General features: G+C 34.9%; 2 protein-coding genes across 5 annotated transcripts; both read right to left on the bottom strand.

Annotated features, from left to right (window-relative positions):
- Positions 1 to 25,868: 25,868 nt before the first annotated feature.
- On the bottom strand, positions 25,869 to 27,286 carry LOC120084832 (the record flags this gene model as incomplete). The annotated part of the gene is made up of 3 exons (XM_039040650.1): positions 25,869 to 26,549; positions 26,638 to 26,804; positions 26,965 to 27,286. Coding segments are annotated over 3 exons (1,041 nt in total), but the record flags the coding sequence as incomplete, so codon positions are not given.
- A 3,420-nt stretch (positions 27,287 to 30,706) lies between these two features.
- On the bottom strand, positions 30,707 to 35,017 carry LOC120086196 (jacalin-related lectin 3-like). Of its 4 annotated transcripts, XR_005484160.1 has the most exons (6): positions 34,802 to 35,017; positions 33,521 to 33,627; positions 33,233 to 33,448; positions 32,900 to 33,156; positions 32,582 to 32,778; positions 32,350 to 32,491 (listed from the first exon to the last, which is right to left on the bottom strand). XR_005484160.1 is itself a non-coding variant. In XM_039042733.1 (5 exons), exons 2-5 carry the CDS (start codon positions 33,539 to 33,541, stop codon positions 32,682 to 32,684), a joined length of 591 nt encoding a protein of 196 aa, XP_038898661.1. In that variant the 5' UTR covers positions 33,542 to 33,627; positions 34,802 to 35,017; the 3' UTR covers positions 32,549 to 32,681. The 4 variants fall into 4 exon arrangements, 1 of the variants encoding a protein (XP_038898661.1); XR_005484161.1 differs by lacking the exon at positions 34,802 to 35,017 and having other exon boundaries at positions 33,521 to 33,774; XM_039042733.1 differs by lacking the exon at positions 32,350 to 32,491 and having other exon boundaries at positions 32,549 to 32,778.
- Between the last annotated feature and the right edge of the window lie 29,443 nt (positions 35,018 to 64,460).

Genomic DNA, 64,460 nt, shown 5'->3' with positions numbered 1-64,460 from the left:
TCTCTCTCCCCCCTCCCCCCCCGCCCCCCTCGCCCCTTTTTTTTTGAAATAAAAATAAGAAACTAAAGCTAAAAAGATATAGTGTAATGAAAAATTCAGACTAGTAGAGAAAGTTTGAAGATTCCATGCTTCCCAAAACTTGCGCCCCTGATGAAATGGGATCGTCTGATAACGCAAGGACCACCTACTTCCTTTCTTTATTCAAAGTTCTTTAGTTCCACAGAAGTCGACTCGACGATGCACCTTCTCCATGATATGCCTTTACTTGCTGCCCATTAACTTTGAATATGTTGGGTCCGTCATAATTTGATAATTCCACCACACCATATGGTTGGGCCACTTTGTGGAGGATGTTATTTGCGCAACAGCTCCTTAATATTATGGTTGATCAAGTGGGACCCTTCACAATTATGATGGCAACGGGAGTTCCAAAACGAGTGAAAATATGTTTCTTCAGGAATTGGGAGACTACCGATCGCATCGCTTGCGGCGCATGCATGCCTCTACCACTTGGAGACATAATCGAACGGCTAATAAAATGTAAATGTTTACCATTCAAGGGAGGGAATGGCCCCATGAAATAAATCCCCCATACGTCGAACAATTCAAGCTTCAAGATAGTGTTCATCGGCATGGCATGTTTCCATGAAATGTTACCTGTGCGTTGGCAACAATCACACTTCATCACGTAGTTGCTGTGCATCTTTGAACAATTGTAGACCAAAAGAATACACTCTGTAAAACCTTGGCTGCAGTGTGCTGCCTCTAAAAGCCCCCATATGGTGAGTTGTGACATTATGATAATATGTGTTGTTGAGCAGCATTGGTACGCATATCGAAAAAATCTGGTCGTGCACTTCTATTTTACTACAGAATTCGGCTCATCCTAATTAGTAATGTCTCGCATTCATGTTGAGCTTCTTCTGCTTGGTGTGTAGGTTATAAATCTTCAGGAAATTGTCTCCACCAAATAATTGACGAGTTCTGCACGCCAGGGCAATTCTCAAATATGGAATGTAGCTACTCATCTGGGAACACACACACTCACCTCGGATTCATTGCGGTCAACTTCAAGGACCTTTTCCAGTCTAGACAATGATCCGCAACTTGGTTCTCTGATCTCCTTTCCGGTCAATTATTTCTATGTCAGATTCTGACAGAGGAGAACCCACCTTGATCAACCTCGCACTTTATGTCCTTCTTGTCTTAGTACTTTTTTGTCGAATGATCATGTTTATTGGGATGCAGTACCTTATTTCCCAACAGATAGCCGGAATTTTTCCAATGCAAAATATCTGCCAGATAGTCTTTCTCATTGGTGGTATATAATTGTCTGAGGCAAGGATTTAAGGTTTTACTCGTAATATACGATGAATGGCAAGATGTTTTCATCTTTGGAAGGTCCCATATGGGCAGGTGAATGTGGTCTTGTCTTGGTCTTCTGGAGCGATCATAATTTGGTTGTACCCGACATAACCATCCAAAAAGCAGTAAAAATCATTTCCAGCTAGACAGTCTAGCATTTGATCGATGAATGGCAGAGGGAAATGATATTTCTTTGTGGCTGCATTCAACTTGCGGTAGTCCATGCAAATGCGCCACCCAGTGATGGTTCTTTGCGGTATCAATTCATTGTTTTCATTTGGGACTACCGTCATGCCACCCTTCTTCGGCACACAGTGCACGAGGCTGACCCACGTGCTATCTGCTAAAGGATAGATAATGCCCGCATCTAGCCATTTAATGATCTCTTTCTTGACCACTTCTTTCATCGCAGGGTTGAGTCTGCGTTGATGTTTAATCGTTGCTTTGTGGTCTTCTTCAAGATGAATGCGGTGCATATAGTACGCAGGGCTAATTCCTCTGATGTCGGCGAGCTTCCAGCCAATTGCTCGCACATGATTCCTTAGAATGCTCATCAACGCATTCTCTTGGTCTTCGTTGAGCGCAGAGGAAATGATAACTGACAGCTTCTCATTCTGCCCCAAAAATGCGTACTTTAAATGGGTTGGTAGGGTCTTTAATTCAAGTGTTGGTTGTTCTACTAGGGAGGGTTGCATTGTTTTTCTTTCTTCTTTTTCTGTTGTCTCTTCTTCTTGATTTGCGATCACTTCTTCTTCCTTGCTTGTTTTTGTTGTGATCACATTACAGGCAACAACGAATGTGCTGGCATCCTCTTCTTCATTTTCTTCATTTAACTTTTCTTCTTCAATCACATTCTGGTCATCATCTGAGTCATGCAGGTCTTCTTCATCTGAAAACTTCATGGCACGAATAATGTTAAATTTAAGCTTCTGTCCGTTGATGCTCAAAGTGATCTCTCCTTTATATACATCAATCTGAGCATGACCTGTTGATAGAAAAGGTCACCCCAGAATGATGGGCACATCTTTGTTGGCCTCATAGTCCAAGATGATGAAGTCGGCTGGTAGGATGAATTTGTCAATGGTGATCAACATGACCTGTTGGAGAGTCACAGAGGCATCAAATTTATGCTGGCTCCCAAGTCACACAGAGCTTGCTCGATGTACAGTCCTCCTATGGAGCAAAGAATAGTAAAGCTCCCAGGATTGCTCATCTTTGGTGGAATGATTGATTTTGAACTTTGAGTTAGCGCCACCATGGCAAACTTACCAGCTCCCCTCTTCTTAGTTACCATATCTTTCAGAAACTTGGCGTAGGCAAGCATTTCCTCAATCGCTTCACTGAAAGGAATGTTAATATGTAATTGCATTAACATAGATAGAAATCATTGGTATTGTACCTCTTCGTTCTTTTTCTTCCTTAGTCTCTGCAGGAAAGGGGGTAACTGCACTTTCACGGTCCTCGTCTCAGTTGGCTTTGAGGTTGACGCAACCTCTGGTTCTACTACCTTTTTTTCTCTTTCTTTTTCTTGCGTCACTGCAACTTAAAATTCTTTTGCAATGGGAGCTGTCCGACTAAGCTTCTTCTTTTCTCCATCCACAATCTTCCCACTTCGCAATGTCACAACCTGACATTGCTTTTTACTTGATCCCCCCGGGTTGCATGGGAGTTCTGTTGAACTCGGCAAAGCCCCTTGCGGTCTACTCTTCAGCTCATTCGCAATCTGGCCCATTTGTAATTCTAGATTGCGGATGGATGTAGCCTAACTTTGAAGCACAGTTTAGTTTTTCTCTATGTATTGCTTCAACAGGCTCCCCAAGGAAGAGGATTGCAGTGATTGTGAGCTACTTGCTTGATTGCTCGTTTGACCATTATTGCGTGGGAAGAATCCTGGTGGCCCTTCTTTCTGCACCACAGGTAGGAAATTCTGTTGCTGATTCTTCCAAGCACAATTGGGGTGGTTTCTCCACCCAGGGTTGTAGGTATTCGAAAAGGGATTTTTTTCACAAAGTAAATGGATTGTGGATTTTGCAGGCAATCTTCCATCGTGTGCCCATCACCGCAAGTCGCACACCTTACGATGTTTGACTGATTGCATTGATTTGCCCATTTTGCGGTGTTGGGCTGCTGATTGCAATACCCTGGTTTAAGTTCATCATTGTGGTCATTTGATTCTGTAGTGAAGCAATAGCACCATTACTTGCGTCATTGTCTTTGAGTCTCAATCTCTGGTCACTCTTTCTCCAATCTTCATGGTTCTTAGAGATGCAATCCAAGATATTCTTCGCCTCGTCATACGTTTTATCAAGCAGACCACCAGTGGCTGTCGCATTGGCAGCGGTCTGCGAAGCGGGTTTCAAACCATGATAAAATTTTCCATTTGAAGGCAGTCTTGCAAACCATTGTGTGGACAATCCCTGACCAACCTTTTAAACCTCGCCCAGGCATCGTTGAGCAATTCGTCCATGTCTTGTTCAAAATTTGTAATGAGTTTTCTTCGTCTAGCATTTTCAGTAGGTGGAAAGTATTTCTTCATAAACTTCTCCAAGACCTGTTCTCAAGAAGTGATCTCTGCCGGTTCGAGAGAATACGCCCATTTCCTAGCCTGGTCATAGAGAGAAAATGGGAACAAAGTTAGTCAAACTTCTTCGGTAGAGATGTTCGGGAACACAAAAGTATTACAAATTTCAATAAGCTTCGAAGATGGGCGTGTGGGTCCTCGCCACGACTTCTTCCGAATTGTCCTGCAGTCTGGATCATCTGCAGCATCACCGGCTTCATTTCGAATCGGCTTCCGTCGAGGCAGGCCTCATGATTCCGGAGAAGAAATCATAGAGTTTGGCGATGCATAGTCCCTAATGGATCTATTACGATCGTTTGCTAGCAGGATTGGATTCGCGATGACATTGTTATCATTTGGTGCTCCATTTCCAGGTTGCTCCGCCATCACATCTTTATCTGTTGTAGTTGCGTTGGCAGTTCTCAATCTCCGTCTAAATGTCCTCTCAATCTCTGGGTCGTAATTTGCCAGAGATGACAGTCTACAAGAAATAAAAAAAAATATCGTTAGCACACTATTTGTCGAAGTCCCGGCAACGGCGCCAAAAACTTGATGCTTACTTTTATGAAGTGGAAATGTGGGTGATTATGCGTTGATGAAATTGCATTGAGCACTTAAGTTTCTTTAGCAGAATCCAAGTGTAAAGTCCACTGAGTTTCCTAGTAAGTCCAGGGTCGAACTCAAGGACTTGTGAAAACAGGTTGCGTTGGTAATTTTTATGAAAACCTTGCGGTAACCAGATAAATAAATAAATTGTTAGGGTTGTTGTTTGCGTTGATGAAAATAAAAAAATGCAGCAGAGTTTGAAAAGAGTTGATTAAACGGGGAATTCGATGAGTATGTAGTGAACAAGTTGAGAAAAAGTTTCGGCTAACACTTCCTAGGATGCGTTCATGCTATGCGATCATGCAACATGCATACAACAGTAAACCACCTCTTAGTGCGAATGCCACGGCTTCTAAGACTAGAACACATGCAATATATGCGCTAAGTCTATAGGACCTACACATAAGCCTTTATTCTTATTTATGCGCTGACAAAATGACACTCACACAAATAAGGCGACCAGATAATATCATTCCCATCTCTAGGATGCATGCGATGCAGGTTGACAAACAGAGCTTATCTCTAAGTCTCTATCTCTTGTTTATGCAGTTCTAATCTTGCTCTCTCGAGTCCAGATTCTAACCTAGCTCTCTCGAGTCATTAGGTTCTTTCTTTAGACTCTCTCTTGAGTATCTCTAAAGGGTATTTTGCACATCATAAAACAAGACAATCACAAGCAATGAACTTCCTAGGTCATGTTAGCTTAGTTCTTCTCAACCCATTCGACTAGTTTAGCTACTCATGCGTGCTAAGAGAGTGAACAGATGTAGAAATAGAACTTCCATTGTATAAATATAAAGATGAAGTACAAAATAACAATGCAAGTATAGAATAAAGGCCTGGTAGCAATCTCTTGCTGCACAGGATTTTACACTGATTTTCTACTCATGTTCAAAAGATAATCTCGCTCTCTGCTTCTACGCCTCAAGGTTCTCTCTCGAGTTGCCCTGAGAGATGTCCGGCATCACCACTATTCTCTTGCTCCGCCTTAAAATAAAAAGGAAAACTATGGACAAAAGCGTGCGATCCGAACGTATAAATTTTTCAAACCCCTTTTCTGAAGGTTGCACTTGGTATTTATAGAGCATTCAGGGTGAACGACGGCTTCTCTCTCATGATTGCACAGATGGGACGACTTTAATTCCCGACTGATGCGCCGAATTATTGTCACCGAAAAGCTGAATGTATTTGTGATCGTTATCGGCTGTCAACTTAATTCGGATGTGACTGTCATTAGCTTTCTGTCCCATCACGATTAATTAGCCTTTCACCCAGATGCACCCACCATGTTGCACTGACCAAGTTGCAACAATCCTTCTCGAGCAAATGTTTTTTAGCACAATCATCACAAAGCCTTGCGGTGAAGTTGAGCTCGACTGATGATTTCCTATGATCGCAATTTCCGCCTTGCGTTCACGCATAATTTGCATAAAAAAACAAAAATCAATTGTTCCTATGCGATGAACGCATGCGACCGCAATATTATGAAGTTGATGCTTAATGGACGCAATTTAACTTATTTTATCAACGCAAGGCAACATTGTTTAAGAACTTTGCACTATGATAACGTGCATTTCTACCCGTTATCATATAACATCCTCCGGCGCTAGACGATTACACTATACGATAAAAGGCGAACACTATACGATCGTGTAGCTTTGTTAAACGACAGGCATTGGTTGCTAAATGATAAAGCAAACACTAAACAATCAAGCTAATTGCATGACGATGGTCGCCAATGCTAAACGATTTGATTTAGCGAGATTTTGAGCGATCGCAAGAGAAACCGGTTCGACCGGTTCTCTTGAGGTTTGGTCTGGTTTAGCTTCAAATGGTTTGTGGTTGGTTTGGTTCAGTCTCTACTAGTCTAGTTTCGATGGTTCGGGTCCAGTTCAAGCTGTTTTGGAGCAATTCGAGCGGTGTTGAAGCTGTTTTTGTAATAGTTAGGCTTTTGTTTGCTTGTTTTTGCCAAAACTAAAACCATATCAATGTGTTTAATTATTTATGCATTGGATGTATGTTATAATTAAATAAATCTTGTATGTGCATATAGTATGCCATTTAGATTTAAAATCCCACCATAGGAAGCATGCAACATGCATTAAAAGTATGTTATAATTTATTATAATATATAGTATGCATCTTAGAGTTTCTTATATTTAATATAAGTGTTATATTAGATATTGAATGCCTGTATGTTGTGGATGTTTAGCATGTCTAAAGTTTTATAAGCTATTATAAAATTGGGTTAGACATTTAAAATCCATAACGAAGAACAGCTGTATGCTCATATAGGTTAACCACTTGATTTAATTAGTTAAAATAGGCCATTAAACTTGTAAAACTAGGGTTACAAACTCAACCAGTATATAATCTTGTCGAAGGTTGGGGGTATTTAAGTTGATGGTCTACGGAACACCTCCTACCTGGGGATTATGGCCAAAGAATTGAGCGTTGGTAATTAGTTTTATGAGTATTCGTGACCGATATGATGTAATAAAAGCATTTATCACCTAGACATCGTAGGTTTAAGTCCATTTATAAGAGTTATACATGGATAAACCACATAGACTTAGGGTTACTTTAATTTAGCCGAAAAGAGCCTAAGTACAAGGTTATCCAAACATTAGAACACTTCAGTGGCAGTGAATAACTTCTATATGATAAAGTTATTAGAAAACTTCAACGGGAGATTAATAACATACGGGGTATGTTATTCTTAGCTCTCGCGTCCTTAAGAGTTCACAGTCTTGATTTAAATGGTACTTCGTGTCACCCTGGGAGTGACCTCCCTTCGTAAAGTATTTTTTAGCTTAAATTTAGATTCGGGTAAATAAGGGGAAGTTGTTTGATCAGAGATCAAGTGTATGATTTCAACTGCCACATCTCCATATAGTTCACACCGTGAGATTCATATGATGCTTCGTGTCACCCTGGGAGTGACCTCCCTTCGAGCGGATGTATGCGTCAATACCAAGGTGGACGGAGGAAGTAGTTCATATTAAGTGGGTGAAGGAAATGTGTCAACATATCCTGCAGTCTCTTCCATTAGTCTGAACCGTGAGATTCTTATGTTTCGCCTGCTGGTTAGCTTTAAGTGGCCCTTTGCTAGTCGTTTAACGATGGCTATCGCCTCGGAGGGTTGTAACATAGGATTCAGAATAACCCAGGCTTCAGTAAAATGAATAGGGTTTTATAGTTCCGTCTTGGGTATTGTTTTCTATTTTCAGAGTAATACTCATCCGTTCTATAAGATCCGAAAATGGCGGGTCTACACTTATAGAATTATTAAGTGTTAATAATGTCTGACCAAAAGCGGTACCTAAATGACTATCGAAATATGAGTTATTCTGGAGGTAGTATTTAGTCAAGAATGTGTTGATGTAATATTGTTGCAAAAGAATAATCTTGGGTAAATTATTAAAATTGCTAAAACTTGATTGGATATTTAATTTCAGAATGAAAAGTTCATTAATATAAGTGTTGGCAACAGATAAATTCATTGGGGATAATTATATGAATTGGAAATCAAATTTGAACACGATACTTGTGATGGACAATTTGCAGTTTGTCTTAACTGAGGACTGTCCTCCCATTCCTTGCTCTAACACAAACTGAAATGTTCTGGATGTATATGACAGATGGGTCAAGGCTAATGATATAGCCTGTGCTTATATCCTCGCCAGCTTATCTGATGTGTTGACAAGAGAAGCATGAAGATATGAGTACTGCCAAAGAGATTATGGAATCTCTATAAGGGATGCCATTAAGTATATTTACAATAGTTGCATCAAAGTGGGGATCAATATTTGTGAACATGTCCTAGACATGATGGTCCACTTTAATATGGCAGAAGTAAACAGTACTGTCATGAACGAGAGAAGTCAAGTTGGTTTTATTCTAGAATCTCGTCTGAAGAGTTTTCTACAATTCTGAATGCATTAATGAATAAAATTTGACTATTCTGTTGAATGAGCTACAGGCTTACAAGATAATGTTGAGAACAAAAGGGTCTGGTGCCAGAAGTAAAAGTTACTACTGCCGAGAAGTGAGGAATATCCTCCAAGCCTGAAGTTGCTTCCTCTTTAAAGAGTAAGAGTATTCTTGTGAAGAAAGGCAAAGGGAAAGGGAAGAAAAAACCCGACTGGATTGAAATGCAAGGATAGCGTTGCAAAGGGAAATGTTTCCATTGCAACGATGAAGGGCACTAGAGGAGACACTGCCCTCAATTTCTTGTCGAGAAGAGAGCAGAGAAAAGGTAACCAGGAAAACTTAACCGTGGGACCATTTGCTCAGCTCAATCAGTGGGAGAAGTTGCTACTTGGTTTTAATTGTTAAAACTTGTGAAGAAAAAATTGTATATATTTTTGTGATAAATGAAATGTTCATTTTCAAAAATTATATTTGTTCTAGCAACCTTTGTTGAGAATAAAATTGTTAAAATCCACTTGTAGATATTCAGATATCTAAATGGCTAGATCAAAGTATAGAAAGTTTAAAGATTTCTAGATTTGACTGTTAACAAAGAGTTGTTGAGACAGGTCAGATGCATTTTGCTCAAAGAGTTGAGAGGATCTCAATGTAGTGGGAGGAAAGTGTGCTTTCTAGCCATTATTGAGATTAAGATGCAATTCCCTTATAGTTTTATCTAAAGCCTATTGTATACTAAAATGTTTACAATAATTCTCTTGGTTAAAGTGTTTGAGAATTACCTAGTAGGACTAGGAATACCAGATAACCTAGAGCAAGTGGGAGAAATATCAGGTATAGAGATACTGAATGATAAAAGATGGGTATGAGATGACCTAATTTAATGTATTTCTCTATAAAACTCAGAAACCCAGTCTTATATATCGGATGTATAAGTTACCACTGGAGTTTTAGTCCAAGTGGGAGTTTGTTGGGTTTTATGTCCTAAAACTCGTGGTATGTAAACAATGGAACTTATTCTAAAAATTCAATAAAGGTGTTATTGAATAGATTTATTGCTTGAATAGAAATCCAATAAACCTAAAAGTCCCTTGACTATTGGATGAGTACTTGAACTTTATGTGGAGACATAAAGGTAGATCACGTTCGAGTAAATAGTCAAAATGATCTATAGTACATGGATAAGGTTGGGTACCTTATTCTGGTAACACTATTGGATACGGCCTACTCTATAGTTGTTAAAAGGAGTTGTAAAGTGCTACAAACGAAGTGATCCTAATTCGTTCATGTTGGACATGAGGAGTGGGGGTGTCCTTGTGCAAAAGAGTTCGGACCACGAAATGAGTCACTCTTACTTTATAACACTATTTACTATTTAAGACTGACTATTTCAAAGCGATGACCTAGGTAACTTGACCTTAATCCTGAGCTAACTATGAACTCCTATTTATCTGGGATTGCTCTTAGATTTGCATAGGTGAGGGTTGGCTCAACAGCGCCGGCCCAATATGACTGCCATTTCAAGGGTAAGACTGGATAGATAGTTGGGGACATAGGGTTAGCTCTTCAGACCAGTCTCTCTCTTAGATCAGTATATACACGTTTCTATGTATTCCAATATTCAAGTATCAATCTCCCATATCAAGTATATCTTTCGATGGAACTGCAGAAGCTATTTATAGGTGAAGCTTTGACTCTTTGTAGTGTGGACCCCACTTTATTGTTAAGGCAGTTCCTGAAATGGTGGAGTGAATATTCCTTTTATTACACAATCAATCCCGTCAGAAATGCACAACTGACAGCTGTACACGCGTCTGAATCCTCCGCAATTGTGTTGCTCTTTACATCTTCGATCGTTTGCTCGCATGCGGTGTTGTTTTTTATTACTGCATATGGTTGAAGTTAAGCTCTTGATCGATTGTCGCATGCGCCGTCATTGCGTTGATCGTCTCTTCATTCTTGATTGACGGGCGTAATGCGACGGAGATGCGTTGTTCATTTTATCTTTGAGCCATGAATGCATGCGTTGACTTGATTTCCTGCAAAACAAAACTGAAACATTCTTTTCTACCATCGTAATGGTGTTAGTGGGTGTATTGACGACAATTTATAATTCTCGCATTTCTTAGCCAATTTTCATACTATCGACGCAACTTTTCTTCCTTTTAGCCGCAATATCTAAATAAAACTGTATAAATAACTTGTATTTCTATAAGTTATCAAGTTACCCATTAGTTAGGGGTTAGATCGGTCTAATGAGTTTAGTTGATTAATCTTAGATCGTAGGAGCCCATGATCTGTAGGTCCATGAGGTCCCCCTACTAGCTCAGAAATGGATAGCTCTAGAGTAGCGTGATAAGTTAATTTGAACATTCAAATTAGAATCAAACGGAATTGGAGAAAATATAATTAAATGTGATTTAAATATATGAAGATGAATTTGTGTAAAAATTAATTTAATATTAGATATTAAATTAATTATAATTATTTAAATTATTTAAATAATTATTTATTAATTTTTTTAGAAAATTAATTTTTGAAATTAATTTGTAAAATTAATAAATGTTGATTTTAGAAATAAAATATTATTTTAAAATCAATTTTGGATTTTTGAAAAATGGAAAAATTACACAAATTTGAAAAAATGGGTTTTTCATCTTCAACTAGCTTACTTGGAACCCACCTTTTCCTTTGGTTTACTCCAAGCATGAGCTGCATCCCATACAACACATCTCTTTGTATGATAGTCTGCAATATATTGAAGATATTGGAGTGAAGAAAGGCATGGGAATCGACTGAATTTTTGCTGAAAAATTCGAATGAAGAAGGTGTTCTTCAATGGGATCTTTTCAGTGAGTTTTCTTCATATTCCCTTTGATTCTAGCTTATTTTGAGTCCAAAAACTCAATCTAGAGAACCAAGAGGATAGTAGATAAGATCTTGTGGTGGTCTACACAAGGATTCAAAGGATTTTTGCAGCTCGAAATGGAGATTTCATTGGTTCGCCCAAGGTATGTTCATAAAACCCATTATACTCTGTTTTTAGCATGTTTCTTTTCAACCAAATTAATGAATTAGAATGCTTATGGATCCTAATTTCTTCCAGATGGTGTCAATCCAACATATTGTATATTGTATATTGTACAAGTTTTTATTGTATTGTACATTATTCTCTCGAGTCATTAGGACAAATGGAGATTGTTGGGATTGGTGTCCTAATTCTCCTGGAGTCTTACTGTTTGTAATGATACACATTGTTTTATGAATAAAATAATTGTTATTTTATTCTGGCATTTACTCATATCTAATAAACAAAGCTCCATGGTTGTCTTATGTGAACTTAAGCATGTATATATGATATACAAGTGGATCATGCCTTAAGTGATAACCTAAATAGGTCTGTAATATAAGGATTAAGGTGGAATACCTGATGCTGGTGACACTACGAATACGGCCCGCTTTGAAGAGGTTTTCAAGTGTCATAAATTACTACAGATGGTAGATCACGACCATTCATGTGGAGACGTGCGAGAGGGGTGTCCTATACAAAGAGTTTATATAAGACTAGACCACGAGATGACTAGACTTTGTATATAATGTTGTTGACACTAGAGACTTACCTAAACGACCATAGGTGACACGACCTCAATCTTGAGTGTTTTGGAAATTATTATGGGTGAGAATGGTTAGATTTCCAACTCAACATGCCTACCTTTTTGGAGACTTGTCTGATCTGGGAGCTGGGAACTCAATCCACAAGATGGAATTCACTCCTTTCCCGAAGCAGGGATAAGTAGAGAGATTGCTTCCTTAAGGGCTGATTCTAAGGCTTAAACATAGTGGACAACTTTTCTTTGGAAGAGAGGACTCAATTATAGTAGAACTATGACTTATGTTCATTAGAGAGATCTGTGGTACTTAAGAAATTAGATGTAACTACAAGGGCATAATGGTTAATGGTCGAGCTGTTCATACGAGTGATCTGTGAAGGGTTGTTGCACTGCTGATTGGAACATAATATATCTGTGGTAAGGAAAGTTTATCTGTTGATCTTTTGTGGAGTTGCTGGCAGTTAACGGATGGTGGATCTCGTGACTAAAGAGTTTAGTTAGTTTTCACATACCTTGGAGCTTCGAGCTATAGGTTCATAAGGTCCCCTTGGTAGTTCAATGGATTCAGTTGAGGATCAGTTCTTTTTGTTGATTTGAAATGTTCAAATTGACAAGAGGTAATTTGATCATATATGATATGATCGGTATGATGTATGAGATACATCTAGTGGAGGATTAATGTAAATGAGATTTACATTAAGTACTATGGAATAGAAAAAGAAATATGGTTTGTATGTTTCATGAGATGAAATATTAAAACTATAGGTTATAAATATAGTATGATAAGTTGGTTATCTTTTATATTTATAATAATATTAATTATTGGATAATTAAATATTTTCCTCTAATAACCAACTGAGTGGGAGGTTATTGGTGGTTTCATGGTAATCGTGAGATAAAAGAAAAATTGTTTCCTAATTTTAGTAAGTTTTTGAAAAGGAAAAGATTTTGTGAAATTTAGATGCCCTCTCAGGAAAATAATCTTATGGAATGGAAGTTGTCAAGTAAATGGGATTTACTAAGCGACAACTTAGACCAAGGTAAACGATGTGTAGTGTTTGTAGGCAACAGACATGCAGCTAAATGATGAGATAAACGATCGCTTAGCTTTCACTAAACGATTAGGCATCGACCTATATGATAGGTTCAACCTTCTCCCACTTGCTCAATCGTTTACACGATTGTTGTTTCCTCCGTCTTCTGCCTCAAACGAAGTCCACATAGAGCCCTCCCTTTGGATTCTCACACTGAGAATACCAAGGTAGCCTTCTTGGTGGTGTCATACTCAACTCGACACCGTCGAGGTTTTGTGGAGGTTGTTCGTGCTCTTGGGGTGTTCGTAACCGAGGTGATCACTATGTTCGAGTGCTCGGTGTTCGTTCTGTGTAGTGGTCGTATTGGATGAACATTCAAGGTATTGTGTTCAAGTGTCCGTGATCCAGAAGAGTGGAGATGAGTCTACAAATGTGTATAGATTTCTCCTTGTTATTTGTATTATCAGGCTACAAGTTCTCTAATGAATGCATAACCGTATGTATGTGTTTATAATTTTAATTGTATTGTTCATACATGATTGTAATTTGGAATGATCTTTCCGTTGCTCATGGAAATTCTAATGCTCAGTTTCCTTCATGTTGATTTGAAATATAATGAAGAGTTTGGAGTGAAATTCGGGCATCTAATCAAGAGAAAATTTTAGAGAAAATTTGGGTTGAAGAAAGAGTTCTTCACCAAGATTGCTGCAGTGAGCATTTCTCCTTCATCCCTTGATTCAAGCTTGTTTTGAGTCCCACAACTCAATCTAGAGCACCAAGAGAATAGTGGGGAAGATCTTGGAGAAGATTGCAGGTGGAGATCGAGCTTTGAAGAAGTTCTACAAAAGGTATGTCTTGAAACTCACTTGTTTTCTACAAGAGCATGCTTTATATTTTGCCAAAATTAGTGAATTAGAGTACTTAGATGATCCTCTTGCTTCCGCTGTTACTGATACAATCCTACAATTGGTATGAGAGCATCATATAAGCATTCAATTCAGTTTTTGGTTTGGTGGGTGTTTTATATGAGAAATATGAAACTGATGCACTGATATGGTTTTCTAAGTTTTTGCATTTTAATTCTCTTTAATTTCTCATTTAAATTTGTAATTGGCTCTTGTTTGATGAGATTTTATGTGTTAGTAAGAGTCTTAATTTATTTTGAGTCATTAGAGTTCAAATTAAGATGTAATTGAAGAAACAAGTGAAGGAGTTCGAGCCTCTGTTCCAGTTTTCAGCTTCTGCTCAAAATCGTTATTGAGGTTCAGTTGCTAAGCGATCATCAAGTTCCAGGCATTACACGATGTGAAGAAAGCCTAGACGATCGTATAGCAATGGACGTTGGTCGTTGTGATGTTGAACACTAGACGATCGTGTACCTGCGGGAGCTAAACGATGCGTTCAATTTGTTAGCTGATAGAACTAAGCGATTATTTAGCTTTGGTCTGGGAACTAAACGCGTTGAATTTGCTATACGATGCCACTACATAATTGTGTAGCTGTTACGCGCGCTAAGCAATGCGATGAAGTGTTACGCGATAGCTTTGAGCAATCGTGTAGATGAAGAGGTAAGCAACGCGATGATGTTCTATACGATAGAGCTAAGCGGTCGTTTAGCTACAGGCGGATACTAAACGATGACATGAAGCGCTAGGCGATGGTGTTAAGCGATCGTGTAGTTCTATACAATAAAGCTAAGTGATAGCTAAGTGACGGAGTTAAGTGATCATGTAGTTCTATACGATAGAGCTAAGCGATCATGTACCTTCGGCAGACACTAAGCGATCGTGTAGTTTCTTATAGTAAAACGAAGCGATCGTTTCGTTGTGGAAAACACTAAGCGATCGTGTACCCCTTTACAACACAAGGCGGTGGAGCTAGACGATTGCCTTCAGTGCTACACGATCGACCTTAGCAAGGCTTTGAGGTTAGATCGAGAGCAGCCGGTTCGACCGATTTTCTCAAGGTCGAATTCGGATCATCCTCAAATTGTTTTTGGCCGGTCCGATTCAGACTTTGTTGGTCCGGTTTAGACTCATCCAGTCCGGTTCAAGATGCTTGGGTTCGGTTTGGAGCAGTTCGAGTGGTTCAAAGACGGTTTTGAAACTGTTTGTAATAGTTAAGCTTCTGTTTGCTTGTTTTTACCAAAATAAAACCATATCAGTCTGTTTTTAATTATTTATGCATTTGATGTATGTTATAATTAAATAAATCTTGGATGTGCATATAGTATGCCATTTAATTTAAAATCTCACCATAAGAAGCATGTTACATGCATTGAAAGTATGTTATAATCTATTATAATATATAGTACGCATGTTAGGGTTTCTTGTATTTAATATTAGTGTTATATTAAATATTGAATGCCTTTATGTATGTTATGGATGTTTAGCATGTCTAAAGTTTTATAAGTTGTTATAAAATTGGGTTAGACATTTAAAATCCATAAACAACAGTTGCATGCTCACGTAGGTTGACCACCAGTTTTAATAGTTAAAACTTATAAAACCTAGGTTACAAACTCAATCAGTATATAATCCTGTCTAAGGCTGGGGGTACTTAAGTTAACGGTTTACGGAACACCTCCTACCTAGGGATTATAGCCGAATTATTGAGTGGGAGATTAATAACATATACGATACGTTAGTTTTAGCTCTCACGTCTCTAAGAGTTCACAATCTAGATTTAAGCGGTACTTTGTGTCATCTTGGGAGTGACCTCCCTAAGGAAAGTATTTTTTAGCTTAAATCTAGATTTCGGTGAGTAAGAGGAAGTTGTTCAAACATAAGTCTATTATACGATAAATAGATTTCAACTGCCACGTCTCCACATAGTTTACACCGTGAGATTCATATGACGCTTCGTATCACCCTGGGAGTGACCTCCCTACGGAAAGTGTTTTGTATGAGTCAATATCAAGGTAAATGGAGGAAGTAGTTCATAGTAAGTGGGTGAAGGATATGTGTTAGTATATCCTACGATCTCCTCCATTAGTCTAAACCGTGAGATTCCTATGTTGTGCCTGCTAGTTAGCTTTAAGCGGCCATTTGCTAGTCGTTTAGTGACGGCTATCCCTACGGAGGGTTGTAACATAGGATTCGAAACAACCCAGGCTTCAGTAAAACGAATAGGGTTTTATAGTTCCGTCGTGGATATTGTCTTCTATTTCAGAGGTAAGTTCATACCATCCTATAAGATCTGAAAATGGTGGGTCACACTTACAAGAATTACTAACTTGATAGTAAAGATCTTGAATGAAAATGATAATTAAACGACTATAGAAGTAAGATTTATTCTGAAGACAATGGGAATAAGAGTTATTCCGGGGATAGTGTTTGGTCAAAATTGTTTGCTTTAGTGAAGGGGTATGTGACTGCCCCACAATAGCACATATTCTGACTCACTAAAGTATCGTTGCAAATAAATAATGATTATGGGTACATTATTATTTTTTGCTAAAACTTGATTTTGGATTTAGTTACAATTTGCTAATTAGAATTTGTTTGAATTTTATCAGCATGTCGAATTCTTCTAGAATACCCACTTCCGATATTATTAACAGTAAAATCAAATCAACAACAAATTACTAGCGGTTGATTACACCAAAAATGTTTTAACAGAGGATTGTCCTCTATCTCCCAACTCATCTGAAATTATGAATTATGTAGATGAGAATGCAGAATTCGAACAACAAGATAAATATGATTTACTTGTTATCGAAGCATGTTTAGTGGAAAACATTAAAATCTAGATAATTGGTTCAGGTGCCGCAAATCATGTTTGTACTATCTCACAGGAAACAAGTTCCTGGAGACAGTTGACAGAAGGTGAAACAATCTTTAAGGTAGGGACCGGGGAGATTGTTTCAGCCAAAGTAGTGGGAGATATAAAATTATTTATAGGAGATAAGTACATTTATTTGAAAAATGTATATTATATTCCTTCTATGAAAAGGAATCTAATATCTGTTTCTTTCGAAAATGATTAAGTGTTCATCAATATAGGAAATAAACAGATTTGCGCTGCAAAATTAGAAAATAACTTGTACATGTTAAAACCAACTAAGGTCAAAGTCGTATTGAACATAGAGATGTTTAAAACTGTTGGGACTCATAAGAAAAGGAAGATTTCTCCAAATTCCTATCTTTGGCACTTGAGACTGGGTCACATAAATCTCAATAGGATTGAGAGATTGGTTAAGAATGGTCATCAAAATAAGTTGGAAGACAGTTCATTACCACAATGTGAGTCCTATCTCGAGGGTAAAATGACAAAATATTTTTCTAGAAAAGGTCTTAGAGCCAAAGAACCCCTAGAACTGATTCACTCAGACCTGTGTGGGCCTCTAAATGTTAGAGCGAGAGGAGGGTATGAATATTTCAACATTTTTATAGATGATTAGTCCAAGTATGGGCATGTTTACCTAATGCACTAAAACTCTAAAACTTTTGAAAAGTTCAAAGAGTATAAGGTCAAGGTTGAAAACCAATTAGGTAAAAAATTAAAACACTTTGATTGGATCGAGGTGGTGAGTGTATGGACTTGGAATTCCATAACTATTTGATATAACATGGAGTTCTGTCTCAACTCACAGCCCCTGGCACACAACAGCAGAACGGTGTGGCAGAAAGAAGAAACAGAACCTTGTTGGACATGGTTCGTTCCATGATGAGTTAGGCTCAGTTACCAAATTCTTTTTGGGGACACACATTTGAGACTGCGATTTATATTTTGAACATAGTTCCCTCGAAAAGTGTTTCTAAAATGCCTTATGAGCTCTAGATAGAACGTAAAAGAAATTTATGTCATTTCAGGATTTGGGGTTGTCTAGCACATGTGCTGGTACAAAATCCTAAAAAGTTGGAACATCGTTCAAAAGTATGCCTATTTGTAGGCTACCCAAAAGAAACAAAAGGTGGTTTCTTTTATGATCCTCACGAAGATAAGGTTTTTTGTTTGACAAATGCAATTTTCCTAGAGGAAGACTATGTAATGTATCATCAATCTCGTAGTAAGCTAGTAATAGAATAAATGTTTAGAGAAACGACAAATATATCAATAAGAGTTATTGATAGACCAGGTCTGTCAACAAGAGTTATTGATGAAACTGAGACTTCACATCCTTCTCAAAAGTTGAGAATGCCTCGTCGTAGGGGGAGGGTTGTGGAACAGCCTGACTGATGCATGGGTTTGACTAAAACTCAAGTCATCATACCAGATGACGGTTTAGAGGATCCATTATCTTTTAACCAAGCAATGAATGATGTGGACAAAGACCAATGGATTAAAGCCATGGACCTTGAAATGGAATCTATGTATTTCAATTCTGTCTGGGATCTTGTAGATCTACCTAAAGGGTTTTACCCATCAGTTGCAAATGAATCTACAAAAGGAAACGAGACCAAGTTGGTAAGGTACAGACCTACAAAGCTAGACTTGTGGTAAAAGGGTTTACCCAAAGAGAGGGGGTAGATTTTGAAGAAACCTTCTCTCCAGTTGCCATGATAAAGTCTATTAGAATACTCTTGTTCATAGCCACAATTTATGATTATGAAATATGGCAAATGGATCAAGAAAAATTTTCTGAATGGCTATCTTGAAAAGAGTATCTATATGTCTCAACCAAAGGGTTTATACAGCAGGGTTAAGAGCAAAAGGTTTACAAGCTTAATTAATCCCTTTATGGATTAAAACAAGCTTCTAGATCCTAGAATATGAGATTTGATGTTGCGATCAAATCTTATGGCTTTGAATAAAATGTTGACGAACCCTGTGTATACAAGAAAATCGTCGACAAAACTGTCGCTTTTCTGGTGTTGTATGTTGATGATATTCGACTCATTGGGAATGAGGTAGAATATCTAGCTGACGTTAAAAGATGTCTGGCTTTGCAATTCCAAATGAAATATTTGGGAGAAGCACAGTATGTTCTTGGAATCCAAATAGTTCGAAATCATAAGAAAAGTACATTAGCACTATCTCAAGCATCTTATATAGACAATATGTTGTCTAAGTATAAAATGCAAAATTCCGAGAAAGGATTTTTACCTTTCAGGCATGGAATTCACCTGTCTAAGGAACAGAGTCCTAAGACACCTTAAGAGGTTGAAGAGATGAATTGAATTCCATATGCATCTGCAGTTTGGAGTTTAATGTATGCAATGTTGTGTACTCATCCCGATATAGGCTATGCCGTAGGAATTGTCAGCAGATTTCAGTCCAATCCTTGTCATGATCATTAGAATGTTGTTAAAAACATTCTCAAGTATCTTCGGAGATACTTGTCAACAGAGATTATATGCTCGTGTATGGTGTTAAGGATCTAATCCTTACTGGATACACTGATTCTGACTTTTAGACGAATATTGATTCGAGGAAATCAACTTCGGGGTCAGTATTCACTCTAAACAGAGGAGCAGTTGTATGGAGAAGCATCAAGCAAAGTTATATTGCTAACTCTACAATGAAAGCTAAGTATGTAGTTGCAAGTGAAGCAGCAAAAGAAGCAGTATGACTCGGAAAGTTCCTGAAAGATCTGGAAGTAGTTCCTAATATGCATCTGTCTATCACTCTCTATTGTGACAACAGTGGAGTAGTTGCAAATTCAAAGGAACCACGAAGCCATAAAAGGGGAAAGCATATCGAGCGGAAGTACCATCTCATCAGGGAGATTGTACACAGAGGAGACGTAGTTGTCACCCAGATTGCTTCCCAAGACAACTTAGCCGATCCATTTACGAAGGCCCTTTTGGCTAAAGTGTTTGAGGGTCACCTAAGGACTAGGTCTACGAGTTTTGTATCATTAGGACAAGTGAGAGAATTTATGGGTATTGTAATGCCCTAGTTTATTGTATTTGTACATTTTATTTCTCTGTGTGTAAACTCAACATTGTATATATTTGTATATGTTGATCCACTAGAGTTTTATTCCAAGTGGGAGTGTTGTTGGGTTTTATGTCCTTAAACTCGCAGTTTGTAAAATGATAAACATTTTCTAATATCAATATACTTATTATTGATTTCATAAATTGTATGAAAGTCTAAATCCAATATATTAAGACCCATGACTATTGTATGAGTACTTGAACTTTATGTGGAGACATAAGAGTGGATCAGGTTGAAGGAAGAGTTCTTCACCAAGATTGCTGTAGTGAGCATTTCTCCTTCATCCCTTGACTCAAGCTTGTTTTGAGCCCCACAACTCAATCTAGAGCACCAAGAGAATAGTGGGGAAGATCTTGAGGTGGTCTGCAATAAGCTTTGGAGAAGATTGCAGGTGGAGATCGAGCTTTGAAGAAGTTCTACAAGAGGTATGTCTCTAAACTCACTTGTTTTCTGCAAGAGCATGCTTTATATTTTGCCAAAATTAGTAAATTAGAGTGCTTAGATGATCCTTGTGCTTCCGCTGTTACTGATAGAATCCTACAGATAGACACCGATAGACTTCTATCAGTATCTAAATGTCTATCAATACCACTGATAGACACTGATAGAAGTCTATCAGTGTCTATCATTGATATGTCTAAAATGCTATATTTTGTAAATATTTTAATTAATTTTTCTATATTTAAAAATAACCCCAAAGCACCTTAATTGGTTCTAATAACAAGTTTTATTAAATGTAAGACATATCAATCAAAATAAATACGAGAAATTAATTTCAAGCAATAAAATATAGTAATAAATTAACTGCAATCTTAAATTGGAGAGAGATACAAAAATTGACAACAAACGGTTATGCACAAACGACCTACTCCATTTGTACAACTCCTCTGGAGTATTTTACTATACGCTTTGAGTCTTTCCATGACTTAAAGTCAAATTGCTAGAATGTTCTTTTTTTTTATCCTAAGAAAAAAAAAATCTGATCATTTGTACTGATGAGGATCAAACTGAAGAATACATGAGGTCTGTAAGCAGAAATGGATCATCCCAATTTTGTTTTCACAAAATTAAAATTACAGAATATAGAAATTATGCATCAACACAAAAATTATAACATGCTTAAACAGAGGAAATTAAGGAAGAAAAGCAACTTACCCTTGAAGAATCCAAAGTCTTCACGTATTCCCTCGATTCGATCATAAGCTTTCCTCAAAACTCGATCTTCTAAAATTATAGCAAAAAAACAAAAGGACACTACCAAAAGGTGAACCTCTGTATTCTCTATAGGGGATGAGAATCACGGGAGGTGTGGGCTCTGTGTTCTTTTGGGAAGAGGGAGATAGTTTTTTTAGAGGGAGATTTCCTTCTATGTGTTCTTTTTTAAATCTAGAGAGAATAATCGTAAAGCTTTTAGAAGACGGGGGAAGAAGATGAATGATATGTAACCTCCTCTACCACGACTTATTGAGAGATAACTAACGGGAATGAGTTATAACTCTCTCCCTTTAATTTTAAAATTTTAGACTAAGATTAAAATAAATTTGATTTTAATAATTATTCGTTACAACTGGGTCAAAATTACCATTTTGCCCGTGTAGTTACATCTAATTTCTTATGTACCATCAATCCCTCTAATGAATAATAAGTCATAGTCCAGTTATGACCAAACCCCTCTCGAGCCACGAGAGGGTGTGGCGCCACATTGTTCAAACCTCAGAATCAGCCCTTAAGGGAGTAGTTTATCTACTTACCACGATGTTAGAGAAGAAGTGAATGTCGTCTTGTGTAGCTATGTTCCCAACTCCCAAATCAGACAAATCCCCAAAATGGTAGGTTTATTGAGTCAGGGATCTGGCCACTCTCACCCCTACCAATCAAATGACTGCCTTCATAGGCAGGAGTTCACAACTTGCTCAGGATTTAGGTCATGTCACCTATGGTCATTCTGGTGAAATGTAAGTCTCTATTATGAATGGTGTCATATGATGAGACTAGTCATTTCGTGGTGCGGTCTTATACAAACCCCTTTGTATAGAACAATCATGCACATGCCTCCACTTGAATGATCACAATCAGACCATTTGTAGCACTTTACAACAATTGTAACATCTACAAAGCGGACTGTGTTTGTAGTTTCACTAGGATAAGGTATCCAACTTTATCAATCTACTACAGACCATTTAGGTTATCACTTAAACATGATCCACCTGTATGTCTTTACATACATGTTTATTGGTTTTGTGGGTTAATGCTACTAAATGATTAAACAAAAATATCTCATACCATGATTTGAGGTGCAGTGACTATGCTCTCAAACCTTTTGGCTAAAGCATCAAGTATGCTTGCCAAGATGTAAAGTCGGGCATTTTCATTAGCCTTCGTCCACATTTCATATGCATCAAGAACATTTCGTTTTGCATCAAAAGTTAGGACTTGAGGACAATCCTCAATCAAGGTGATGTTAAGGTCGTTAACCACAATAAATGTTTGAACTGAATTTTTTCAAGTTGTATAATTAAAACCAGTCAAATTAGTAGAGGCAAATAATGGAAAATTATAGTTTGACATTTTTTGCTAAAAAGAAACAAATTGATCTACATTAAATTTTAGCATAACTTTAAAACATCCAATCAATTTTAGCAAAAACTACATAAACCCCATTTAACATCTAATTTTTGTAATGATGCTTCAGTGATTTAGGACAAAAGCCACCAAAGGGCAGTCAATTGTCCTTTCACTGAATTAAGACACTCTCAACCAATTATTATATCAAAATAACTCTTATTCCTATAACAATCAGTCATCGTTGATTTGATCAAGAAATCATTAACTAGTTTAACAATTTCTCATAAGTGTTACCCTTCATTTTAGATCCTAGGGTTCTGCCCCAATGAGCCAACCGAAGGGAAAAACCGATTGGGGCAAAAACTAAAACGTTCCTATCTATTTCTGGAGTTTGTCTTGATATTGACCTAATGTACAAACCAGCAAAAGAGAGACGCTCCTAGGGCGCCTCGAGGCCGTGCAAGAAGATCTCACGGTGCAAATCAATGAAGGAGACCAAAGATATGTTGACACACATCCGTCTCCCATTTACTATAAATACTCTCTTCACTCACCTTGCTATTGACCCATGCAAACACCATCTGAAGGGGGGCGATCCAGGGTGCCTCAAGGCCAAACATGAGTATCACGGTGTGAACATTAAGGGAGAAAAGTGAGTGAAAATTGACATATGATATACATCTTTTTTCTCCCACTGAGTCTTTTTTTTTAAAAAAAAAAAACTAGCGTTTATTTAACTGAGAAAAATATAGCTAATTATTTTTACTAAGTGGTTGTTCAAGTGTGCCCAAAAGTAATACTTACTTTGGATAGTTAAACAATTTTGATTAATGATCGTTAAACACTTTAACAAACTTTAATCAACAATTGCATGCTTGTAGCAAATCTATCTAATTCACCTTTGCAAGTCAGTTTCCAGGTAGGGGTGTTTCATTTTCGTCAGCTTAAATATCCCAGTCTAGACAGAACTAGCCTTAGACACAAGATCCCTTATAATTACGTTTATTACAAATTTAATCTTTTATTAAAATCAATTTAATCCCATTAAACTAATTAAAAAGATTAAACTAGTTTCTAATATCATTAGAAATTTGTGTTCTTAGGTATATTTGAATCATATTATAAAATTATTTTAAAAATGATTTTACCTAAGTTTGCATGCAATTCTGAATTATTGATTTTAATTTCTAATTTCATTTAATGACAACTATTACAAAATAAATAAAATCAATTAAAATCATATATTGCATCAAATTACATACTTAATAAAATTATAACATTTATAAAATTATCTAAAGTAGTGTCATGCCTCATGCAATTTCCATTTCATAACTAAACATACATAACACTTATATATTCAAGTAATGAAATAATTAATAACATACATTGCATCCATACATCCAAACTATATATTATAACTCTTATAATATAAATGATACATTGCTATGTTATTAGTGCAAGCATATAGTATGTCTTATATTATATGATGCATGAGCATGCTATAAAATAAAATCATGTAACTATATATTATAACATTTATAATATAAATAATGCATGAATAAAATGCATAATCTATAGTGAGATTTTTACTATATGGCATACATTATGACATATAATAATAAACATCAATCATAAATCAAATGCATAATTAAAAACAATTATTAGACCGAGATTGGACACCTAAAAAATTAATTAAATTAATATAACACTTATGTTAATTTAGGTCATAAAAAAACTAACTATTACAAATCAAAGAGTCAACCGGTTCGAAACAAATGAACTTGGCCTTGAACCGCTTGAATCGAACTGAACCGCAAGTGAACCAATCGACCAACAATCCGATCTTCCATCTCTCCTAGCAACAATTGCCCAACAATGATCGCTCGCTGCTATCGCATAGCAATGATCGTCCAGTTTCAATGACAGTGCCATCGCCTAACAACGATCACCAACTGCTATCGCATAGCAACGATCGCCCATTACTATCGCATAGCCATGATCGCCTACTGCTATCGCATAGCAACGGTCGTCCACCACCATCGTCTAGAACCTAGTCACATCGCCTAGCAAGCACCCAACGATCACCCAGTAAATGCTGAGTGATCGCCCAAAAACTGTACAGCGATGAAAACTTTCATTTTTCCTCCGATTTGGGCCTCATTTTCTTCAGAAGCTCAACGGAAACAGCACGAACGACTCAAAACTTTAAAATACAAACTCGATCATGAACAATATGCCCAAAACAAGAGCCCTTACAAACCAATTTTGTAAATTGAAAGCGATAAATCTAAATAGCCAATCTAAAAAAATTAAAAAATTGCAAACATTCACCAAAACATTCATCACATGAACATATACAGAATGCTACCCACCAATTTTGTAGAATTAATTCTGGAAAATAAGAAAAATTGGGATCAAAACTTGACTCTGATACCAATTAAAGGAATCGGTGAAGGTTCGCAGCAGAAAGGGACCGTTCCCAATTTTTCATTTCACAGAATCCCAATCTACCGAATAAAAATTATGCATTTAAAACAAAATTATCCAATCCATCGAATATAGCATATTTCATCTTCATATATTTGTTTCCTCAATATGATAAGACAAAATACAAGATACTATAATAGCAAAATAGAGGATTTATTGACTTATAATAGTTTTTTCAACCGTATATCTTGTCTGGAAATAGACATGAGAGTTTAAGAATAATGTCGTCATGACTTTATATTATTTATATTCACCCACCTCATCTTATGATCTATTATTTTACTTAACAAATATCATATGATCTATTGTGACACTTCATTTTTGTTCCTTTATATTTATAATCATTAAACTAATAAATTTTTTATATTGGACTTCAAAATTTTATAAATATAATTTAAGTATAACTTGAATACATCTGAAAGTTCCACATTTAACCTTCAAAAACTGTGCATCATGGGTATTTTTACTTTTGAATTGTGTGTTGGGGGAGTCCAACTCCACGAGAGTAAAAGCAACGGTTGGTGAAAGCCAATGGCGTGCACCTTGAACTTGTAATTGGAAATGTATTCATAGGCCAAATCCTCGGCACATGATTTACCACAAGCCACACAGTGCTCTTCCTTATCTTTCACTCCCAATTTCATCCTGTTCTTATGAGCTTCGTGCTTCTTTAACTTCACGTAAGGAAACATCCCAACAGCACAGTCCAAATGTGCGGCAAAACTGCACTTTTGGCAGCACGGGCCCGGCTCTCTTTCTTCCTCACAGATATCGCAACAATACTCTTCTTTTTCGTCCTCTATAAATGTCAAGTCTAGAGGATGTGGGTCAAATATGTATCTTACTCTAAGTGGCAGTGTCGCATATGGTGCGTCCAAATAGAAGTTGCAGTCGACACATCGAAACGCTATCTTATGCTTCACCCCCTCCACACAACCCTCACATATATGGTCTTCATTTGTGCAGTCGAGATAAAGGGTGTTGGTGAGCAGGGTGTTTAAATAGGATTTTGATTAAGGTGCATTGGGTGTCAAATGTGGAGAGACATGTTTTGCAATGGTAGGCAAAGCCATTGAAATAATTGAGACATGTTTTGCATTGGAAGACGAAATTCGAGATTGATATGAGATTAAGCCTATATTGATGAAGGAAGTTCCTTTTCTTTCTAGGCAATTCAAGAAATTCTTTGTGGACAAAGAAATCGCACTCCTCACAGCCGTAAGATGGACCTGAAAGGCGCTTCATACAGCCATCACAAACTTTGTCCGGTCTAAACTCCTCCTCAAAGGAAAATAAATTCAAGCTATGGTGATGAATGAAATGTTGAATCTTAGAGCCGGAAATCTCAATCTTGATGTCTTCATCATTGGCAGAATCAAGAGCATTCATTGACAAGTTAAAGTCGAGGCGTTGGTTTCGACCACAACCCAAATGGACAAAGTAGTCGCATTTGTACTTGTACTTGTAGTTGTAGCAACCATATGCAGCATATTTGGTCCTTATATCCTCAAAGTTAACGGCAATTCAGCACATTCTTTATGAATCGAAGGATGACAAATGATGCAATACCAAGAGAATCCATAGCCTTGCTCACCACATGCTCGACAAACAAACTGTGTCCTATTCCTATATTTGGCGAATGTGTATTTGTGTTTGAAGGATTGTAAGCAAGCGATATGAAGGTTGAATTCACACAAGGAACAGTTATAGAGAAACTCTCCACGGTCATTTTTGCAACTATTACATATGGTTTGGGGAGAGCTATAAGGAAGAAGAAATAATGGGTGCTCATGAAATTCAGTGTTTAACATCTCGCGTGGTAGCTCAGCACATTGTTGATGAAAATGGGAATCACAACAAGAATAGAATGATAAGAAGAATCTGATTTTATAAGCATTCCACAGACAACACAAACAATTTCATTGGTTCCTCTGCTTTGCTCTAGTTGAAGGGTTATGAGGATGGCTGAAATGTCGAAACTCGTTACCGGTCGTCCACCGTAGACCACTGGCTTTTGTGTTGGCGATGGCGCATTTGATGTCAATTTGAAAATCGCATCGATGACACCGATAAACTTCACCTGACGGCATTTGCCAATAGGGAATACATAAGTAGTTGTTAGTGGTCCAAGAGAGAGGATTTTGGGGGTGGAAGCGGTTGTGGATTTGAAGAGGAAGGTCGATACAAGATTGATGGATATGGAAGTTGCAGCCGGAGTCGGAGCAGCTGAACGCCGGTGGACACAACAGTTAACGACATCTACTGCAGAAAACCACTTCATGATTCTTCCCTTCTACAATGAAGAACAATGGGTGTTGATGGGGGTTCTTTAGAAGGTCAAAATCCATCATCATCTATCTCTTACCACACACAAATTCAACAAAAGCAAGATCAAAGCTACAAAGAAACTATGTCTTCTTGCCATTAAAGGTATTAATTGAAGAAATTAATAGATTGAGTTACCACAAAAGTCTATGGAACATTGGGGGATTGAGGATGAAGATTTTTTAACATTGAATTATGTTCAATTTTCTTTATCATATTAAATGTCTATAACTTGTGTTTGACTTTTGAACATTTTATTTTCGAGCTTGAGTACTCTTTTAAATTTATAGTTGGATTATGGTATGTGATTTATTATTATTATTATTATTATTGGTTTTTATGTTTATAATTCATTGATTATATTGTGGGTTTTTTTCTAGATTTTTTTTTTTTTTTTTTTTGGATATTTTCTAGATTTTTTTTTTTTTGAAGCATTCTAGTTCTTTTAATGATGTAATTGTTATTTGAAAACTAATAAAAGATACTTTTTTAGCTTCGACCGACACTATTTATTACATTGAGGACATAGATAGATAATTCAGGTAGGCCACTTAACATAGCATCTAATACCATTAAATATATGACCTACTTTTTCTATGTTTATAAATCCGACCAATGACAAAAACTACACTAAACAATCATGGTTGTAACATTTGCGTCTATTGAACCCCTGAACTTTGAAATATAAAAATTAGATTAAAAAAAATGTAGGTATTGCCGGCACTTATCTTAGTGCAATCCAATAGTTGTCCAATAAAAAACTACCAAGTGACTATTATTTTTTAAAAAATAATTATTTTTGGTGTAAAAGAAAGTGGTTGCCGCTAAGCATTGGTCTAAAAATTAAAACTTCAAATTATGAGAAAGCTAAAAATCAAACCCTCAAACCCTCTAACATGAACATGCAACTAAGTAAAGATTGAGGAGTTGGGTGCTTTCCAAGAACTAAGTTACTTGGTAGTGATGGTTTGATGTGTTTTGAGGAACTAGTTCCTCATATGAGGATTATCAAGATTTAGAGCATGAATCTTTGGGGACGTCTGGATTAAAGAAATTGCGATAGAAATAAGGATGAAAATGAGTAAGGAATACACGTTCTCTTGTTTGGTGTAAGTTTTAAAGCTTTAGGCATGAGAATAAACTCCTTATTTCCAAGTATGATACCATCTAAAAGTGTGTCTGGATGTCCACTTTCTCCCTTTTTAATATATGAATTTATTCTTTTATTTTATATTATTGAATTAATTAATATAGATTTTTTTAAAATAATATTTTTTTAATAAATAATAACAAAAATAGGATTGGAGGGAAAGTATTCCCAAAAGTAGATTTTTAAATCGTATATCGGGTATACAATTACACCTTAATCGTGTACCGGGTACACGATTAGCTCTAAATCGTGTATTGGGTGCACGAGTCCCTGTCCATCTGGCACGCGCAGTCTATCGTGACAGTCATGCAGGGTTGACTGAGGAAATCGTGTACCCGGTACACGACTTCCTCACCATTAAATCGCCGCCCGCCCCTTCTTCTAATATTTGAATTTAACTCCTCAAGATTCATAAGTTAATTAATTAATTATATAATAAACGGTAAAGAATTGAAGCATTATTACTATTAATTCATTAATAAATTATATGCATAGTTAATTAATTCTCATTATGATCCATATTTTATAAGATTATTTTTTAATAATTATAATTATTTTATCATTGATTAATTATAATTCATTATTATTAATCACAAAATGTTATATTTATTTTTTAAACTGATTTTAATTATTTTATTAATTAATACATCATATTTATATAACTTTATCAAATTGATACATCAAATTATGGAATCAAGATGTTTTAATTATTAATTGCTCATTTTACAAATATTTGTAGATAATAATTTAATTAATATTATTATTTGATAATTAAATAATTAATTTTGTTCCAAATTTTGAATTGAACTTATTGTTTATCCATTAATCTATCAAAATTTTATAGAGGTATATATGATTAATTTTATAAATAAAGTATAAAGCTAATTTGTTATCACAAAATTCTGATAATCTTCCCACATACAACCTCATCCTTGATTCCCACCAATCTTATTTCCAGATATACTTAAGGCCTAAAAAATGATTATGAATAATCTTTAGGTTAATTTAGCAATTAATTGTCAAATGAAAAAATGACATGATATGTTGGTGTGGCAAAATTTAAAAGAGGTGTAGAATTTTATTGATTTTATATTATGTTTTTAGAATACACGAATTTTCCATTTTCCTTTTTATTTTACCTATTCCATTCTAAGAATATAATTTAAAATTAATAAAATTTTCACCCAAAAATAATAGATGGCCTACCTTCATGTTGATTGTTTTTTTTACATATAAAAAGTAGGTCATTAAATATTTAGTTTTGGTCGAAGTCATAAACTACCTTTTATTGCAAATAATTTTCAAATAACAAATACATGCTTAGATGAGATGGTCTCCCCTCCTATGTACTACCTAAGCACAGGTGTAGCTTTCTCTATGGGATACTCTCCCACCTTAAACTTTCTTTGTTTTGTTAATCTTACATTTAAGAAAAATGCTTCGATATTAACCTTAAAACTAGGGGGAAAATTCACCCTAAAAGTTTTATGTTAGGTTGTAACATATCCTTTTCCTTGTTATTTAAAAAATTGATTAGTTGAAAATAATTGATATTTTGTAACTGAGAAAAATAAATAAATAAAAAATTAAGTTGAAAATAATTGATATTTTGTAGCTGAGAAAATTTAAATAATTTTTTTAAACACTCTTTTCTCTAGTCAATCCAAAAGGGTCATTAACACAATATCAGATCCATGGTGTTATTCAAACTGTGTGAAGGAGATCCTTAATGATTTTGAATAAAAATTAGTCAATCTTATAGATGTACCTCTAGATCAAACAAAAACTCCTTGAGATGCTGCAAGAAAATATAACTCTATCAAATCGGATGGATTTGGATGGAGTGTAAACCTATCAAGTTTGGTAAAGTGGCAGAAGGAGCACATAGTTTGATGAAAGAAGATTCAAGGTGCGATAAGTAGTTGACATCAAGCACATTCTACGATATGATTTGTAATTGTGCACTATCTAGCCTTGATAGAAAAAGCTTTTGCAGATGTTTGAGAGTAGATGAAATCAAGGGAGATTCAAGGTGGTACTTTATTCGAAGAGACAATTGTTAGGTATAAACAAAGTCCAATATTGATTAGAAAAGAGAATGGATATATAAGGGATGTAAAGTATCTCGATTGACATGAAATATTTTGGATGGTTCCAAAAACAAAGTCATGACAATTTATATTTAAGGTAGACAATAACATACGATCGTATAGATAGGTGAAGATTTCATCGTCCTCATCAATTAGTGATATATTTAAGGCTCATTTCATACAATGTGGCTAACAATTTATGACATACTCTTAAATTAACACTACGTGAAGTCCAATGGCATCAAGAAACAAACCAGATCTACCGTGGATGCCACTGACTTTCAAACCATTTTTTGGAAATGAAAATTTGGAACCATCTTCAACTCCTAATGGCCCATAAGTCTTCTTATTGGTTTCCAGAGTTAAAGAGTGGATCACATTGGTTGCAAGTCCCCAACTACGAATATCATTGTAGTAGCCATGAATCGTTACAAGATACTCATCTGGAAATTCTAAAACAACCTGCAATTATATTTGAACAACATGACTTCTTCATTCAATTTTTTTTTTTTAATTAACCCAATAAGAAAAAAAAAATTGAAAGTTTCAGTACGAGTAAGCAAATTATGGGGATAGGAATACAAAGGAAGAATTGGGTTAACCTTTGATCGGGATCCTCCATCTCCACATACTTATTAGACCACACTAAGTTTCCATTATCATCTTCATATTGAACTTGAATAGAGTCGACCCATAATCCATGACGAATCACAAACTGTCTCATTGTTTGAAACATAACTTCCCAAGCATCTCCGCCTTCACCTCCATATTATCTCAGTTTATAGTGCTCCACTTGATTTTGGGGTGTTGGTGCAACTACAGGCTCTGGCTCAACTTTCATTCTGCATAAAGCAATAACTTCTTACTATTACATAGTTAAAAAATTTATTGGTTGACTACCATATATTTATTATTAAGAAAATATTCAATGTGCAACTTCTTTAAACAAAGATTTTTAACCATAAGATTTTTTTTCTTAGAAAAAAGGTCATTGAAAATATAACAAAATTTTAAGACAGATAAATCATTAATTAACTTCAATAAATCATATAAGTGAAGTAACTTATGATTTTCCTTTCAATATATATGTTGAAATGCCTTAAACTAATATAGTCAGTTAATACATTATTAATGAATCATATAAATCTGTGTCAATTTCTTCTCATTCGTATTTTTTGCTGGTTGACCTAAACTAATTTGCTTATATATTGATTAAATGTTAAGATTGAGGCAAATTAAATGTAGAGAGTATAGATCAAAAGAAACTAATCCTCATATCTAGACAAGTTTTTTTTGTTTCCGTTTTCAATAAAAAATTCAGGGATGTTTGAAAAACCACATCATGAATTATTTTAAATTTTACTAACTAAACGCTTCCACATGACCACGTCTAATAATTTAATTCATTAAATATATCAACATGTTGGGGACTATACACAATATAAAAAATGTTTTTTTGTTCAGAACCGAATTGAAACACAAAAAAGACGAGAAAATTGAAAAACGACACACAGGGCAGAATAAAACTAAATAAGGGAAAAAAAAAAAGCAAGCATATCATATATGTTTATATCATATAAATAGAACATGATATCCAGAAAATTAAAAGAATAAAGATGGGGTACATACTTTTGAGTTGTTCCTAAGTAGAGTCCAATCGCATCAAGGCACAAACCAGATCTGCCATAAACACCGACAATATCTGTTCCCATAATTGGTAATGGAAATCTGGTTCCATCTTCAACTCCAAATGGCCCATAAGTTCTTCTATTAGTTTTGAATGTCAGTGATCGAATCACAGTGGCAGAATCTTCCAAAACACGTATATGACTGTAGTAGCCATGAATAGAAACAAAATAGTCATCTGGGAATTCTAGCACAACCTACCATACAAAACAAAATGCCCAAGTTAGGCATTTCAACAAACAAGTTATGGGCGGAGAGTAGTTCATTAGAGAAATTTGAGGTACAACCTCTGATTTGGAACTTCCATTTATGTCACCATGCTTCTCGGACCATACTAACTTTCCGTTCTTATTCTCATATTCCAATTGAATGGAGTGAATCCATTGTTCATGATGAACTACGTCTGATCGATCGAAAAACATACTCCCATGGGTGCCCACCTTTGCCTCCATAAGGACCCAAGTTGAAGTTCTTGAGTTGGATTCTGCATCACAGAATATCAATAGAATTCATTCATTTCTGTTTTTATTTTTATTTTTATTTATTTATTTATTTTTTTTTTTTTGCAGCATACAAGCTGTAGAAGATCATATGTACATACGTACTTTGGAATTGGTTGTACGTAGAGCCCAATTGCATCGAGGAACCAACCACATCTTCCATGGAAGCCAACAATCTTGGCTCCCATAATTGGGAATGAAAATTTGGCTCCCTCTTCCATCCCATATGGGCCATAAGTTTTCCTATTGGTTTGGAAAGTTAAGGAACGAATCACATCGGCTGCAAATTTTCCCCACTCAGATATGTGGCCGTAGTAACCATAAATTGAAATCAGGTACTCGTTTGGGTAATCTAAAACAACCTGCAATTATCAAACCGGTTCGAGAAATATCAAACAGAGGAAATTGCGATTGAAATTAGGTTTTGGTGGTAGGTACCTTAGATGAGGAACCTTCGTTTCCACTATGCTTGGAACGCCAAATTGAATTACCATTCTTATCATACTCAACATGAAGCGAACAGACACACTGTTTGTGATAAATTACAAGTTGTCTGATGGTGGAATGAGGTCCGTCATCCCACGGTTGACCACCGACTTTGCTTCCAAGAATCTCGATCTTCACCGTCGTCTGTGGGGAATCCTCTTCGTCTTCCTGCAGTACCAAAATGGCGAATCACAGATTATCTTTAATCTTTTCATGAGCGAAGGTATTAGTTACACTTACCATTCTCTGGAGAGTAGCCATTCCTTTTTTGTTTCTTCTTGGCCAAGGAATGAAATTTTGTTCGTCAATGAATAATATTTTTTAATTTGGGGAAAGATTTGTGCCACCTGAGACAAGATAGTTAACTAATAAGAAACTTATCATGTGAGAAATAGTTAACTAACAAATTCCCTCTCTCTCTCTCTCTTTTTAGTTAAAAGTTGTGCGTGTGCTCTATTTCGTCTGTGAGTTTTCGAGAGATGAGAGAGAGCTGCGATTTCTTTGTGAAACCTAATATTATTATTATTACTATATGTAATTTTAATTTTAATTTTAATTCTTTAGGATTTTCATTATTTATTTTACAAAAAAAAAAAAAATATCTTTTTGGTCTCTAGGTTTTTTATTTAGTTTCTATTTAATCCTAAATTTCAAAATGTTACACATTTAGTCTTAATTTTGAGTTTGGTTCAATTTAGTCATTAAGTTTTAAAATGCAACAATTTTATCCTTAATACTTAAGTTTTACTTCAATTTGATCTTTACGTATCAAGATTTACATTCTTAATCTCGATTTTTTACTACATCTCTACTTTTCGTCTTTAGAATTAATTTATATTAATAAATTTAAAAATCGTTAAAAGAATTATAATTAATTAAGTTTCACTATTTTTATTACTTTTAAAATTAAATTTAAAATTTCATTTCATAACTACTTTAATGAATCAATAGAAATTAATATCAATGATTGAAAGTGAGTATTTAATGAAACATTGAGATTAAGAATGTAAAATATTGAAATCTTGACATCAAATTAAAATAAAATTCAAATCTCAAGGGTAAAATTGTAACATTTTAAAATTTAGGGATTAAATTTAAACAAAACTCAAATCTTAAAAACTAAACATTTTAAAATCTAGAGACCAAATAGAAAACCGTATTAGTCCCTTTATTTTATTTTATTATTATTACTACTATTTATTTATCCTTATTTATCTACTATATCTATTTATTTATTATTAAAAAAAAAAAAAAAAACAACCTCCCCCTATTCTTCGTTCTTCGTATTCTGTAACGTTCCTCCACAAATTTCTCATTCCCCTCATTTTGATTTCCTTAAAAGAAGGAAATGGGGTATTGGGAGAGTAGAGATGGAGTGATTAAGAAGTAAAAGTGTAAGAAAAAGAGGATAAAAAGGAAAACGAAGTGTTCCGGCGTGACCTCCGGTGAGCTTCACATGATAGGACCTGTCTCTTATACACATCTAGATGTGTATAAGAGACAGCACATGATAGGACTTACGCGCAGTTGCAACTTTCTGGCGACCCTCGGATTCGAGACCCCCGGTTAACGGCGACCTCCAGTGAGTTTTCCACGACGACGAGCGATCTCTGACGAGCCTCACGAGCACCAGCCCGGCGAACCCTGCAACTTCTGACGATTTTCTGCAACCCACCTGCAAAATTAGAATAAAAAGAAGAAAGAAGGTGGAGAAGGAGAAGGTGGAATCGAGGAAGAAGAAGAGGAAGAGTTTACTCGTTAAAGTGGTAGGTCCTATTTTATTTAGTAATTGCAGTGGGCTCCACTTTTTGTTTTCCATTTATTGACAGTGGTAGGCCCCACTTTTATATATATATATATATATATTTTATTTTTTCTACCCACTTTTCAAACTTCAATTTAATATTATTAAATTTAAATTCTATTTTAGTCTCGTAACATGAAATCTTGTTTTCTTTTGATTCCTAAATTTTAAAATAACTTTTGTTTCAATCTTTGAACTTTTAAAAAGTATTTATTTTGATCCTTACTTTTAAGACTATTATTAACGACCAATATTCAAAAAAATGAATATCTTCACATATTTTATTAAAGGAACTATGGACATGTATATATAGATAGAGATGTGCTTTAACAAACTAATTAGGCCTAATACATCAGTTACATTTTATAACTATCTAACAGTCCAAGTATTTAAATAACTTCTAATACTCCCCCTCAAGATGGGCAACACCTTTTCGAGCAACGAGTACCATCTTTTCGAGCAACGAGTATGAAGAAAACTTTTAATACTGCTCCTTAAGATGGACAAAAAACAAAAAATTTGTAGCCCCATTTGGACAAGTAATGAGAAAAACGAAGTAGCAAGTAAAGGCTTTGTGAAGAAATCAACAAGCTGATCATGAGAACGTACTGATAGTTACTTGATGGTCCTATTGGTTACTCGATCTCGAACAAAATGGCAGTCTAATTCTATATGTTTTGTTCTTTCATGGAACATTGGATTTGTTGCAATATAAACAATTGCCTTATTATCACAAAAAAAGAGAGCTGGCACTGGGGAATTGATATTCATTTCAATAAGAAGGCTTTGGAGCCAAATAATATAACAACTTACAATTGCTAATGCTCGATATTCAGCTTCAGCTGATGAACGAGATACTTTCTATTGCTTCTTAGACTTTCAGGACACGACGGAGTTTCCCAAGAAGACACAAAAACTGATTATAGACTGCCTTGTGTCAATACACGCTCCCCAGTCTGTATCAACAAAAGCTCGAATAGAAAAGTCTGAAGTTTTAGACAGAAAAATACCTCTGCCAGGGGAGACTTTGAGATATTTAACGAGATGGTGAGTTGCACTGAGATGAGCTCGAGTTGGTCTACTCATGAACTGACTCAACTTGTGGACTACATAAGTAATATTAGGCCTTGAAACTGTCAAATACAAGAGTTTTTCAACTAATGTTCTGTAAATAGAAGAATCTTTGAGGAGATCATTACCATCATGTTTTAGCTTTATATGTGGATCCATTGGTAGACTGGTTGGCTTAGCTCCAAGTAAACCAGAATCTTCAATAAGTTGTAAGACATAATGTCTTTGAGATAAGAAAATGCCTAATTGAGAACGAGCTAGTTCAAGACCAAGGAAAAACTTCAAGGAACCTAAGTCTTTCAATTTGAAAGCTTCATTTAGAGCAACCTTGAGATGTTCAACATGAATGGAGCTGGCCTCGGTTATTACTATGTCATCCACATAGACAAGGAGAGTAAGAAAAGTTTCATTTTTGCCTCGAATGAAGAAAGAATAATCAGCTTTGGACTGATTGAAACCTAAAGACAAAAGGAAAGCAAAAAATTTAGCAAACCACTACCTTGACGCTTGTTTTAATCCATATATGGACTTGTGAAGCTTGAGACCATTTTCTCCCTCTGAATTGGAACAAGAAGCTTGTATCCGAAAGATAAATCCATGTATACTTCCTCAAACAAATTACCATGTAAGAAGGCATCGTTGACATCAAGTTGAAGAAGAAGCCATTGTTTTGAAACTGCAATAATGAAAATAGTCTTGATAGTAACCATTTTAGCAATTGGAGAAAAGGTCTCAAAATAATCAAGGCCCTCTTGTTGAGTGTAACCTTTAGCTACAAGTCTTGCCTTATATCTTTCAATGGATCCATCTACCTTGTGTTTGATCTTATAAACCCCACAACATCCAATAGAATTTTTGCCTTTTGGTAAAGGTACGATACTCCAAGTGTGATTAGTTTCCATAGCATGTAACTCTGTTTCCATTGCTTTTCTCCAATGACCACACTTGATAGCCTCATGATAAAAATTCGGTTCTTGAGCAATAGAAATTTGTAGAGTAAAATTTCTATGTTGTGGTGAAAGCTTTTGATAAGAAAGATATTGATCAATGGGATGTTTGTAGAGGCTTTTGGGCATGGTGATATGGTAAGTAAATTGCAATGGTAAGCTTGTAAGTATGAGGATGACTTAGAGACTCTGTTGGATTTTCTTGGTAAGGGTTGTATAGGTGGATTTGATGGATTTTCAGGGATGATTTGGGAAGATGTATGTTGTTGGAATTGATATCCTAATTCTCCCGAATTCTCGTAGGTTGTTGGGATTGATGTCCTAATTCTCCTAGAGTCTCGTAGTTTGTAAACTTTGTACACATTGTTTTTAATAAAATAAGAGTTATTTTATTTACATTTACTCATATAAATAAACAAAGATCCATGGTTAATGTATGTAAACTTAAGCATGTATATGAGATATACAAGTGGATCATGCCTTAAGTAATAACCTAAAAGGTTTGTAGTATACGTATTAAGGAGGGATACCTTATCCTGATGACATTACGGATACGGCTCGCTTTGTAGAGGTTTACACGTATTGTGAACTGCTACAGATGGTCTGATACTGACCATTGATGTGGAGACATGCGAGTAGAGGTGTCCTATACAAAGAGTTTATATAGGACCGGACCACGAGATGATTAGTCTCTTTATATAACGTCGTTGATACTTGAGACTTACATCTCACTTAAACTACCATAGGTGACATGACCTTAATCTTGAGGGTTTTGGGAACTCTTACCTTTGAGAGCAGTCCTTTGATTAGTATAGGTGAGAGTGGTCAGATTGCCAACTAAACAAGCCTACCTTTTTGGGGATTTTTCTGATTGCGAAGCTGGAAACTCAGTTACACAAGACAGTATTCACTCCTTTCTCGAAGCAGGGGAAAGTAGATAGATTACTCCTTTAAGGGCTGATTCCGGGTCTTGAACATAGTGGCCACATCCTCTCTTTAGAAGAGATGACCCAGTCATAGTAGGACTATGACTTATTATTTATTAAAGGAATCAGTGGTACTGAAGGAGTTAGATGTAACTACAGGGGAAAAACGGTAAATTGGCCAGCTATACTTACGAGCAATCTGTGAAGGGTTATCGCACTGTTGATTGGTTGATATGGACACAGAAATATATCTGTAGTGAGAAAAGTGCGGTTGTCGGTCTTTAGTGGAGTGCCTAGCAGTTAATGGATGGTGAATCTCATGACTAAAGAATTTAGTCAGTTCTTGGAGTTAGTTTGAAGTATTCAAATTAACAAGAGAAAATTCAATAATATATGATACAATTGGTGTGATGTATGAGATACATCAAGTGGAGGATTAATGTAAATATGATTTACATTAAGTACCATAAAATAGAAAAAGAACTACGGTTTGTATGTTTCACGAGATGAAATATTAAAACTATAGGTTATAAATATAATATGGTAAGTTGGTTATCATATTTATTTATAATATATTAATTATTTGATAATTAAATCTTTTTCTCGAATAACCGATTGAATAGAAGGTTATTGGTGGTTTTATAGTAACCGTGAGATAAAAGAAAAAATGTTTTCCTACATTTAGGGAGTTGTCTCATTCAAAAAGGAACTCACGATTAAGCCATCAAGTGAAAGTGTTTCACTAAGCGATAGTTGTGCAGAGACTAAACGATCGTGGGGCATTGACTATATGATAGTTCATCAGCTGATCGTAGCTAACGATCGCGTGGCTAAGTCTATATGATAAGTTGCCATGTACTATACGATCGGGTACATCGTCTATATGATTGACACTTCTTATCTCTCACTTGCTCAATCGACTACATGATCGTTGTCCTCTAGTCTCTTCCTCAAGCCAAGTTCATACAGAGCCCACAACTTCTGGATTCTCACACTGAGAATACTAAGGTAACCATTGTGGTGGTGTCCTCACTCACTTCGTGAATCGAGTGTGACTCGATGGGTTTCGTGGAGGCCGTTCGTTGTGTTCGTGCTGTTGATCGTATTGTTCTGGTCGTTGTGTTTGAGCGTTGCTATTCTTGGATGCTTGGAGACTGATCAAGGGATTATTGAAGAATTTTTCTTCGAAGGTATGCATACTTTATCCCTTGATACTCTTCTTAGCATGTTGTAATTTTGTGTTGTGCATGGCCTGTTAGTTTCCGTTCTTATACTGTAATTGTTTACATTCAACCCGAATGGAATTTGGAACGATCCTTTCGCTGCTCATGGAAATTCTCATGTTTGATTTCCTTCATATGTAAGGTTTGTGAGTGAGAAGACTGAGACTGGAAATGAGGTGACACTGTGTTGGAAGATTCAATGGCTTGAGATGTAGTGGCTTGTGGTGAAATTTTATGGGTCAGAAGCTGGTATGGTGTGATGAGTTGAAGAATTTTCATCACTGTTGGTAATATAGTTTGATGTGGTTGGGTTATTTCTATCCTGTTCTATTAAGGCAATTTTGCAGTGTCAACAAAAGGTTTAGGAAAAACAATCTCAGGAAAGGAATCAACTATACATCTATTGCCTGAGATCTTATGAAAGGGAAATATTTCTTCATGAAAAATGACATCCCTGGAGTAAAAGAACCTTTTGTGTTCGATGTCATATAGCTTGTATGCTTTCATACCAGGAGGATAGCCAATAAAAACAGCTTGTATGGCCCTTGGTTGAAATTTATGTCTTCCTTGAGCCAATATAGATGCAAAACATAGAGATCCAAAGACCCTCATCATTTAGTAATCTGATATGGAACCAGTGAGTACCTAAAAGGGAGACGTCCAATTGTGTAGCTTAGATGGTGTCCTATTGATGAGAAACACTGCAGTCAAGTCACATTCTATCCAAAAGGACAGTGGAACACGAGACTGAAAAAACAGAGCTTGAGCAACGTTGAGAATATGTTGATGCTTTCTTTCTACTACAGAGTTTTGTTAAGGATAAACTACACAAGAAAATTGGTGTATAACTCCATTTTCCATAAAAAAATTCAGTGAACATCAACTCAGGAGCGTTGTCCAATCTGAATTGTTTTATTTTCTTATCATATTGTGTTTCAACAAGTTTAAAAAGCTTGGGAACAATGATAGAGACATCTGACTTTTGTTTGAGTTAGAAAACCCAAGTGAATCTAGTTGCATCATTAACAATAGTCAGAAAGAAAGAATGTCCAGCATGAGTAACAATTGAAAAAAGACCCCAAATGTTGGCATGAATTAAATCAAATGCATTAGGAGACAAATGATTATTGGAAACAAATGGTAAGTGTTTTTGTTTAGCAAAAGGACACACATTATATGAAGAATGTTTGTGAAGTAAGCTAGGATGCAAACTCAAAACTTTGTGTGTTCAAGAGATATAATCCTCGAACAAAACTAGCACTGTCAATCTTTCTCAAAGTATACTTGTCTTGAATTATGCAACCATTAGTATCAAATTCAATAGTCACTGATGGTAAATCCTTTATTAGAACACTTATTGATAAAACGTTGAACGAAAAATCAGGTAAGTAGAATACATTTCTGAGGATTAAAGTGGATGAAAGAGGAACAATGGCAACATTTTTAACTAGGATAGTTTTCTTGTCAAACAATGTGACAAAAGTTGAGCAAGTAGTCATGGTAGTGAAAAGACTTTTTGAACAACATACATGGGCAGATGCTCCCGAATAAACTATCCAGTGAGACGTAGAGTGAATACCTATAACATGAGAATCTATTGAGGATGTGGGTGGAGGATTTGATGAAGATCTGAATAAGGTTGTCGTTGACAGGTGAGACTGCAGTTGATAAAGAATATTTTGGCATTGCAAAATTGCATCACCAATGTTTGTATTTAGAGTATTAATTAGTTGAGCAGTGACTGAGTTGGTAGAGTTGGTACTGACAACATTGTTTGGATTATGTTGTTGCTGCTTAGTTTTATATCTAGGTGGATAGCCATGAACCTTGTAGCACTTATCAATGGTATGGCCAACAATCTTGCAATGAGAGTAGATAGGTCGATATTTACATTGCTTTGATGAATTATTCTTCAAGTTATTGGCAAAGACAACAAGGGTAACAGCAGGAGGAATAGTTGGAATGATCCAATGGCTCTCTGTTGTTCTTCATGAAGATGTAAAGAAAAGGCACGAGTAACTGAGGGAGGAGGATCCATCAGGAGGATTTGAGCTCGGGCACGAGAAAAAGATTCGTTAAGCCACATTAAGAAATCCATCAGGTACTCGGTTTCAAGGTAGTTGACCATATCATGGATACTTCCATAGTGACACATTCCACAATTGCAAGAAGGATGATATTTATTGAGTTCATCAATGAGAGTTTTAAACTTGGTGAAGTATATACTCACCGAATCTTGATTCTGAGACAGAGTTGTAAGAGTCCTCTTGAGTTGCAAATTTCGTGGAGCATGTTTCTTCTAAAAACATTCTTATAGAGCAAGCAAGATAGTTCGTGCAGAATCAGCGAAAAGGATACTAACAGATATGGGCTTCGAGACTGAGTTCAAGATCCATGAAATAACGATGTTGTTATTTCAAATCCATGCTGGAAGAAGTTTATTGGTTAGACGAGGAAGAGAACCGTCAATAAAACCAAGCATAGTTATCTTCAGTTAGAGGCTCCGATACTAGAACTAGATTGGTGTTGTCATTATGATAAAGATAAGACGGATTGAGGTAAGTTTCAGACTAATGTTGAGAAATTGAAGATGTGAAAAAGTTATTTGGATGAATAGTTGCAGGGTCGGCTGGTTCTTCAATGTTGAACAGGAGACTTTCGTTGGTGATGGTGAGAGGTTGAAGACGAATAAGAGAATGGAAGGGTGGGAAAAAAATTTAGAGGGAGAATTTCTCTGATACCATATTAACAACCATATTAAAAAAAATGAATATCTTCACATATTTTATAAACGGAACTATCTTCACATATTTTATAAAAGGAACTATGGACATGTATATATACACAAAGATGGGCTTTAACAAACTATTAGGCCCAATACATCGTTACATTTTATAACTATCTAATAGCCCAAGTATTTAAATAACTTCTAATAATTATGTTAGATGAAATATATTTAAGGATGAAATTACATCTAGTATGGATTGAGCAAGATGAATGTGAAATAAAATATCAACAATTAATGTATCAAAATAAGAAACGGCCAAAATCTTAGATGCAAGATGACATTTGAGGGCTCTTATAGAAAATTGTTTTACCACCTAATTCAAAATTGAAATCCTATATTTTTTTAGCATGACTAACTTATTTATCAGCCTAGCCATCCAAATACAAATAATTTCACCATTATGTTTAAGAGTTAAAAGAATCATAATAGGAAGGACCAAAAGTAAGCACTTTTAAAAGTTCAGGAACTAGAATGAACTTTTTTTAAGTTTGAGGACTAAAATAAAATAAGATTCAAACTTTAGGGACCAAAATAGGATTTAAACCATATTTTAATTATTTTTTTTATCTCGATTATTTCAAAGATTTCAATGGTTTTCTCTTATTTATTTATTTACTAGTTAAGAAACACGTGCAATGCACGTGAAATCTTGTAGTTTTAATTAAAAATTTTGAAATATACAAAAATTTTTAGTATTTTATAAATATTACATAGTATTGTTCTAATAACTAATTATTTTAAAAGTTAGTAATTGAACAAATTTTATTTTAATGTTTTCATATTATCGTTTTTTAATTTCAATAAAAGAATTATATCTAATACAAAGTAAAAAATTGGGCTAGTATTAAATTCTAAAATAAATACACGCTAATATTTTGGTATTGTATTATAGAGTTATACTTAAAATCATATAGTTTTAGGCTCCATTTGGGATTGTTTTAGCTTTTAAAATAATTGGTTGCCAGTTGTGCTTTTAGAAAAATCAGCCATGAAAAGGAGTAAAATAGTGTATGATAAATTTAAACTTAAACTTGAAAAAATAGGTTAAAATGTTCGGTAAATAAATACAAAAACTAGTTATTTTAGATATAATAAATAAAATATGCTTATAATCCATTAGACTTATAATCAATTTTTTTTTAAAATTTTTTTTGTAATTAAAATTTTGAATAAATGTTTAGTATGATAAATTTTGTTTGTTATAGATTAATTTTTAAATATTAAGGAAAAAAACTTTATTTAAAAAAATGAATATATATACTTCTAAAGAAAATGATCATTTAAGTCATGAAAAATAGAAAATAGATTTGATTAGGTGAGAAATAGATAAATATATAAAATAAATATTCTTTCTAAAATATAAAATTGAACACCGAATATTAATTAAAAATTCTACCTAATTTTATGAGAATCTAAACGCTAATAGGATATTGCTTTAAAGAAAATGTGAAACTAACGTGTTTTTAAAAGTGATTTTAACATATTGAATTTAAATCTCTTTTACCAAAAGCAAAAGAAAGAAATCTTTTACAAATGCAAAAGACCGTTAACATTTTTTTCAAATGGCTTTTTGACACATCTAAAAGAATAACAAACGTAGCCTTAACTCATAGAAACCAAAGAGTGTTTAGTTTTTAAATTTTATTTATATGATAAATAGATATTATTTTAACCTTATTTTCATAAAAAAGATATTATGTTTTATGTTTAAAATAATAAAATTCATTTTTCATTTCAATTATTCAACCGAGAAATATGATGAACCTTTTCTCACCAAAAATTATATGAAATAATCATCACCTTAGAATTTAGGAAATTTTTATCGAATAATACAAATGAGAAGAAAAACTGATCATATATACCACATTTCAAATATTTGCTAAAATAGCAAACATTGACCGGTCAAGTTATTATTTTTTTCGAAATTCCAAATTTACCCTCTCTTTCCCTTTATTAACTTTTCTTTTTCACATTGCCGTTCGTGAATACTTTCCTTTTTCTTTCACGGTGAAACATCAATCGATGAATCAGTCTCCATGAAATCCCATTCATGAAGTTCCGTGATACTTCGATCAATTCCAATTCGTGAGTTCATTTTTCTTTTTACGATTTCATCTTTGATTGGGATTTTTTTTTCTTTTAGTGTTCTTATTTTTCGATTCTGTTTTTCAATTTTTCCCTCGAGTTCTTCAGGTCATTTAGTTTTTTCTTTCTCTTTTTCTCAAGAACCTAATGATTTCTTCAGCTCACTATGAACATAATGGATTGTGAGTGGAGTTTGTGTGCTTTCATGAAATTTTTCTTTGTTCATTGTGTTGTTTACTTTTTCTTTGATATTTTGAGTTTTGAATGATTAATTAAGTTAGGGCTTGCATTCTTCACTGTTTCATTTGATACTGTATATTCTTTCTATAAACGTATCAGTGTATTTTGATGTTTGCTATTACAGCTACCTTGACTTTTTGTTTGTCATTTATTATTTTCTGCTACAATGTATTATCTTAGGGTTTAGAAGCTACTGGCATCAATTGGAAGATATCAATGGCTATCATTGATAATGTCTATCACTGATAGAATATATGTGATTGCTATCATTTTTTTATTTGTTCATTATGTTTTATTGATATCCATTGAAAGACATGCCTAGTTTTAGACTGGTATCAATGATATTGATAGATTTATCTTTACTTTTGATAGATATTAGAACCTATTGATATTGTTATTCAAGAATTTTTGTTTTACTTTTGCAGGAATTTTAAAACATGGTTATTCCAATAGCTGTTTTTCATAGTGGAATATGGAATGAAAAACACTGTTATGTGAATTACAAATCTATTGGAGTTTTAGTAGATGATATAATGATTTTTGAAGATTTTATGGGTTTAATAGTTAAGGAGATTTTTTTGGATGTGTCTACTTCTTCTATAGAACTTTCAGGTTTATTAGATTTTGTTATGAATGAGGTTCAAAATGTAGTTCAAATTCGTGAAGATAAGGATATAGCTTGGTTTTTGGCTTTAGTTAAGGAACACAATACACGACATCTTTTGGTTGCTCATACCAGTAGTTCATGTTTGGAAGTGTCTTCTAATGTTGTTTCTAGTGGAGCTAAGAATTATTTGTCTACTGTTCCTTCTTCTAAACCTATGATTGATGATGGTGATTTCCAAGTGATTATGGATATATATATTGCTCGAGATTTGAAAGAAAAAGATGTATTTGCTAGTAAAGAGATTTTATCAAATTGTTTTTACTTGATAGAGGTTACGAAGAATTTTGAATTTAAGACTATAATGTCAAATTCAAGAGCAATTGTGTTTCAATGTGTTCAAGATGGTTGTCAGTGGTATGTGAGGGCATCCTGTTACAAGCGGAGTGTTTTGTGGATGCTTAGGAAGTTTATTGATATTCATGATTGTTCTATAAAAAGTATTCAAACTTGTCATTGGCAAGCTTCTTCGTCCTTAATAGCTGAATGTTTGAAAAATGATTTTAGATTTAGTTCTTCTCATACCTCTACTCTTAGTGATATTGTGAATAAAGTCCGTAAAGAATTTGGCGTAACTATTAGCTATTATAAAGCATGGAGGGTAAAAGAACAAATAATGAAGTCTTTGAAAGGCGATGCACGTGAATCATATGCTTTGATTCCAAAGTTTTTTATGAAGTTAGAAGAAAAGAATCCAGGTTTCTTGTTTCTGACTTATTATATGATCTATCAATGATAGCTCCTATCACTGATTGGAGTCTATCATTGATATCTTCCATCACCAATAACATGGAAGCTATTGGTGATGGACTGCAACCAGTGATAGAAGCTATTAGTGGTAGGCATCACTCAATTATATACCTTTTGTAATCTGGCTTAGTTGTTTATTTTCTTCTTTTAGGTACATTCACTACCTATGAAGCTGACATAAATGGGTATTTTAAGTATTGTTATATGGCTATTGGAGTATCAATTGAGGGTTGGAAGCATTGTAGGCCTAATATATCAGTTGATGAGACGTTCTTGAAATGTAAATATGTTAGGACTTTTTTGACGACTTCAACAATTGATGGTAACAATCAGATTTTTCCTCTTGCTTTCAGTATTTTTTACTCTAAAAATGATGCATCCTGGAGATGGTTTTTTGAGAATTTAAAGAAAAATTTTGGTGAACGAGAAGGATTAGTCATTATTTCTGATCGACATTTTAGCATTCTGAAAGGTGTTATGAATATTTTTCCAAATGTTGAGTATTGTGTTTGTCTTGACACCTTTTGCAAAATATGAAGTTGATTTATAAGGATTCTTTAATTGATGACATATATTATATTTGTGCAAAAGCTTATACAATTGATAAGTTCGAGTTTTATATGAAATGGATGGAATCAGTAAAGTTGGTTTTGAGAAATGGGTACGTGCGCATTCTAGGAGAATAAGGTATAATATGATGACTACTAATATTTCAGAGTGATTAAATAATATTTTGAAAGAGCCTAGGAGTTCCCTGTTGCATCATTACTTGATTATATTAGAGAAATACTTCAAAATTGGTTTTATAAAAAAGGTTAATCAGTATTATCTATGAAGACTGTTTTGACTAGTTGGTTAGAGTCTGAGTTGCAAGAGCAACACAGTCAGTCAAGAAGTTTCAAGGTACAAATACCTTAACTATTAGAAAATATCATTAATAACATGTTATCAGTGATAGCTTTTGTCATTGATAACATGGTATCAGTGATAGTTTTTGTTTTCATTGATAGCTTGAAAATATTTAATCAGGTAGTGATAGTATCACATACATTTTCGTTTACATTTTAGTTTTCATTGACATTCCATTAGTTCATCTAGTTGATTACATTTCATTGACTATTTTATTTTTCAGGTTGATCCTATTACAATTAAGAATATAAAGTAGTCGAGGGAGATAATCACTTTTTGGTAAATTTGGCCTATAAATCGTGTAGTTGTCGTGTTTGGGATTTGGTGGAGATTCCATGTGTTTATGCTTGTGCTATTATTCGTGAGCTAAATTTAGATATATATGCTTTTGTGTCGGACTACTATTTTTCCAATACATCGTTATCAACCTATAAAGGACCAGTTTATCCTATTGGAAATCATTCTGATTGAAGATTTGTTGATGTTGGTGTAAATGTATTACCTCCAATAGTTAAATGTCCAGCTGGACGACCACACAAACAAAGAATATTATCAATTGGTGAAAAGAAAATGAGCTCGAAGTGTAGTCGATGTCATCGTCATGGCCATAATTGTTGGACATGCAAATTGCCACCAGTTGTTTAATGAAGAAGCTTGATTTGTAATTGATGTTTGTAATGAAGAAGCTTATTTTGTAATTGATGTTTGTCATCAATTTATCAATGATAGTGAGATAGCCGATGTTTTTTCACCAATTTATTAATTAGATTGTAGTTGTTGCTTGTTGTCATCAATTTAACCATTAGATAGTGAGACAATTTGTTATTGATGTTTGTCATAAATATATTAGAGACCTAGTTACTAATGTTTTGTCAGTGGAACAGATTTTGTTGTTGATATATCCATTCTTTAGTCAATATGATTACTCACAATATGATGCTTTTATTTATGAAGCTTTCGTTTTCCTTTAGCCACGATAATAGAAAGAAATGATATCAAGCTATCTATAATAGCTTCTGTCAGCAATTAATACAATGAATTCAAAAGCATCAAACTTCTTTTGTTAAATAAATATACTAAAAGATAAGAATTTTTGCATAAAATCTATCAATGATAGATTCTATCACTGATAGCATGTCTATTACTGATACCATATTATCAGTGATAGAAGCTGTGCAGCTTGTGTTTAAAGTTTGATCAACCCAACAACCTGTTGTTAAATAGCTCTAAAATAGCTTATGTCAGCAATTAATACAATGAATTCAAAAGCATCAAAACTTCTTTTGTTAAATAACTATACTAAAAAATAAGCATTTTTTGTAGAAAATCCATCAATGATAGATTTTGTCACTGAAAGCATATCTATTACTGATACCATACTATCAATGATAGAAGCTGTGCAGCTTGTGTTTAAAGTTTGGTCAACCCAACAATCTATTGAAGAACACTGAACAACCTGTTGAAGAACACTAAAATAAATTGAAAGTTGCAACTATATCAATCACATTTATGAAGGATTCATATTGATTCAATCTAACTATCATCGATCTTGTAAAATAACAATGTAATTTCCAAAAGCATAACAATCACTGTCTATTGTCCAAAATAATTTTCAATCTAATTTTGAATCTAACTATCACTAATCTTGTAAAATAACAATCTAATTTCCAAAAGCATAACAATCACTGTCTAACTATCACAGAAGCCTATCTATTGTAAAAAAAAAAAAAAAAAAGTCATCATTGTTAAACAGAAGTCTATCTATTGTCAATAAACAAGTCTATCTATTGTCAATCAAAGTTGTGATATTTTGAGTTCAAAGCTTGGAGCGTCGTCATTCCATTTTGGAGAATGCCTTGTAGCTTTGCTTGGAGACACCTTGGTAGACACATTTGGAGAGACCTTCTTTTTATCTTTCTTTTGTTGTTTTGCATTCTCTAAAATTTTCTTGGTTGGTTTTGCTTGTCTTTTTGGTCTCTTGTTGTCCTCCATATTTTTTACGACAACCTTTGGTCTATATTTTTTTGGACTCTTTTTAAGAGTCTTTTCAATAACCTAAAATCATGGAATCAAATATAACATGACATCTATCAGTGTGTTATCAGTATCGGTCAAGTAAATAAAGCTTTCTATTATTTATACTATCACTGATAACAAACTATCAACGATAGCGTGTTATCACTAATAGTTGGTTATCAGTGATTTCAGATATCACTGATAACATGTTAATCTTATAATTAAAATCATCAATCAATCAATCAATATTTACCTTCTTTTTCGTCATATCTTCTTTATCTACATTCTTTTCCTCTTCTCTATCTTTATCCTCTTTTTCTTCTTAATCTTCCTCTTCATCTTTAGGATCATCTTGCAATTACTCTTGTTGGTCATTCTCTTAAACACCCTTTTCTTGAGTCTCCTTGTCCTTAGCAGTTTCAACTTCAGCCTGCATGTATATATCATTTATGTTATTGTACTTCTTTACAGAAAAAGAAAATCACAAGTTTTATCTCTAGAACTTCTAAACTTGCATCTAAAAGTTCCAAACTAGATGATGGCGCTTTGTTCTTCTCAAGAGATTTTTGAGATTGCTTTTCACCACCTTCTTCTTTTTGTGGAAGTTTATCACTGATAGCTTCTTTTATGTTTCCTATATCAAGAATCTCCTTGTGCTTTTCATGGATGTCTTTCTTAATATCTTCTTGTCCTCTTTTTAATTCTTTAATCCCTTCTTGTAATGATGCAATTCTTTTACTAGTTGACATTTGTTTTCCTTCTTTTTCTTTTTCAATATCCATCTCCCTTGTTTCCAGTTCCGCAAAATAGCCATAATAGTTTGATTGTAATTCTTGTTCAGTTGGAACCAATGAAGCAACGGTAAGCTAAAAGTTTAATAAAGATGTTAGTGCTACAGCATGTTTATAGAAACAATCACTGATTTCAAGCTATCATTGATTGCTTCTATCTATAATAACATGCTATCAATGATAGAAGATATCACAATAGTTCCAAATGACTGATAGAAGCTATCACTGATAGTGGTATCTTCTATGTCATAAAAGCTGAAACATCAGTTATAGTTTCTATCATTTGATAGCATGCTAATAATATATATAAATAAAGGAAATAACAGTAATAAAAGACTTACACTAGTGGCTTTGAAAATATTGTTGTTGATGTGTTGCCAATCATTAGGTTCTTGAGATTCCCATTGAGTAAGTCTAGGTCCATCACTTTTTATTCTTCGTACAAATCAAATAGTGGGGTTGGATAATTTTGGTATAATTTCAAAAGCCCAATACACCAAAGCATGTGGAAATCCTTGGAGGAAAATGGAAGATGGCTTATTGATGACAGCCTTCTTAAAAAACACTATAGTTAGTTCAAAGGAAACCCTGCCCCATGGATAAGATCTAAACTTTTCTTCATCATCCAACATTTTTAGATGCTTCCAATTTACTTTGTTATGTCCTTATGTAGGAATTAGGAAGCTTTCTAGAAAATACAAGTGTGCAAGTTTGACATTTATATCAATGGGTAGATTGGCATCAGAACCTAACAAATTAAAAGTAGGTTAGAGCTCTCTTATAATTTTCGTATTTGTCTTGAAAAAGAAGTTCCTAATTGTATTGTCCATTGATTCCTGTTCACTATAGATACCATCTATAGGGTAATCATCATAATTTAAACGTTAATAAACAAAAATCCTTGAGGCCGAATTATGAAATATGTCCTTCTAAATTAAAGGCCAAGATATTTTGTTTGGTAGTTGTGCATTGCCTTCTAATTAGGTGTGATATGAGTTAGTTGGGCACCCTTTTCATTTTCATATCTAAGAAGTGCCCAAAATGACCTTCTTTAAATAGTTGGAGTGATGGCTCATCTAATTTTCCTATGTTAGACAAGACTTCTAAACTTATGAAGGAGCTGAATTTTAATGGGTTTGTCCATTCACTTTCTGGAACAATTAATACATTTTCCTATATATATGAAAATAACCTAAATGTAAGAAAAAAGCAACCACAAATCTATATAAATTTATAAAAATATCATTAGATTGTGGACCTTGATCTTCTTGTGTTTTTTTCCAGATGTTGATCCTTCCAATGATTTTCTATTTTCTTTCTCCATTTATCCTAAAAACAAACATGTGGAACCATTACATTCATATCATTGATAGTACCCTATTAGAGATATCACTTAAAGATGCTATCAATTACATTCTCCTAATGTTATACTCTAGTGATACTATCAGTGATAGATACTATTAGTGATAGCAGTAAAAGAGTATCACTGATAGCAATAATAGTGATAGATACTTTTTCTATAAATAAACAATCATCAAATCACAGTACAGGAAACTAAATTAGCATCAATGATAGCATCAGTGATAGTTTGTTTATAGATAAATCCATCAATAAACTATCAATGAACTATCAACACATTCCCTGAAGCATCATTGATAACTTCTATCACTAATAAATAACTAAATTAGCATAATATTCATTGAACATCAACAAATCACAATCAAACACAATACAATAAACTTCACATAATTAGCAATCAAACACAACAAACAATAAACTATCAATATATTCACCGAAAAATTAGCAAATCCCAATGAGCATATCAAGAAATATCAAGAAATAAACTTCACATCATATCAACAAACTATCAACGAATTATCAACATATTCCTTGAAGCATTAGTGATAAATCCTATCACTAATAAATAACTAAATTAGCATAATATTCACTGAAACATTAGAAAATCACAACGAAACACAGTATAATAATCTTCACATAATTAGCAATCAAATACAGTCAACAATAAACTATCAACATATTCCTCAAAAAATCAGCAAATCACAATCAACATATAAACAACTATCAACAAATATCAACAAATAATCTTCACATAATCAACATTTTGAAGACTAATAGTCTATGATGACTACACTGTGATGACTACATTGTGACCAAAATGCATAATAAAATACTGAATGGAACACCTAAAGAAGATGGAGAATCCATGTAGCCCTAATTTGAAATAACTATTTATCTTCTTTTATAAACTGTCAATGGAGGATGAACGAAGCCCTACGTTTTCGAATTTTTGCTATCAGTGATGAAGAGATGAAGAAAGGAAAAAGAAGAAACGAAGAAACGAAGAAGAACAACGTACCTTTTGAAGTTTGGAGCGAAATCGATGGGGAAGAAGACGGCACTGTCAGAGCGGAAGAAGACGACACTGTCAAAATCGAAAGGTTGGAAGTGTTTTCCGCGATTATAGAGCTTGAAATAAGGGTTGGAAGTGTTTTCCGGAAAGAAGTGTTTTCTACGGTTTTTTCACGGAAGAAGATGAAGGGTCGAAATAAGGTGGGCCAAAAGGTTTTATATGGGCCATGTCCATTTTAGTCTTTTCCTTTTTCTGGGCCTAAATCTTTAATATAAAAAATCTATATTTGCAAATACTTTTATCTTCTTACTTAAACTCTAATATCTTGTTGAAATGCCTTAAATTTGTTTGTTGGCACTTCGAACAACCAAGTATGGGGGCGGGTTTTGATTTATTTACGATTATTTGTAGTTATTTACGATTTTGACCCTAGGGTTTAGAGTATTGCGCTATATAAACTAATTATCCTGGGAGGAACAGTTAATTATTTGTAGTTATTTACGATTTGACCCTAGGGTTTAGAGTAGTGCGCTATATAAACTCTCTAACCCTAGAGGTGTCGTTTTGATGTAATTTCTGAAAACATTCTCTCAAATAATATTGTTCTCCCTCTGCCTGTGGACGTAGCTAGCACACTGTTAGTGAACCACATATATCTGTGTGTCGATCTTCTCTATCTCTACGTTCCTTTTTTGTGTTCTTTAATTATCGATTTTGCAACAAACTGGTATCAGAGCCTTGTTAGGTTTTTTTAAAATTCCGCATTTGTTCGACAATTGAAGATGTCTGGCGTGAACGTAAAGATCAACAAATTTATCGGGAGGAACAGTTTGGTTTATGGCAGATCAAGATGTGATCCCTGTTAAAGCAGCAGGGGCTATGGGCGCAGCTAACGGGTAAGTCAAAGAAGGCTACCGTGGATGGTGAAGAGTGGCAGACTCTTGAGGAGAAGGCTCATTCGACGATCATGCTATGTTTGGCTGATGACATCATCATCGAGGTCACAGATGAAGAAACTGCTGCTGGCCTTTGGTTGAAGTTGGAAAGCCTTTACATGACAAAATCTTTAACCAAGAAGTTGTTTATGAAGAAACGTCTGTATCATCTACGTATGTAGGAAGGTACGTCTTTACGAGACCATCTTGATCAATTAAATAAAATTTTATTAGATCTGCATAACGTAGAGTTTAAGGTTGATGATGAGGATGCTGACCTAAATCTGTTGACATCTTTGCCCCCATCGTATGAGACTTTCGTTTACTCGTATATTGGAGGGAAAGAAACTCTGACGTTAGAAGATACAAAGTCCACGTTGCTTATGAGAGAGGACCACCAGAATGCAGGAAGTGTAGTTACAGAAAGTCAGGCATCTGGGTTAGCTGCTATAGGGAGCAATAGACATAGGAATTATGGTAAGCAAAAGTCGAACCAGAATAAAAGGTCTTTGAAGTCAAAGGGTTCTAGGTCAGATGATATTTGTAACTATTGTAAGAAAAGGGCATTGGAAAACCGAATGTCTTAAGATAAAAAGGAATCAGGAAAAGAAGGAAAATAGTGACAAAAGGGAAACATCTGCCTCTGTTGCACAAGTTGAGATTGATTCTGAAGAAGTCAAGATCGATTCTAAAGGAGATCTAGTTTTAGTTGTGAATGAACATTCACATTTTGATGATGTGTGGGTTTTTTATTATGGGGCATCTTATCATATGTGCCCAAATAGAGAGTGATTCTCAACCTATCAGCAAATAGATGGAGGGAATATTAGCATGCTAATGGTGTTGTGTGCAAGATAGTTGGAATCGGCTCAGTAAAGATATGAACACATAATGCTGCCTTCTACACTTTAAAAGAGGTTAGGCATGTTCCACTAATGAAGAAGAGTTTAATATCCTTTAGTGTACTCGATAGCAAGGGTTACAGTTTTGAAGGTAAAGGTGGAGTAATGTATGTCTATAAGGGCTCTGAGGTAGTTCTGAAAGCCATAAAGTGTGGAACACTGTATTTTCTATTAGGTTCCACGATAACAGGTTATGTTGTTGTTGCATTGTCGGTCGTTCACAAGGATGATATGACTAAGTTATGGCATATGAGACTTGGTCATATGAGTGAAAAAGGGATGCAAATTCTGTCAAAAAGAGATCTTTGTAGGCACAAGGTACAGGATTTTGAATTTTGTTAACATTATGTATTTGGGAAGCTTCATCACAGCAAGTTTTCAAAAGGTGTTCATCGTACAAAAGGGACACTTGATTATATTCATTCAAACTGTTGGGACCTTCCAAAGTTGAATCTATTGAAGGCAGTAGGTATTTTTTGTCTATAATTGATGATTACTCAAGAATAACTTGGGTTTTTATGATGAAACATAAAAGTGAAGCCTTCAAGAATTTCAAGCAGTAGAAGATATTAATTGAAAACCAAACTGGGAAGAAGATCAAAAGGCTACGAACTGATAATGGTCTGGAATTCTATGGATCTGAATTTAATGAGTTCTGTAAAGTTGAGGGCATTGTTCACCATCACACTGTTAGGAATACTCCACAGTAAAATGGGGTTGTAGAATGTATGAATTAGACGTTGTTGGAGAAAGCAAGATGCATACTCTCTAATGCAGGGTTGGCTAGAAGGTTTTGGGCAAAAGCAGTAAATACATCATGTTATCTGATCCATCGTGGACCTCACACAGCTATTGATTGTAAAACACCTTACGAGGTGTGGTCTGGAAAGCCTGCAGATTATTCTTTATTAAAAGTTTTTTGTTGTACTGTCTACTATCATGTTAATGAGGGTAAATTAGAACCGAGAGCTAAAAATGGTATATTTGTGGGTTTTGGGGATGGAGTTAAGGGATATAGAGTCTGGTCACCTTCTGAGAATAGAGTCATATTTAGTAGAACTGTGATATTTGATGAAAATTCCATGCTTAACTCAACTGTAAAGCCTTTTGTGACGTCTGCTGATGTGGGAGGAAGTAGTAGTGTTGATAAACAGGTGGAGATGCAATTCACTTCAGCTGTGAATGAATTACAACATCAAGATGGAGAAGATCAACACGTTACTATAGAAACTGATGTTCAACCAGAAATTAATGTGCCTAGAACGTCAGAAGTTTCTTTGCTTGAGAATTCTAGATCACGAGTAGATCAACCGAGTATAGCTCGTGATAGAGCTAGAAGAGTTGGTGTTGGACCTCCTGTGAGGTATGGTTTTGAAGATAGAGTTACTTTTGCGTTGCAGGTTACTAAAGAGGTGGATCCTCATGAGCCATCCACCTATAGAGAAGCTGTATCATATGGTGAGTCTACTCAATGACTTGCTGCTATGGGGGATGAGATGGAATCTCTTGACAAAAATCAAACTTGGAAATTAGTTAAACGATCTAAAGAGAGAAAAATTGTCACTTGTAAATGGGTCTTCAAGAAAAAGGAAGGAATATCACCTTCAGAGGGCATTAAATATAAAGCTCGAGTTGTTGCTAGAGGGTTCACACAAAGGGAAGGAGTTGATTATAATGAGATCTTCTCACCAGTAGTCAGACATACTTCTATCAGAGTGTTACTAGCTATAGTAGCACATCAGAATTTAGAACTTGAACAACTAGATATGAAGACAGCTTTGTTACATGGAGAGTTGGAGGAAGAAGATTATGTTTGTAAGTTGAAGAAATCTTTGTATGGGTTAAAGCAGTCTCCAAGGCAATGGTACAAATGATTTGATAGCTATATGATTGGACTTGGCTATAACAGGAGTCCGTATGATTGTTGTGTATATGAAAACAAAGCTGATGATGGTTCGATGATTTATCTACTTTTATATGTAGATGATATGCACATAGCTGCAAAGTCCAAGTCTGATATTCTGAAATTGAATAATCTTCTCAGTGCTGAGTTTGATATGAAGAATTTGGGTGCTGCTCAGAAAATTCTGGGTATGGAGATTCATAGGGACGGAGATAGAATAAGCTTTTCTTGTCGCAGAAAGGATATATTCATAAAATATTGTCCAGGTTTGGTATGTCATCAACTAATCCTATAGATACTCCTAGTGCTGTAAATGCTCGTTTGTCATCTGTGTTTTCACCACAGTCTGAATCTGAGAAGGAGTACATGTCTCGAGTTCCTTATGCTAGTGCCATGGGAAGTTTGATGTATGCTATGGTCTGTACTAGGTCTGATCTTGCCCATGCTGTTAGTGTTGTCAGCAGGTTCATGGGTCAACCTGAGAATGAGCATTGGCAAGCTGTTAAAAGGATTTTTCGTTACCTTAGAGGTACATCTGATGTTGGTCTTGTTTATAGGAATTGCACAGAGTGTTTGGTGACTGGTCATTCTGATTTTGACTATGCTGGAGATGTTGATAGTAGGAGGTCTATGATTGGCTATGTGTTCACTCTGGGTGGTTCTGTTGTTAGTTAAAAGGCAACCTTACAGCCTACAGTTACTTTGTCTACTACTGAAGCATAGTACATGGCCTTGACAGAAGCTGCTAAAGAGGGAATATGGTTGAGGGGGTTAGTTAGTGATCTTGGTTTGCATCATGACCAAGCTATTGTATATTGTGATAGTTTAAGTGCAATATGCGTAACTAAGGATCAAGTTCATCATGAGAGAACTAAGCACATAGATGTAAGAAATCACTTCTTAAGAGGTGAGTAGAGAGTTAAAGTGATGAAAATTGGTACTGCTGATAACCCTACTGATATATTCACCAAACCGGTTCCACAAGGCAATTTCCAACATTGTTTGGACTTGCTGAATGTTTTGAATTGTTAGTAGTCGCCTTTGTGGGATACTTTGAGGCATGAGGGAGAAGTCTGGGTACGTCTGGCAATATTGATTTATGTTGCTTTTTTGGTACATCTGTTATCTGGGAAAGAATTCAAGTCAAAGTGGAAAAGAATTCAAATCAAAGTGGAAATTTGTTGAAATACCTTGAATCTGTTTGTTGGCGCTTCAAACAACCAAGTACAGGGGCCGTTTTGATTTATTTACAATTATTTGTAGTTATTTACGATTTTGACACTGGGGTTTAGAGTAGTGCGCTATATAAACTAATTATCTCGGGAGGAACAATTAATTATTTGTAGTTATTTACGATTTTGATCCTAGGGCTTAAAGTAGTGCGCTATCTAAACTCTCTAACCCTAGAGGCGCCGTTTTGATATAATTTCTAAAAGCATTCTCTCAAATAATGTTATTCTCCCTCTGCCCGTGGACGTAGCTAACACACTATTAGTGAACCACGTATATCTGTGTGCCAATCTTTTCTATCTCTACGTTCCTTTTTTGTGTTCTTTAATTGTCGATTTCGCAACATATTTATTATAAAATAACTATTCATGCAACTCCCCTATAATTTATATTGTAACTTTTGGGGAAAAAAAATCTTATCCTTATTCGAATTATTTTTTTAATGAATATTTTTGTTATTTTCTAAAAACCAATTTTAGTTATACTTTAAAACTTTTCAAAAATATTTCATTTGAAAACTTTTTCTTAAAATAAAGTGTTACCGATATTTGATAATAACAATAAATTCTAACAATTGCTAAAGGTTTTCTTTAAAAAATTGAATAATTTGTTTTTTAAGATTATATTTTTACTATGAAATGAAGAAAGATTGTCATTTATGCAATGGGGGCCTTTCTCCTATTAACTTTGATATAAACATATAACCAAAACAAAATAGGTAAGAAATTATGGCTCAAATTATATAGCAAACTAATAAATATATGAATATACACTTTTTTTATAAACGACAAAAATAAATACCCGCTTTCTAAAATTTTCAAAACTAAATCATGGATTTATTATGTATTGATATATATATAATGAGACTAGTAATTTCATAGTCTGATCTTATACTAACTCCTTTGTATAGAATACCTCCGCTCACATGTCTCCACATAAATGATCAGAATCATATCATCTGTAGCACTTTACAATAATTGTAATATCTATAAAGTGGGTCGTACTCTTAGTGTCACCAGGATAAGGTATCCAGCCTTATCCATCTACTATAGACTATTTAGGTTATCACTTAAACATGATCCAGCTGTATGTCTCTATATATATGTTTAAACTACAGATGATAACCTTAGATGTTAGTTTATTGGTTTGTGGGTTCAATGCTACTAAATGTCAAATAAAATATATCATATTTTATTAAATAAATATAATATTTGTATAATATAATTACAAACTACAGGACTCTATGAGATTTAGGGCATCAACCCCAACAAATTGTGCAAAGGGGAGTCGTAATCGTCACAAAGATTGCATCATAGCACAACATTGTTGATCCATTTACGAAGACTCTCTCTGCAAAAGTGTTCGAGGATCATCTAGAGAATCTAGGTCTACGAAACATGTACATTATATAATCTAGGACAAGTGGGAGATTTGTAATGGGTATATGGATGCCCTGGTTTATTGTATTTAGCATTATCCTGCCTTTTGGAGTGTGTACAACCCAATTACTGAAGTTTTAGTTCAAATGAGAGTTTGTTGAATTTTATGCCCTAAGACTCGTAGAAAGTAAATGTTATTAATTGACCGTCATCAATAAAGAGTATAGATGTTAATTCAATAAATGTTATTGTTTGTATTGTTATCTATTTTATCCTAATAACCCTAAATCCAATAAATTAACATCTAAGGCTATCTTATGAATCTTGAACTATATGTGAAGATATATAGGGACCAATGTTCAAGATACAACCTAAACGGTCTATAGTATAGGGATAAGATTGGGTACCTTATCTTGGAAAGACTATCCAACCCACTTTGTATTTGATACAAATGCAATGATCCAAAGCGTACGTGTAGGTGACACACGAATGGGGTATCCTATGCAATGAGTTTTCATAAGACTGAACCGTGAAATAGTAACCACTAGATGTAACACCGTTAACTAGTTGGGTCCCTATTTCAATAGGAAGACCTAGGCGACTTAATCTTAATCTGAGTATATTATGAACTCCTGTTCACAAGAGATCGTCCTTTGATTTGTATGGGTAAAGGTGGCCAATTCGCCGACTCAATATGCCTACCATTTTGAGGACAAGACTGAGTGGGAAGCTGGGAACATAGTCATACAAGATGGAATTCACTTTTTTCCCCCTTATGTGGTGTCTCCAGGACTTGAACAAAGGGCCCTACCCTCTCATCGTCTGAGAGAAATTTTATTTTATTAGTTGAACCATAAATAGATTGTTCATTAAAGAAATACTGGAACTGAAGGAGTCAGAGGTAACCCAAAGGTAAAACGATAATTTGACCTAGTTGGAGTTACGAACGCTCGTGAATGACTAACTTGCTGATTATGGTTAAATAAAGTAGACAGAAATATATCTACGATGAGGGAAATGCAACTACTGGGCTTTAGTGGAGTGACCTAGTGGAGTGACCCGATAGTTAATGAATGTTGATTAATTCGATTTAAAGAGTTTAGCTAATTAATCTCATATCGTTGGAGTCCATGATCTGTAAGTATATTAGGTCCCCCTACTAGCTTACACATAGATTAAACCTTAGAATAACGTATGAGTAAATTTGAATCGTTCAAATTCAAATTAAGGGAATCATTATTTATATACGATATAATTACACGTTTAATTATCAAATTAAATGAAATTAGAGAATTGGATAATATTTAAATTTTATTTAAATATTAATTACATGAATGAACATTCATGATTGTGGAATTGGTGGTGTAAATAATTTAATATTGGATATTAAATTATTTTGATTAATTAAATTATTTAATTAATTACTTTAAATTAAATTAAATTAATTTCATTAAAATTTAATTATTTGGAAACTTAATTTTAATTTAAAATTAGAAATTCTAATTTTATAATAAAATTCAAATAATCATTTAATTTTTTTTTAATTTAATTTTCTAAAAAATATAAATTAAATTAAAAATTGAATTTTAATTTAAAAAATAAGAAAATACTTTTTAGTGGGTTTATCCCACTTTGACCACTAATTCCCACTTGAATATTAAACTACTTGATGTCATTTCCATGTGAATTCAGGATGCATGAACGAATTGAACAAAATTTTTAATTTGCTGAGTTAAGTGACATGCAAATCTGAATTCTGGTTAGAAAAATGAGTTGAAGAAAGGTTCTTCACTCTTCATGAAAAAACCAACTTTTCTCCACAAAATTTCTTAAAATTCGTACTCCTTTTGGAATCCACCTCCCAATCTAAGGTCCTAGAGAATAGTATGGAAGATCAAGTGGTGGTCTACATCCTGTTGGAGTGGAGATTCAAGCTGGAATTGAAGAATTTGAAGCCTTCAAAGGCTAGTTTTCAGAAACCCTATTTTCGTTTATGAACATGCTTACTTAATTGCTAAAATTGATTGAATTAGAGTGTTTAATGATTTTGTTTGCTTCTGTTAATTGCATGCTAACTCCATCACCAGTTTCTTGTTTGTTGTACTTTTGTATTAGTATGACTTTTGTGATGTACACTCCACTAATTTTAGGGCAATTAGGAGATTGTTAGGAGTTGATATCCTAAATCTCGTAGGTTCTGTAGTTTGTAATTGTATTGTACAAACAGTTTATTTATTTAATAAAATATGAGGTGTTTTATTCGACATTTAGTAGCATTAACCCACAAAACCAATAAACAAATATCAAAGGTTTATCTTTTGTAGCCTAAACATGTATGTAGAGACATACAAGTGGATCGTGTTTAAGAGATAACCTAAATAGTCTATAGTATATAGATAAGGTTGGGTACCTTATCCTAGTGACACTGAAAATATAACTCGCTTTGTAGATGTTACAATTAAAGGAAATCGATCACGAGGATTTCCATGAGTAGCGGAAAGATCATTCTAAATTACAATTATATATGAATTTTACAATTAAAGTCATAAACACAAACATACGGCTATGCATTCATTACAGAAATTACAGCATGATACAACAAACAATCACGAAGAAATCTACACACATTTGTAGACTCATTGCCAAGGTCCTTGATCAAGAACGCTCGAACACAGTAACCTCGAACACTCGAACAACACAACCGCTATACTACACGAACACCGCGCACTCAAACTCAACGATCGTCTCAGTCACGAACACCCCAACAACACGAACGGCCTCTACAGAACCTCGATGGTGTCGAGTTGAGTATGACACCACCAAGAAGGGTACCTTGGTATTCTCGGTATGAGAATCCGGAGGGTGGGCTCTGTTTGGACTTGGTTTGAGGCTATAGAAACGGAGGAACAACCAATCGTGAAAGATTGGCAAGTGGGAATGGCTTAAACCTATTCGTAAGTTTCATGGCTAGATCGTTAGCAAAAGCTAAGCGGAGTTTAGCTCATGCTTAGTGTCCGTGTTCTTGTTTACAAAACTACAGACGATTTATTACTCGTCAAGTTGTGCTTAGTAAATCCATTTATTTGACATTCGTGAGTTCTTTTTCTGAGAGATAATTCAAAAATTCAAACTTTCAACCTTTCTAAAATTAGGAAACCAATTTCCTTTTATCTCACGTTACATGAAAACCACCATAACCTTCCATCAATTGTTATTAGAGAAAAAATTTAATCATTCCAATAATTATAGTATTATAAATATAAATGATAACCAACTTATCATACATATTTTTAACCTATAGTTTTAATATTTCATTCTATGAAAAATAAACCATAGTTCTTTTTCTATTCTCATGGACTTAATTAAATCTCCTACATTTAATCCTCCACTAGATGTATCTCATCATATCATACCATATATTATAATATATATACCTTTGTCAATTTAAACATTCAAATCAACACCAAGAACTGATCCTCAACTGAATCCATTGAGCTACCAAGGGGACCTTATGGACCTGTAGCTCGAGCTCCAATGGTACGTGAATAACTGACTAACTTTTTAGTCACGGGATCCACCATCCGTTAATTGGCAGGCACTTCCACTAAAGAGACATGACCTTAACAGATTATTTCGTTGTGTCCATTTAACCAATAGGTGGACAACCCTTCACAGATCGCTCGTAAGTACAGCTCGGGAATAACTTATGCCTTTGGATAGTTAATTATTATTAAGTACCCATGATCCTCTAATGAAATAAGTCATAGGTTCTACTATGACTGAGTCTTCTCTTCCAAAGAGAAGCTGTTGCACTATGTTCAAGCCTCGGAATCAGCCCTTAAGGGAGCAATCTTCTATACTTATCTCTTCTGGGAAAAAGTGAATTCCATTGTGGATTGAGTTTCAGCTCCATCAGAAAAGTCCCAAAAGGTAGGCAATTTTGATGTCTTGGCACACTCTCACCCATACTAATCAAAGGCGCCCTCAAAGGTAGTTCCAAAAACACTCAGGATTGAAGTGTCGTGTCACCTATGGTCGTTTAGGTGAGATGTAAGTCTCTAGTATCAATGGTCTTAAGAGCTCTAGTCATCTCGTGGTCCGGTCTTATATAAACTCTTTGTATAGGACACCCCTGCTCGCATGTCTCCATATGAATGGTCAGGATCTACCATCTGTAGTAGTTTACAACACTTCAAACCTCTACAAAGAGGGCCGTATCCGTAGTGTCACCAGGATCAGGTATCCGACCTTAATCCTTATACTACATCCCTATTTAGGTTATCACTTAAGGCATGATCCACTTGTATATCACATATACATGCTTAAGTTTACATAAGATAACCATGGAGCTTTGTTTATTGGATATGAATATATGCCAGAATGAAATTACAATTATTTTATTCTGCAAACAATCAATACAAACAACGAGACTCCGGGAGAATTAGGACACCAATCCCAACAATCTCCCACTTGTCCTAATGACTCGGGAGACTAATGTACAATACAATATAAAAATGTAAATACACAATAAACTAGGGCATACCCCAGTATCATCCCCCACTTGCCCTAGACAAGATGCCGCATGTCCCGCAGACCCAGACTCTCCAGGTGACCCTCGAACACTTTAGTCGTGAGGGCCTTTGTAAAGGGATCAACAACGTTGTGCTTCGATGTGATCTTCGTGACTATCACATCACCGCGATGCAAAATCTCCCTGATCAGGTGATATTTCCATTCTATGTGCTTACCCCGACAATGACTCTGAGGCTCCTTTGAATTTGCCACAGCCCTGCTGTTATCACAATAAATAGTGATAGGCAAATTCATATTTGGAACAACTTCCAAATTTGACAGGAATTTCCTTAGCCAAATAGCCTCCTTAGTTGCTTCATAAGCAACTACGTATTCGGCTTCCATAGTGGTGTCCGCGATGCATCCTTGCTTGATGCTTTTCCAGACTACAGCCCCTCTATTCAGAGTAAACACTGACCTCAATGTCGATTTATGAGAATCTCTATCGATTTGAAAGTCAGAGTTCGTTCATCCTATAAGGATCAGATCCTTATCTCCATACATGAGCATGTAGTCCCTCATTCTTAGAAGATACTTGAGGATCGTCTTGATCGCCGTCTAGTGATTAAATTTTGGATTGGACTGATACCGACTGACAATCCCTACTGCATAGCAAATGTCGAGTCTGGTACACAACATTGCATACATAAGGCCTTCTATAGCAGAAGCATAGGGAATCCATCTCATCTCCTCAAACTCTTGAGGTGTCTTAGGACATTGATCCTTAGACAAAACGATTCCATGCCTGAAGGGTAATAAACCCATCTTGGAATCCTGCATCCTGTACTTGATCAACATTTGATCAATGTGTGATGCTTGAGACAGGGCTAACCGCTTGTTCGTACGATCCCGAATGATTTGGATCCCTAGAACATACTGTGTCTCACCCAAATCTTTCATTTAGAACTGGACAGCTAGCCATTTCTTAATGTCAGTCAGATACCCTACATCATTCCCAATGAGTAGGATATCATCCACATACTGTACCAGGAAAGCTACTGAGCTTTTAATGATCTTCTTGTATACACAAGGCTCATCAACGTTCTGATCAAATCCAAACGACTTGACAGCAGTGTCAAATCTGATGTTCCAAGATCTAGATGCTTATTTTAGCCCATAAATGGACCTATTAAGCTTGCAAACTCTTTGCTCTTGATCTGAAATTATGAACCCCTCTGGTTGAGCCATATAGATGGTCTTCTCAAGATTACCATTAAGAAAGGTAGTCTTGACGTCCATTTTTCATATTTCATAATCATAAAATGGGGCAATGGATAGAAGAATCCAGATAGACTTTAGCATGACAACAGGTGAGAAAGTTTCCTCATAGTCAACTCCCTCAACCTAGGTATAACCCTTTGCCACGAGTCTAGCCTTAAAGTTTTGTACCTTTCCATCTACACCTCTCTTTCGCTTATAGATCCACTTACACCCAATAGGTCTTACCACATCAGGTGGATCAACAAGCTCCCAGATGTTATTGAAGTACATAGACTCCATTTCCTAGTTCATGGTTTTAATCCATTCATCTTTGTCAACATCCTCCATTGCTTTCTTAAAAGATAATGGATCCTCAAACCCCATCCTTCGTAATGACATTTTAAGCTTCAGTCAAACCCATGTAGTAATCCGATGGGTTCATAACCCTCCCACTACGTCGAGGCAGTCTCAACT

This window comes from Benincasa hispida, chromosome 9, assembly GCF_009727055.1.
Source record: "Benincasa hispida cultivar B227 chromosome 9, ASM972705v1, whole genome shotgun sequence".
Classification (NCBI taxonomy): Eukaryota; Viridiplantae; Streptophyta; class Magnoliopsida; order Cucurbitales; family Cucurbitaceae; genus Benincasa; species Benincasa hispida.
Note: the sequence above shows the minus strand (reverse complement) of the source record. Positions and strands in the feature narration are given on the sequence as shown.

Coding starts and splice junctions, on each gene's coding strand:
- LOC120086196 (XM_039042733.1), bottom strand. CDS start 33,541: ATGGCTACTCTCCAGAGAATG. Junction 33,157..33,232: donor ACGAAGGTTCCTCATCTAAG/GTACCTACCACC, acceptor TGATAATTGCAG/GTTGTTTTAGATTACCCAAA. Junction 32,779..32,899: donor TACGTACAACCAATTCCAAA/GTACGTATGTAC, acceptor TCTGTGATGCAG/AATCCAACTCAAGAACTTCA.